General features: G+C 43.1%; 1 protein-coding gene across 2 annotated transcripts; it reads right to left on the reverse strand.

Annotated features, from left to right (window-relative positions):
• Positions 1–269: 269 nt before the first annotated feature.
• onecut3b (one cut homeobox 3b) lies at positions 270–32729 on the reverse strand. 2 transcript variants are annotated; one of them, XM_072668909.1, is made up of 4 exons: positions 32263–32729; positions 31938–32184; positions 31528–31865; positions 270–865 (listed from the first exon to the last, which is right to left on the reverse strand). In XM_072668909.1, the coding sequence occupies exons 1-4, from the start codon at positions 32726–32728 to the stop codon at positions 573–575; spliced, it is 1344 nt and encodes a 447-aa protein (XP_072525010.1). In that variant the 5' UTR covers position 32729; the 3' UTR covers positions 270–572. The 2 variants fall into 2 exon arrangements, with proteins under 2 accessions (XP_072525010.1, XP_072525009.1); XM_072668908.1 differs by having other exon boundaries at positions 31528–32729.
• Positions 32730–72089: the final 39360 nt, after the last annotated feature.

Consider the following 72089-nt stretch of genomic DNA (forward strand, 5'->3'; position numbering starts at 1 on the left):
GTTTTTTTTGGTTAAAGCTCTTTCACCTCACTGATTACAGAACAAAGTAAGGGGAATGTGCTGGGACACTTATTGCCATCTCTTCCTTATTCGTTCCTAACTTGTTTAAAGACAAAGGTCCTGGAACACGAGTTCAACGTAAAAGACCAACTGTAGGAACGAAGGACGGTTAGAACCGAAGGCTTAAGGCTTAAATATCAAGCCTAGCAACCTTCAGACCAGGCCTTAGGCCTTCTTTGGGCAAATGACAACTAAACGACGTATGCCATATTGAAAACAAAACCTCGGTTGGTTGCATCATAAAGTGAACCAACCAGATAAATGAAGACATAAACCACAGGCTAAAAGACCAGAGCATGCCTGCAGACCCTCTTATCACTGGTCGTAGGGCAGCTTGTGTCTAAGTAGAGGCATCCAGTATTGGCCATGCCCCGGCCGAGCAGGTTGAGGTTTCTCGAGCTTGGATGGACGAACGCCAGATGTGAACTTGTTACCACTGCAGCCACCACTGGTCTAGATGCGCTGGAGTGGGTCAAGGCTCCGACCAGCGGCAGGCGCAGTGGGCCAGGCGCTCAGGCCTTAGAGAAGGTGGTGGCGGAGGTGCCCGGCTGGCCTGGGCTGCCATTGGCCTCGTCGTGCCAGCGGTCCACGCAGCGGCGGCGGGCGTTCATGAAGAAGTTGCTGACGGTGGAGAGCTCCAGGCCCAGCTGCTGCGAGATGGTGATCTGCATCTCCTTGCTCGGCCGCTTGTTCTCCTTGAAGATGGCGATGAGTGTGCGCCGCTGCAGGTCGGTGAAGACCAGTCGCTGCTTTTTGGGTGCCAGGCTGCGGTCCTTGTGCTGCTCCTGCTCCTTCCTCTTGCAGGCTGCACGGCCAGTAGAGAGAAAGAGAGAGAGAGAGAGAGTCAAAACTAATGTTCACACATATGCCACTGAAGTGTGTATATGGCAGTGTAGAATCCTCAAATACTCAAAGCAGGAGTGGGAGTTTTCTGTTTACCAAATAAGACAGTAATCAAACATACAATGGAATTTCCACTTGCTTTGGAGGTCAGTTCTTTTCTTTAATAACACAAAGTTGGTGATGGAAATGTATGATTTAATAGGCCTGAAGCAAACCTAGTAAACAGGTGCAGTTGCTGTCCATGGTATCTGGGCTGGCCTACTTTTTCTCAGCACTGTCCTTTTCACCCATCATTGCTCCCTAGCAGCTCAATGTAGAGTCATGTCACAAACTGAGCACTGACAGTGCCCTACCTAGGTAAATAACTTGGTTATGAGGATTTTTTTTATTTGATTATGATGATTTTTTAAATAGTCCATTATAATGCACTAGGAGGGCACTACAGAAAGCTACAACAGTCAACATGCATTGGACATAACACTGCATTTTACTTCCATACCATTTTCACTTGATGTTGGGGGGGTTTGTGGGAGGGGAAGACAGAAATAATATAACTGGTTAAGATTACTTTCCTGCCGACTGGTGTAAGCCAATGCAATCAGAAATCGGCCTCAAACTGCATTGATTACGTTACCCCTGATTGACTTGCTTACATGATTCCTGAGTATTCCATATAATAAGTGTCATCATGGGATTGAACAGCATTTTGGGTGGGGGGGGGGTGTTTACATATGATTTTTACCAAAATACGTATCACGTCTTTGCCTTTGTTTATTGAACATTAAAGATAAACATATGTTCACTTATGTGTGAGGATTTCAAATGTGTGTGTGTGTGTGTCTTTAATACGAAGAGGCTATCCTCAGGGACTCAGGGTCGGAGAACCCTCGAGCAAAATCCACTCTCCTTCTCCAAGCTGTTTGCAGTCATTCAGCGGATTTACATTCATGTACAAGTGCTGGCTTTCAACCACACAGACCACACTACATACAAGATGCTACCATATGGCTGTAGACCGAGCCAGATTGCCTATAAACCACAGCAGTGGAAGACACAGACAATAAAGCTATACGCTGTGGTCGTTCGCTTTTACAGACCTGTTGTTAGTTCAATTTTCAGTCAAACGGGCTGACTCTGTTATTTTACACTGAAGATTGATTAAAAATGCAGGTTTCTGAAAGGCCCTTTTTGCTTTTGCACTAGTAAACAGGCCAGACTGTACATTTGTGCACAAATTTGCACCATTTAATGTATTTTATGGTATGTTTTTTATTTACTTGTTTATTAAACTGTAAAATCTACATGCTGTTTATGATTAAGGCTTTATGGTTTAAGGTTTATGATTAGAGCTAAAATATTAATATTCCCTGCTCAAAACATAAACGTCTGCAGTGTATCTGCATCATATCCTTATAAACAGATAAAAAAGGGGCCCAAACACATCTGTCTGTCTCTCATTCTCTCTCACTTACACTTACATACACACACACACACACTTAGCTGCCTCTGTGTGTGTGTGTGTGTTGCAGTGAGGGTTCCCCCTGTGAGATTGTGCTGAGAGTGTGAAAGCCAGGCCCTGGCGCTGTATGTCTAATTACAGAGAGCCATGAGCCGATCGATTTCTCCTACACAGTCAAATCTGTTTACTGCTGCCATCTAAAGCAACTGCACGCTCATCCATCATTTTCATATACCACTGCACATCACACACACACACACACAATGACACAAAGACATACACACATTTAAACTGTCTGCACAACATGGCTTCAACAAGATCACCCTTTCAACACACACAAACATATATATATATATATAAACTTATATATATATATATATGTGTGTGTGTGTGTGTGTGTGTACTACATATAGAATATATTTATGGAGTTACACTGCTGTTAGTATATTGTGAGATATTTATATATATTTATAGATACACACACACACACACACACACACACACACACACACATATATATATATATATATATATATATATATATATATATATATATATATATATATATAAAAGCAGTATTATATATAAAGTACCACAGGAGTGTAACTGTAGGCCATAATGAGTCGTGGCTATTCTCTGACCTATATTTAGAGCTCTTTTGTCCGTTTGTGTCTCGGTTTTTTGGTATCGAGCGCGAGACTGTAGCGCGTTTCTCTCGTTCCCACATTCCGCCTCCTGATGTCCCCCCGTTCCGGCGCGGCTCTCGCGCCTCCCCGAGCGCCGCGCGCACTGGGCTCGAGGGATCAATACGGATCGATCGCGCGGGAAGGGGGCCCTGATTACTGGACCACGTGCGCAGGAGAAAACAGAGGAAAATCGATCATTGCAGCTTTTAGGGCAACAGCCGAGCGCAGACAGAAAGAAGAAAGACGCACATTCTGCCTCGTGCATTAGAGACAGCGCCTTGCTGGAGAAGATTTCTATTTTAAAAAACATCTAAAATGTTGAAAACCTCGAGCATCAACCATCGCCATCAACAACGGCTCGAGCCTGCATCCAAACGCTACAGGAGCTTTTAATATCCCTGTTTACTTTCTTCTCCCCCGGTTGTTTTTCAGAAATGCAAACGGGAACGATGGCAAGTGCGTTAATTATCGCTGACTGCGAGCTGAAGCGAGGACACTGGACGTCTGAGAGGAGAACGGCATCAGGCCTAGCTTTCAATACCTCACTCCCCGCGGTCCAATTTCACGCATAACCTATTCTAATCTCCCGGGTCAAACAGCTGTGAGTGAACGCAATACAGTTGTGAAGCGCGTAATGTGTGCAAAGCCTAATTACAGCAAACAGAAGAGCAGCGAACTGCTCGATTTTCTTTGTTTACATGCACACCTGAAACACACACACACACACACACACACACACACACACACACACACAGGCTATATGTAAAATATACGGACATGAGCAAAGCGGTCAGTCACCTTCATAGATCTGAATGTGACCGAATGTATGAAAGGTCACGTTTGAAGCCATAGCTCAGAAATAGCTGCACAGCATCTGCACCCTGAAATACTTCTGATTTAATGTATTAACGTATAGAAATAAATAAATATATATATATACACAAATGCATGTATTATTATAATTATATATTTTTTATTTCCGTATGTGTTTATTTGTGTACTTATGGAAATTAAAATTGTCTCTTTTCTAATGCTTTTATAGGTTTAGGTGGGATTCATTTATACACGACCTCTGTTTTTTGCTCTGCCTTTCTGTAAGACTGGCAAAATTAAATGAGCTCTGTTCTGATTGGTTGCTCTGTCTGCTTCCGCCAGGCTTTTTTTTTTTTTAGCTTCAGTGTGAGTGGGTGGAGCTAAAGCTCCTGAGGGCTGAATTGTGGCGCTTTTATTGGTAAATCGGGCAATCAGGATGTATTTATACACGACCTCTGTTTCTCCTAGAATTAAACAGCAAATTTTGTTTGTTTGTTTGTTTGTTTTTTGCTCTGACTATAAGATAAACGTCCCGATTGGTTGTTCTGTATGCTTTATAGCTTCAGTGAGAGTGGGTGGAGCTAAAGCTCTTGAGGGCTGAATAGGCAGGTGTTTTGTTGTTGTTGTTTTTTTGTTTTGTTTTTTTGTTTTGTTTTTTGAGGGTGGAAAGAAAAATGATATATACATTCATATAGAAAATAAATAAGCAGTTTTACTCTAAGTGCAATATATACACACGTCTACAAAGTGTAATGACAGCACATCGGTGGATCAAACCAATAGTGTAAAAGTCAATCGCAGCTGGTTTCTTCTTTAGTGCTTCTCTAAGCACTCATAGCTAGCCAACCCAACCAGACCCAGCAGAAGAGCAGTGTAGGCTTGGTTCTGTCAGTGGCTGTGGCTGTGCTGCTGTATGAGTCAATATGTTGCTGTCTTCTTCTGACCAGAGCAGAGGAAAGCATGGTCCAAAAATTAGCCATACACCTGGGTTGCACTATGCAGTACTCTGAAGCCTCTGTTGTGCTGCTACGGGGCGTGGCCGGGCCTGTCTTAAAGGATCCACTGATTTTTTTGCAGGTATGACGTTTTTATGGGTTGGCAAACAGTCTGATGCAGTTTTCTAAACACATTTGTTAGACAAGCAGGTAACTGCAGAGTTAGGAGTCTTGGCCAAGGACTTCTATTGGTGTAGTGTAGTGTGCTTGCCCTTGGGTCTGCAACCCTAGTCAGAAGGAAATGGGTGATGTTTCCACTTTACTTTTTGAGTGAGAACAATGTTTTTTGGATATACAAATGTGCTTCAAATGATTCTTTGAGCGATGCCACAGAGGAACCACAGATGGTTCCATAAACAACAATGTTTTGTGATATGTGATATGTACATCAAAAGAAGGTTCTTTGGACCTTTAATTTAGACCATTTGACCTTAAATCCATATAACAAAAGTGGTTCTTCTATGGCATCATTTAAAGAACCATCTGAAGCACCTTTATTTTTAAGAGAGCAACATCAAGCTATTTTATTCTATCAATAAATAAAAGAAAATTGCAGCATGTTGCTCTGTTCATTACTAGGCTTGCAGTGTATTGGCCACAAAGGTACTTTCAGTACATTCTCATACTTGAACATTGGTAGGATTTGCTGAAGAAGCAAGTTGGCTACTATGAAGTAAATGAGAGCAGCTCTTGGGGGTTCGGTTATTTAAGCTGGCCTACATAAGCCCCTTAAACGCATTCACTCACTGGCTGAAGGTCTCCATCTAACGGAATTTTAGTCTCTCCTGACACCATCTCTTCTTATAGGTTCAATGCTCCACGCGTAAGATCAGATTAATCTGTATGGTACTGTGTAGTATTAAAGCCATTATGGAGGATTTCAGGACAACGCTAAAGGGGTGGATAAAGGCATCAACCAGATTTACAAAGCCTCAGAGGGTGGGTGTGAATGGAGGAACCACCAATGGTGTAGTGATACAGCCTGTTTGGAGAATAGTTTTCATTGCTTTAAGAAGAGCCGTGGTGACGCAAACCTTCTAAGACCATCAGAGGAATGAACCAAAATGAGTTACAAATCCGTGCTCGAGCTTTTAATATCAAAACGGCATCCCAGACTCTCCGGGTTCATGAATGACTGCCAGAAGCCTGGAGTCAAAAAGCCAAAGCAGGTCTCCGTAAACGAGGCCTTCCCTGACACCTGTCCACACACTATATCGGGTTCTCGTCGTTTCTTAATCGTCCTTGTTGTTCCAATTGTTCCGCGTTTTTCCTACAGAACAATATTAGACTCAACATCGATTGACCTGCGCTTTTAAGACCATTTCATGGAGCATTTATTTAATTCAGTCCCCCATGCCAAGCTTTCTCTGGCTCCCAGCTCGAGACTCAATAGTGTGTAATGGAATGAGTGAGTGTTGGCGCTAATATACTGATAATTTAATACATAATGTCTGTTTTCCGTAGCGAGCCATTACTTCCAGCCGTTTTACAATGCCAGCAACATGTTAGCTTATTTGTCTTCCTCTCGACGCAAATTCATTTTAGGGGAATTAAATGCTCACCTGTAATTTCGAGATACTCTCACTCCCCTTTTTCCTCTGTGCGCGCGCGCGCGTGTGCAATGCATCTGAGAAAATAACATTTCAAAAGCTATTTTACTAAACATCAAGGAGAAATCTGGATAAAAATCTGAACTCACACTGCGGGAAATAAATCGATTACGTTTAAAACGTTTTATTTTTACTGCATTAACGTGTGTTGTTGCCATTTATGCTATTATAGCCATACAGCCATTTAATGCTGTACAGTGTTTCCACAAGCTGAAACAAAAAAAAACACACTCACTATAGATCACATTGGCTTATTCTCTCTTTCTCTATATATGTGTGTGTGTGTGTGTGTGTGTGTGTGTGTGTATTTGCATGTGAGCGTGAATATACACAGCACAGTGTGGGCTTCAGAGCTTCAAATGCATTTTAAATACAAAGCAAATCTGGATACAAACGTGTTCACACAGCTCAAAAAAACCCGATTATTATTCAAACGGATTATTTTATCGCATTAACGTTTGTTGCCGTTTATGCTATAATAGCCATGCAGGCATTTAATGCTATATAGTTCCAACGAGCTAAGACACGCAAACACACTCAATACAGAACGTCAGAACGTCATATTTTCTGGGCGTGTGTGGGTGTGTACTTGCATGTGGTGGTTTATATACACATCACAGTTTAGGCACTGGAGACATTTATATTTAAAAGCTATGTTTTTTTGTCCATGACGAAGAAATCGGGATACAACCCTGTGTTCACACAGCTCAAAATAAATCGATTAGTTTAAAAAAAAACTTTTTTACTGATATCATAATCATGCCAACTTAAAATCAAACAACTCTTGAATGTCTGGCAAATAAAAATATCTGTCTCGCAAAATCTCGCATCTTTAAAACGTCAACTTTACAGAAGAAGATAAAAATCTTGATGTTCAATGGAGGTCAATGTAAAAAAATATTGAATTCCAATGCATTTCTATTGGTCCGTTTAGTATGAAAGTCTGACACGGTGTAAAGAACAACTGGCAGATTTGAATTAAGCCAAAAGGTGAAAAACGACAAAAAATGGAGATGCAAGGTTTTTACAAGACAGTGCTGATATTTATTCTCTTAATGAGAAGGTTTAGGTTCAGAGATGTCTCCAATGCAAGCCAACTTGTCCTCTGACTGTTTGCAAACTGCCTTTTAATTGGCAGAGTCTGTTTAATTTCGTAATCCAGTGGTAATCACAGTTATTGATATGTTATCACTAAGATGGATGGAGTTCTCCATGCCTGTGTCCGCGAGCAATATTTTAGGTGCCCGTTCCGTTTTCTGGAAGCTGCGTTTTACCTTTCAGGCTGTTCTCTCGCTGCAATGCCATTTTTCATGAGCTGCTGGGTATTGAAACGTGAACCTTTGGGCTGAACAAATATTCGCCGTTTGTGTTTTCTGGGGCGTGAATGAAAAGCGGTTTAAATTATCTGAACGGAGACCTTAGACCAGCTCGTGCGTAACTGCTCCTGTAAATTATGACTTTCCAGCTTTCCAGAGGGCACTCTTAAAAATAAAGGTGCTACAAAAGGATCTTTGAACGATGCAACAGAATGACCACTTTTGGTTCCATAAAGAACGTATGTTCATAATAAAGAGAGTAGAGATGTGGACACTGAGGAACTGACCTGATGTGTAAGGAGGTGTAGAACCTTTAAATTGGTAAAGAACCTTGACATCAAGTGATGCAGACTTGTAGACCTTTAAAGGGTTCTTCACTCTCATTTATCTCGTACACTGATCTTTGTGGAACCGGGTTCTTCTATGGCATTGCTCAAAGAACCATTCGAAGAACCGTTATTTTTGAGAGTCTCGTTCTATACAACATCGTTCTATATAGAGGTTCTGTGACAAAAAATGAAATAAAGGTGCTTCATATATTTCAAAGGAGTGATGCCATAGGAGAACCACTTTTGCTTCTATGTAAAGAACCATGTTTGTGATAGGTCGGGGTTTATTATTATTCATAATACACACATACACACTCATCTATTACAAACCTGTTTTTTATGGTTCCATAACCATAAGATGTGAGTTGTTCTATAGCCTGCTATACATGCGTGTTACCTAGAACCACATTTTTAAAACATGAAAGGTGCCAAGGGGTTCTTGTTTTCTGAAGAGCCTTTCAGTCTAGCGTTGTTTAAAGGTCCTAAGGAGATATGAACATTAAAGTTTAAAGAACCACCACAAAACGTACCGATTCTGTACCGACTCACAGAACTATCCGTACAAGTTAAGATCTCTAATTTTAAAAGTGTGGGGCAGTTCATGTAAGTCCAGTTGACCACAGATGGGCTGAATCGGTATTGATTCAATACTATAACCGCTGATTCAACCCGGCGAGATACGTTTAATTTTAGACTGTAAGAATCGACTCAGTTCTGTTGAAGTAGTTCAGCAGAGTCAACAAGTAGCCCGGGCCAGGTCCTAAATAATTGACGAGAAATCCCAGCCTTTGAAGGTGTGTGAGCAAAACCAAACGCGTGCGTGCGGTCTGAGTGAGTGTGTGTTGGGGTGATGGAGGCTACGGGGACGGGATCGATCATCTAACCGCACTGTGCGGCACACCGCTCGGCTGGGGATCGATGGTTCCGAGCGGGACTCGTCTTATTTCTGACTAGGGGGGTTAAAAGCGCCCCTCTCACGGTCCACTGCTGACGAGAAATTGCTGTGGCTATTCCACTTGGTCCAAGCAGGCCTCTGCACACTCCATAAACACGTGTCTGTTAAACAGGGTAATAGAGCTGTTCATCGATAGGCCTGATCGGCCGCGGCACAGAGCCTCATATATCCTTATGTGCTCGACTAATTTTCGTTTGGCCACGTGGAAACGTATCGTGCGTAATATCAGAACTGTCATTTTAGGTCGAGGTAGAGGAGGTTCCCTCCTAAAACCAATCAGAACCAATTTCGGGACTAAATAGAAGCATGCCTGTAAGAGAGATGTGTAAGTATGAGGAACCTTTAAAATGTCTAAAGAACCATCACTTGATGTAAAGGTTCTTTAACCATTTAAACCTTCTTTAAACTTCCTAGATAGGACCACCTTGAAGCACCTTTTGAAGAATCGCTTGCTCACATATCTCTACTACAAATATGGTTCTTTATGGAAGCACCTAGAAGCACCCTTTGAAGCCCCTGTTTGAGGAATAACTCAAAGTAAAGGTTAATAACCAATTTACAGGTTCTCCCACATTACAAACAGGGTTCTTTATGAAACCAAAATGGTTCTTCTATGACATCGTTCAAAGAACCTTTTAAGGCACCTTTTATTTTTAAGAGTGTGAAGGTGGTGAGGTGCGCATGGACACGAGAAGGTCCGTCGCAGCTGCAGGCTATCTATGGGTGATCTGAGCACGATGTCAATTTTCTCCATCGATACATCCTCGGACACAACATGGGAGGACAGAGCTCGAGACATTTCGAGTCGATTTTTCATTTTCGTCAAAAACTGAATTTCGCTTGTCGTCATCCCAGAGTCCCCGGATGTGACTGTGAATGGAACTAATGTCTTCATATTAAAGCCTCATTAAAGTGACCAGCAGCACGAGGAAGGTTTGTATGATCTGTAGGTGGAAGATCAAACATAATTAACATTTTTCCTTAAGCAGAATGAATAAAAACCCGTGGCCTTTATTCATGTATAGCATGTGTATATGTGTTAATATATAATACTGATTTATATAAATATATGATATGCCCTGTTATTCACCCGTGCAGCTGTAGGCTGCGTTTGCCGCGTGTCCCGCTGCAGTCAGAGGGTGTAAATATTGGAAGTGTGTATCTGCTTAAAGATCACTGCGTCTCTGAATTCGTCTCTGCACGCTTTCAGATGCACGAGCTTTTGTATTCCCTCCCCGATAAATGAACAGAATATTCCCAAACCTTTATAATAAACAATAAACAATACGGTTTTGTTACAAACTCGTTAAAAAGGTCCCAAAAAGACAAATATCCCAAAACAATCAAAAATGAAAAATGTAGCTTGAATTCGTATCATTTAAAATCAAGTGGATGTAAATTAATCAAATGTATTACGTCACATGTTTGTCAAAAAAAGAAAGCAATCGTGCTGACGTAACATGTCTACATGTCTTAACCTCGTGCGGCCATGTGACACAGTTTCATCAGGAATCGTTTTTCAGTGTAAACTGAAAGCAAAACCTAAAGTACTACCACTAAAAACAACAACAACAACAATAATAATAATAATAATAATAATATTTTTTCTTATAATATTTTGTATTGTAATAAGTTTATGGGAAGCATTATATCGCATGCACGTTAACTGGAGCAACAAACACACTCTGCCTTCGGGCGCGCGCGCACGCAGGAACACATTCACTCATATATATATATATATATATATATATATATAGAGAGAGAGAGAGAGAGAGAGAGAGAGAGAGAGAACCTGTTATACCCATTAACCATTAGAACCATTTAGAACCTTTAGAACAGATGCAGGCAATCATAATCATTTAATGCTTAGTTTTGGGAAAGCTGGTGATGAGTGCACAGTGCTGCACCTGTTAATATTAGTAGTTGCTATGGCATGCGGCCTCCCCTGTAATTGGATATGAGCGAGTGTGGGAACATGCAGAGTGAGCTTGGCCTTTGGAGGATGGTTGTAATAGAAGCTGAACATTCCTATAGTTCAGGTCAGGGCCAGTTCCTCTGTGTCCACTACGTTTCCTAACTGGTCTCCAAAATCAATTGCTCAGTGGACAAACATCTGACAAGCCAGATCTATCCCTACCAGCTCAATTAAATGCCATTCATAGACAGATTGATTGATCTAGAAGCCAAGGAGCAAAGGATCTATAACAGATCTTATATTAATCCCACATTACACTATTAGAGGCCTTTACTAGATCCTTTAGTGGATGCAAGGCACTGCATGCATGGGGATGCTCTTTTTTTACATCCCAAAATTCGTACAGTACTTGCAATTGTTGACTGGTGAAGTTTTTTGGTGAAGCTATTATTTGTTTGATTAACCCCATAAACACTAAGGGTCTATAGTTTCATATTAGTTAGTTTAGGGGTCCTAAAGATTAGGCCTTTACTAATCATGCATAGATAGTACAAAACTTTGGGGGTCCTGTGTTCTGGACTGAAGACCACAATTTTAGAACTGAACTGAAAGCAGGCATGAATTGCTCTTTTTTTGTTTCTTATACAGTCTATAGCATTTGCTTTGTATGTCATATTCAGCCCCAGTCGCATTCTCTCTAATTCTGTATCCCGTCATCCATCAATACTCCTTTTCTAGGGCTAGATCATTACATATAACCAATACGTTACATGGCATTCAAGGCTGTTTTCATTCATGTTGTGTTTATGATATATTTTCCATTCATTCCTGAAAATGGCATCTTGTTTTCTACCTTGTTTTCCAAAGCCAAGTATTCTAACCTTTTGTGAGTCAAGAGAATACAGGGTTTGAACCCATTGTCTACAAACGAGTCAAATATATATAGTTATCGAAATGATTTTAAGCCATTCCTTGTGCCGTTGACTTTGGATCTTGGATTACGAATTGGTTTTGCAAGACAACAGACTTTCAGCCACCCTCAGTGTTCATGCAGGGATTTGTTGTTGCTGAAATGATTTAGCTTGACTCTCAGAACTCACAAAAAAACCTTTATCCTATGTTGTGGTTCTTTTAAATCTTTACAGTTTAAAGTTCTATACACATTGAAAAGTTACATTCTTTAAGTCAGGAACTATTTAGGAACCTTTTGTCTTAGAACTGTGGTGTTAGGTGTGTTAGGTTTTAGGATTAAAGAACCTCAAGATAAGGGCAATGTTCTATACACAGAGTTTCCCCAATTTCACATTGGTTAAGTCAAGAACCTTCATTTTTGGAACTGAAATCTTAGGTCTGATAGGGTTTAAAGCAACAGTATGTAGTATTTTACATTAAAATAGCAGCTTCAAAATCACTATGATGCTCCAGAGAATTGTAATAGTGAGAAGAACGTCTCTATCTTTGCTACTCCGGGCTCGGCACTCTGCTAACTGCACTATGTAACTCTGGTTAAGCAAACAGGACAACATTTACTATAGAACTGTAAACCGCTGTGTGACCTGAGTCATATTAGTGTTCAATGATGGTTCAGTATCTTTCAGCTTGCAGAGAAATGCAAGTGTAAACCACAAAAACGTTCTATAGGAGTGGCTCAAAGCCTTTAAAATGAAAAGACCTTTGAATTAGGTCATGTTTTTTATGTTTCTAGAAGAAGATAGGTCTATAATGGTTTTGTAACCCTGATTTTTCCTAGAACTGAATATCCAGCTGAATTTTTAGGGAACAATTCAAAACCCTTCAATATTAGAACTGAGATGTTAGGGCCGAAACTTGGCTCCGGGTGGGCTGGGTCCATCCAAATGGGTTGAATGATTTTCTAACTGAATGTGAACAAATGCAGACGAATGGTTTAAAACGTAAGCAGCCTATGAAAGGACAGTTCCTCACCTTGCTGGCAGACAGTCATTCAGACAGGTAGTTTAATTTAGCGTAGTCGTCTGGAAATGCTGTTGTCAGCTAAAATATTTTTAGATCCTCCATTCTTAATGTGAAACTCACAATAAAAAAATATTACCATCCTTTCTACAATCCTTTCTATATTAGACAGTAAGTTGCTATTGACCCCTTTTCCCCACAGCGGAGAATGAAGGCCAATGCAGATAAGAAAAAAGCACCGCTGTCTAGCTCCATGATATATTGATTACTGCAGCATTGCTATACATATAGTAGCACAAATATATTCATGTTTTGATATATATATATATATATATATATATATATATATATATATATATGTATGTATATTAATAAAAAAAAGTCTTAGAAACAACATAGAAACAACCTTGATTCATTTCCTTTAATCATGATCACACATTGTTCGGAGCTGCTGCTTTCTAATAATATGAACCAAGCTATACCTGACTATTCATTCATCTATAATGTAGGCCTTTATTACATTTATCAGTGTGAATTTAACGACAAGCCTTATAGGCCTGTTTTATAGTAATTCTATTTACCAGTATATATTTGGCTGTGGAACTTACAAGCTTTAGCTATGTTCAATATATTTACCCGTATGTATGTGGCTGGCTTTTATTATTGGTTTATATTTACGGTATGTATTTCACCATGGAAATGCTAGGATTTGAATATTGTTATTATATTTACCAGTATGTATTTGACTATAGAACTTCTATTCCTTTGTTTTCTTTATTATATTTAGCTGTCTGTATTTGGCCGTGGACCTTACAAGCTTCTAGTATCTTCATAATATTTACCAGTATGTATTTAACTGTGGAACTTATAGCCCTTTATTTTCTTTATTATCTCAACCAGTACGCATTTAGCTGGGATCCTTATCGGCCTGTATTATCTTTATGATATACACCAGGTATGTATTTGACTGTGGAACCTTTAGTCCTTTATTGTCTTTTTTATATTTGCCAGTATGTATCTGGCGTTGGACCTTTCAAATGGAATCTGTTCTTTTGTCTGTGTCTGCTGTTTTTTTGTGTAGTGTGTGTGATGTGGTGTGGGGTGTGTGTGTGTGTATGGAATGTGTGTGTGTTGCAGAAACAGCTCTGTTGGTGGGATAGTATTGTGAGCAGTGGGCCCTGCTTGGCTGACTGCTGCTGCTGGCTGTTCTGTGTGTGCGTCTGTATATGTGTGTGTGTGTGTGTGTGTGTGTGTCTCTGCTTGGCTAGCTGCTGCTGGTGGGAGCCCCAGAGATGGAGGGAGAGAGCAGGGGAAAGGAAATCAATACAGATTCAGCGCAAGTCAGATAAGCCTTAACAATGTATAGCGCAGGCACACTCTATAACCCGATCACATACAAACTCACACACTCACGCACATACAACACACATCCTCACAACACGGCCCCACACATGTACTTTCACACTCATGCCGTAACACACATTTAGACGAACGCTCTCCGTCTCACTTGCTTTCGCACATACATGAAGGGACATGAAATGAAGTGGGCCCGCACTGACATACCATCACACGCATCACACAGGCTCATGTACATTTGGCATGCACAGGCACACGCACATGCACAAACGCACATAACCCTATGACCCTGCCCGTTCTGCCTGAACACAATGCACACACACACACACACACACACACACACACAGACACACGGCTCTCTTCAACCTTCAAATATCAAATGATCACAACCTTGGATTGCATTGGAGTGTATTTTGCTGACAAGAACAAAATGATAATCAGTGGGGCATGCAAATGAGAAGGCGCCATGGCTGTGGCTGAGAATTTTACTCTGCTATTGAGTATGTCTAAAGGCTCGTATATAGGCTACACTGCACATACATAAGCTTTCATTCGGTTTCAGGGGTCTTTCTGTGACCCCTTGTACAATTGTCCCCAGCAATCAACAAAGCTAACTCTGAAACTGTATGACCTCCAAGTACACTAGCATTACGGCATTACCATTATACTATGGAATACTATATACAGAGTTCGCCCTGCTGTTGTTGGAGTAACTGTCTCTACTGTCCAGGGAAGAAGGTTTCTACCACATTTTGAGAACTTTGCTTTGAAGAAATGATTGCATTCAGCCACAAAAGCATTGGTAAAATCAGGATGTTGGATGATTACCACCCCATCTCATCCCCAACGCCCCATCTCATCCCAGAAGTATTGGATGGAGCACAACCGTCATTCCAGAGAATAATTCCACTTCCACTGCTCCACAGCTCAGTGCCGGGTGGCTTTATACCCCTCTATCCCACACCGGCCATTAGGCTGCATTGTGCCAATAGGTTCATGTTTATTATCTGCATAAAAGAGTCCTATTCTATTGGCAGTACTTCTCTACAGGGACTAGACAATCTGTGTGTGTGAATTTGCATATCAGCAATGTGTACAACTTGAAGTAGCTGAACACATTCATGAGAAGGGGTGTCCACAAACATCTGGGCATACAGTGTATGTTCAAATATAAATGTCCAAAAGTTTGTAGACACATACCCTGGATCAACTGATTAATATTTTCTCGAGGGTATTAAAGGGGCCTTGTTATGAAAGACTGTATTTCTCTCCTCACTGGAATCTGTTCATATATGGGAAGTAAGTTTCATTACTTTTGTGATGTCACAAAAAAATCCAGTTTACTAATAGCCACATATTTAGCCTACGGATGTTTAGCCCCACCCATTCACACAGACACTGACTGCCTTCTGAATGAGGCACAATTCAGAGCAGCCAATACATGGGTCTTAAAAGCACAGTAAAAAATTAACAGCCTGTGTATTTGTAAGCGATAACCTGCAATTACTTCCTGTTTAATGAATTATTTAATAATTGTTACATAATGTCACACTTATCATGTGTATTTTTTTAAACTCTGCAAAATATATGTATATATTTTTTTTTGTGATGTGATTTACATATTTCTGCCTACAGAAGTTTAGGCCCACCATTTCATCCAGATGGTGTAATGGGTGTATAATCGGTCTGCCATGCTTTCTAAATTAGGCACAATTTAGCACTGCCAATCAGAGCAGAGTTTTTTTCAATATATTAAAAGTACATTTTAAAAAGCAGCCTGTGAGGGATGAGGAGTGATCTTGATCATCATGATCATGATCATCAAATGAATTACCCCCACAAATATCATAACTGGACCCAACTGGAAAACAATAAAACCCCCTCTGTCTTCACTCTTTACACAAGGTGTTGGAACATGAGCTTTGGGAATCTGACGGCATTCAGCTACAAGAGCGTTATTGAGGTCAGGTACTGAGGTTAGATGATTAGTTTTGGTTCACAAACACCTCACTGACTCATCTCAAAGGTATGGATGATGATCCTTCACTCCAGAGAAAGCAGTTCCTCTGCTGAACAACTAAATGCCAGGAGGCTTTATCCCCTAGTATTTGAGCATGGTGAGCTCATGGTAGGCTCATGCATGGCTCTTCCAGTGCATCCTGTTATGTCAGCAAAGGGTACCTCTTAACTAGCTGGATGGTGCGTCTGGACACTTTGTGAAGGAAATCAAGCAACCACAAGTTCAGTCGTGCCACACAAAGACATGATGCTATTTGGTAGCCACTTGTTCCCATTTAGCATTAGCCATGTTAGCATGTTTGCATGAGCCATTCCCTTTAAAGCAGTCTCTAAAACATTCACCACACGTTTTTACTTTGCTTACCGAGAAGCTGACTCGGTTACAACAGCCACAAACCCTCGCGCCCACAACCCCCCACCCCCTCCTCCCCTCCCTGCCTTCCCCCTCGCGCTTATCAATTATTAACGGCAGAATCGATCATTTCAGCAGCTCGCCTCAATCCGCTGCTTTTCACAAAGTCAAATCTCTCCCACCCTCAATCAATCGCAGCTCGCCGCCGTCTGCTTTTATCTCACATAACACACATTTTCTGCGTGTTTTCATTTTTTTCCCCCAGACTTTGTCTTTGCTTTAAAGCATATTTACATTCGCTTCCACAGTTTGGAGGAGATGAGAGCAGAAACCAAATCGTATTTGCTATTCTTTTGAATTTTTGAACAGCCCCCCTGTACGCGGTGCTGGTTTGAACGTACAGTAGGCCTGCCTCTTACTCTGGCTTCTCACTTGAAGCTATTTGAAAAGTGGGTCATCAGAGACTCCTTTGTTTTCTGTTTGATGATATTTCAACTTACAAATGCAGTATTTCGCCTACTAGTTAGACTGTTTAAAGCCGTCTGTTTCCATTTGCACCTGCGAGGTGATGAGGTTTCAAACCAGCACCAGTGAGGAATCTACAGCCCAGACAGAAATCTACCCTAAAGCCCAAAGCGGGAATCTAGGCCTCGGGTGGCCCAGCAGTCTGAGTCTGAGATTACTGATAGAGAACTCCTTAAAATAGTTTTGTAGCACTTCATGTTATTCGAATGCCTCTGTTGGAGGTCTAGCTGCTTCAGAGATTTCTACATTTCAGGGCATTGTAATTCAGAGCAAATCTCCTCAATAATCTAACATCAGTCTTCACGCTTATCCCCTTAACTCCCCAAGGCTCATTACACACTAAGGTGTATTACTCAGTAACTACAGGGACTTCTGTACAAACTGGTGGGGTTATTCTTTAGTACTAGGAGTTTGTAATAACACTTACCGCGCCTGCTGGTGGGCCATAGGCTTTTTAGCAGTTTAAAGAGCAGTCCCACCAATTTTACACAATTTCTGTATAATTAAACTAAAGGTTCAATACATTCTAGAGTTTTAAACATTATATTCTAGTCAGAATTGTTCACAGTGGTGGTGATAGGAACCAGGTATCTCAAATCTTTAATTGGTTTAAAAGCCACATCTCAGAAAGCTATTAAACAAGTTCGCTATTAATGCCTTGCCTGTTTCCTGGGATAGGGTACATGCAGGACCTTGTCAGGCAAAATACCCTCCAGAAATAAACCCCCTTTTTTTAGCTTCATCAACATTACATTACATACATAGCTTGTATCTCCTAAAGGGCAACTTTACATGAGAAGGAAAAAAAACTTTTCAATTTTCAATGCAAGTCAAAACAAAAAGTTTGGATTCTGGGTCATTTTGGAGCATTTCTATTGGGTCATTCATCGTGAAATGTTGCCAACAGTATAAAAACAACTGCCAGATTTACATTATGTCAAAAAGTGAACAACAATAAAAATGGAGATGCAAGGTTTTTGCATGACAGCGAGGATATACATATCTCTGGGTATAAGACTGGGTATCTAGGTTCACTGGTCATTTTGGATAGGAAATCAAATTGGCATATTTGTATCATAGTCATAAGGAACCCTGGTTCCTCTCATCACCACTGTAAGGAAATCCAAGTAGGCCAAGTATCTACGCTAACCCATTTTACAGCAAACCTCTCTGAATGTTTATGGTTATATTTCAGTTATGTCAAATGTTGGAAAATGAAAGTGCGCAATGCCCACCCTTGGTTCCTCCAAGAGCCTTTCAATAAATGTATGAGCCTGAAGAACCTTCTTTAACCTTCTTAAAGTTGAAAGAACCTCCAGATAGTGTATCTACAGTTTCTACACCAATTACTTTTCTCCTAGAACAACGCCCCCAAGCCATCAAGGAACCATCAAGGAACTTCACTCTCAGTTCTGTAGCCTCTACTGTCTCTACATACTGTACACTTTCTCTACGTTATGCAGGATTGGTAAGTATTTCCACATGACTTGCATCAAAACACTGGTCTCAAATGGACAATTATGCTGTAAACTGAAGACACTGGTCAGACATTGGGCCTAATTGCTAGACGACTGCTAGACTTGGTCTCTCTACTGCTGTGGTCTTGGGCTATATTGAGTCTCGCACATCTGCACTACTCTACATCCTCGCGTCTGGCACAGCTCACACCCTTCCACTGGAACACAAACACATTTGCACGCTCGCATTAATGGCTCTCACGCACACCGCAGCCCAGACGTCTGGGCTGAACTCGCAACTCGATCAGCAAACTTGGTCTCAGAATTGCACACTGCTGTTGTTCACTGGAGCTTTCACTCGGCCGTTAGCTAGATTTCTCTCTCGTAGGCATCCTTTTACGACATCAGCCATTTTGCGCCATCTCCAGTGACCACTGAAATACCAGGGGGACTGTGCTTTCGTTTTTTTGTTGTTGTTTTTTTTGAGGGGGGGGGGGTGAATTTACTGCACCAACAAATCTTATTCAGTAGTACTGTGGCAGTCGTAATGGATGGTGGGTCATCTTTTTGTGATGTGCTGCAGACAGAGAAAGAGGGAGAGAAGAGCAGAAGAGAAGAGAAGAGCAGAAAAGAAGAGAAGAGAAGAGAAGAGAAGAGAAGAGAGGAAAGGGGGGATGGGAGGCTATGTTATTGATCTCTCATACGTGCAAAGCCAGGCAAACATATGAGAATGACAAAGCCGCAGAAGCAGCAGAAGCAGTAGTAATGGCGCTGTGTGGCAAAGCAGAAGCAGCCAGCGATTTTCGCCCACTGCTGACTCTTGCTTTCTCGTCCAACTTACATTTAATTATGAGATTTCCTGAGATGAGCAATTCCATGTGCTTGCTTCACTGAAGCCATTATCTTAGCACTTGTTATTTGTGGAGAAATGGCAAGTCCACAGATCTCACATTTTACATTTTACAATTTACTGCCAATTCCACTGTTTTATACACAGGCCACATAACTACACCAATGAAGCCTTATGTCTACATGTAGTAGAGCAGTCTCCACCACAGCACCAGTTGAGATAAAGGTCATTGTGGTTCTCTTACAATCTCTTACAATGTGCTGACTGTCTGTGCAATCTGGTTAATTCATAAGACTTTCAATTCTTAAGCAACTGTACCTGTTAAGCGTTCGGTACAAATTATCCGATAGCTACTATGAAAAATATGGAAAAATATAGTTAACCATGGTTAATTGGCCCAAATCCTTTCCATTTATTTAATTGAACTTTTTTGCTTACTGTGCCTTTAAAAACTAATATATGTTAATGAGCCCTGTTTTGATTGGCTGCTCTGTTCTTTTAGCCCTCATTCAGAAAACAACCTAGGCTGAAACACTCCTTGTAGCTTCAGTGTGTGTGGGCAGGGCCAAACCTCTGTAGTCAAAAGAAGTGAACAAGAAAAAGCAACCCACACCTGATATATTTGCTATGAGCTTCAGTGCGAGTGAGCTGGACTAATCTGCTATTGGCTGAATAGGCAAATATTTTGTGACATCACAATACCAGAGCTGTTTTTTTTACAGCTTAGTTACCATACGTAGACTGTATATACTGGGGAGTGACCAATTTTAAACCCTTAACTGTACATATATCAAACTCTTACTTTTAAAAAAGTCTCTATTTGCCTTCAATGTATTATATGGTCAATTAAAATGAGCAATATTTGACAAATGTTCAGGTACAAATACAAACTACCTTACAATACTAAATCTGTTGACGTGTGTATATGTCAATTGACCATATGGTGAGGTTGAAAAAACCCTGGAGTACTCCTCTAAGACCTTAAATTGTGTTGTCATGACATCTACAGGCAACGTGTATCACACCACACCCAGCCATACTGCTTATCATTATGAATGTCCACTAGAAGAACACCTATGGTTTGACCTTACTTGGTATAAGTGTGGGTCTGATTGCTTCAAATCATAGGCCTCCTACCCTGCTCATTATAAGGATTACCACCGGCTCTGATCAACGGTGAAGCAGCTGTGAGGCATAAAGAGAGTTCTTGCTGGGATTTTCTTAATTAAATGCTACAAGCCACTTGACTTTGGCCTACATTCACTTCACGGTTATAACCCTACTTGTTGTGTCCGTGTTCCTGTTATCTGGAGTGCACTTGGAATATCTCAGCTAAGCCTCTCTGAGCTATATGGCCTCTTGTGCAGAAGCGCTGTGCTTCACAAAAGGGCCACAGTTCCTATAATTTCCTGATGCTCTTCTCACACTAGTTTTCTTGAGAGGTAGATGAACAGTTTGAGCATCCATAGCCAAATTTGCAGGCCTAATGTTATGCTGTAGGTTGGCTGTAACTTTATTTCTTTTGCTATATACCAGAGCACAGTGCGCTAAGTGGTAGATACACTCTTTGAAAAATAAAAGGCTACAAAGAGTTACCATGTAAGAATCATATTTGCTTCCACGAGGAACCATTTTGGTAAAATAGATTTTAAAGGTGTAACCACTTAGACTTGATGTGTAAGCCCACACTGCAGTTCTTTACTCTTATACCTACACAGCTGTCAAATTTAACATCAGTTTCATAGGTCCTAAAATAGAACCCTGGGGGAATCCATGCTAAACAAAGCAGTTACCAAACAACTCACAATAGTTTCTGCGTCAGGATTAAAAACTAAATACTAAACCTAGGGTTCAATGGGTTAACAATAAGCCAGTTTTTGCCAATTTAAAGCTTCTTTACACACAAAAATGCTTCTTCCATGACATTGCTTAAACAACTTGTCAACTTTGTATAACCGTTATTTTCTAGGGTGTACTCTGTAATACTTGGCCTAGCATAGGTAGAGAAATAGTTGCAGTTCCCTCTATCAAAAGGAGCACTTAGATGACTTAAGATTTGACCTTGCTGTCATATTTCCGACCAATCTAAAGGAACATACTAAAGACAGTTTTCTTGGCGTCCGAATCGCCAGTTGACCAGGGAGTTATTCAATAGTTCTAGTCTAAATGGTCGATCGCTGTCATCCACTTCATCTTGAGGGAATATAGAGAAAACAACACCATAAGAAACCCACTGAGATTCAGCATGGGGTCTTAGCAAACAGGCTCTCACTCTTTCACACCGTCACACTTCTCACCATTTGGACATGTAGCCTGGGGAGCACGGAGTCAAGCCGTTCAAAGCATTGGCAGAGAACAAGATGTTTGGGTTGCATGTAGTTCCGGCTTGTCAATCGGGAGCACACATCTAGATATATCTAGATTCTGGAGAGTTTTAGCTTATATATATATTTCAATTGCGGATTACTTTACATGTGGTGAGGTGAGATTTGCTGGTGTAAGTTAAGCCTGATACTGGCAAGCAGACTTCATTCAATCCCTTGGTGGAACTGTATTGGATTCAGGCCTCGCTGAACGTCTAGGAATCCAGACAGTTCAGGCTGAGACTACACTCTTAAAAATAAAGTTGCGATACCATCATGAAGTGAAATGGCAGAAGAACCACTTTAGAACCACTTTGCCTGAACAACCTTTCCCCAGATGGTCCGTCAAAGAGCTGTTTGGGGTTTTTTTTTAGTAAATGAGGCTTTCAGAAGTTTGAAGAACCTTCTACATAATATAGTACATAATAGGTGTCATTAAGGGTTCTATAAGCAATGTCATAAAAGAACCAGTTTCGGCTAAACAATCCTGTTTCATAAAGAGATGTGTTAGTGTGAAGAACCTTTGAAAGGTTTAGAGAACCTTCTCATAATCTGATGGTTCTCTACACCAGTAGAGATCCTTCTTGGCATCTTTACATTTGAGTTTTTCAAAAATGATAGTTTTAGGGAACCAAAAGTAATTGTTCTGTCTGCAAAGAACTTATTTGGCACCTACATTGCTAAGGGCGTTCTGTAGCAATTTACTAAGAATTGTACATCCAAGCCAAGAACTAATTAGGAACCTTTATCTTCAAGAGTACAGGCAGACCTTGATAACTGACTTCTCCACTGCAATCTTATAATTTCTCCATAATTTTTCTTGCATCTTTTCAGACTTCTGTTATTCAAAACCAAGGCAATCATTACAGAAGAACGAAAGGAGGGGGAAGTGAGAGAGAGAGAAAGAGACAGAGAGAGAGTGTCTTGACTGTGCTGAGAAGCAATTAATCACGGCTGCCGAGCTATCCATTAGGCATTCAAATGTGCACAGATTGGACGTGTGTCCACTTGCAGGTCACTAATGCTGCCCTCCCTAACCACGAGGCCGCTGCCTCCCTGTCTCAGGGGGTCTGGGCGATGGGGAATCCATACTGCCTCCAAAAAGCAAAGAGAAGGAAACTTTAGTGGTGCATCGATTGGGATCATAATAAATTTGATATGATAACCTGGACTGTATAAAGGGAAGTATTTAATCTGAGCTCACCTCAACTGAGACTAAGACAAAGTTTTATTCATGCTGAAGCCTCGAAGGAATGTAATTACTACCAACAGGACAAAGCCTGTGTGGACGGTTGGGGAGGAAGCATAGGTTTAAATTTCAATCTCCTATTAAGCTCATTGATTATAGGGAACACTCTAAAAACTAAAGGTGCTTCAAATGTTTGTTTGTTTTCTGAGCAGTGCCAAAGAAGAACCACTTTTGGATCCATTGAGATCTGACGTCTGAAGAACCTTTAACCCCCTAACACAGCAAGGTTTATTACACACTATGGTGTATTACTCAGGGTACTACAGGGACTACTGAACAAACTGGTGGGGCTATTTTCTGCTAATAGAAGTTTGTAAAAACACTTAGGCCTTTTAAGGGGTTAAATTGGTACTGTCATATCTAGTGAAGATATATCTAGTAAAGGTTCCACTTCTTCTTCAACTCCAATTACGAAGTTTTCACAAAGATCCTGGCATTCACCAGTGTTTTCTTATATGGAATTTATTCAGTTTACGAGGACAATGGGATTCAGCATTAGAAGAGCAGAACTGCCAACCATTCTGCGCTTTAAAAACACATCAAACATCTGACATCGAATTTCCTCAAGGACAAATTTCAGAAAAATCTTTGAAAAATATTGGTGAATGAGGCCCTTGGTTCTTTATGAAACTAAAAGTGGTTCCATAAATAAAGCACCTTCATTTTTAAGGGCGAACATATGGATTCTCAACAGGATAACGAACTGGACTTTGAAAGGACATTTACCAGTGCATCCTTCTAGGTAAGTGTCTTCTGTTGGTGGTCAAATACATGAGACATAAGAACCAGAAACCCATTACTTTTTAATATGATGAACGTTTTGATGAACATCAGTAGCTATTTAGTGCAGCTTCTGGTTAAACAATGCAAATGATTTAACCAGTGCTTATTTTTGTCTTTCACACTGTTTCTGTTTTTAATTGCTCAGAACGTACCGACTGACCCATTGTGAGATGCTCATTTAAAAAAAATACAGAGCTTTAGAGCTTTTATACCTCAATTGCCAATTACTTTACAAGCAGTGAGGTGGGATTTGCTCATGTACGTTAAGCCTTCTCCTGGCAAGCAGACTTTCTTCAATTCCTTGGTGGAACTGTATTGGATTCAGGGCTCGATGCAGGAATCCAGACAGTTCAAGCTGAGACTACACTCTTAAAAGTAAAGCTGCAAACCCATCATGAAGTGATACCACAGATGGAACACGTTAGAGCCTCTTTGCTTAAAGAACTTTTCCACAGAAGAACCTTTTTTGAAGACGGAAAACCCTTCCACATAATACAGCAGTTCATTTTTTTAGAACCCCATTTAAGGGTTCTATGATCAATCACATAAAAGAACCACTTTTAGCTAAACAACACTGTTTTGAGTAGAACTCTGTTAGTGTGAAGAACCTTCGAGAGATTTTAAGAACATAATCTAAAGGTTCTGTACCAATCTCCACAGTTCGTCCTGATCTCTTTACTTTTTGTGGAGGTTCTTCAACCTTCGCAAAATGGTTCTCTAAAGAACCACCTATGCAAACCTGAAGTAATTCTTCTGTGGCACTGTGCAAAGAAGTCCTTTGGTACCTTCGATTTTGAGGGTGTTCTGTATTTAACTTAACATAATCTGAAGGTTCTATACCAAACTCAACGGTTCATCTTGACATCTTTACATTTTGTGGATGTTCTTCAAACTTTAAAAAGGTTACAAAAACAAAAAGTGCGTACTCTTAAAATTAAGGTGCAAATAAAGGGTTCTTTGGTGTGATGCCATAGATTAAAAAAAAGCTTGATTCCCAAAAAGAACCTTTTGAGAACCTGTTTTTTGTTTAAACATAAATAATGAGAGATGTATGAGCTAATCAGGTTACCTTATAAAATAACCACACATGGAGATTTGGTGTTAGTGAGAAGAACCTTAAAATGTGCAATCTTACAAATAAAGGGGCGAATAATGGGGTCTTTGTAGTGATGCAATAGATTTAAAAACGTTGGTTCCCTAAAAATTTTTTTTTACATTTTTTATGTTGGCAGCCTGTTTTTTGTAAGGAATGAGATGTATGAGTGTGGAGAACCTAGTTTAAGGGTTCTAAACAAATTGACCAAGGTGAAGGTGACCAAGAAACATTTAGGTTAGCATCTATTTAGGAATGTAGTATGGAATAACATCCCAAAATAGGAATCACAGCTTTCGTGCAAATGAACTTTGACTTAGCAATGGCTGTGCGAGTCTTGACCAATGGTCAGTTAAAACTATAAGCCAGTGGCACCAAAGACCCCATGCTAATGTCCTATTCGTCACACACGGACGCAACTGAGGAAAGGTGGTCTAATCAGAGCGCGCTAGAAAAAAAACAACTAAACAAAGCGAGCTCAATTAAAAGCAGGCGCAGCCGCGCGCTTATCTGCCTCTGCGCTTCCCAATCGAGTATCGATTCACGCGCTCCATTTAAAAGGGACGCGGGGAACTGCGCTATCGATCAGCTGCCGGTCGCTGGAGAGAGAGGCTCGAGGGGGGACGCGGGGGCTCGCATGGGCCCAAAACACACGAATCTGACCTTTTTTTTTTTTGCAGGGAAAAGCCCGTCGGAGATCCCCCCATCTGCTGTGGGAGAGCGCGAGCCGGACACTCATCAAACTGCTGACAGGAAATCGTTCCTTAAGTGTTTGATGGCCGTCCGGTCCAGCTCTCATTCAGAGCCTCCCCTTCTGGGGAGAAATCTGGAGGCCCCAGACCTTAACCGCGCGGAACTCCTTCAGTAACATAGAGAGGGCTCGCGCGGAATTTACAGCACTCAAATAGAGCAGGTGCTTTCATAAGCGTGTTAGATACTGTGGAGTAGTGTGATGGGTGCTGAGGGACAACAGTGTGTTAGATATTATCAGAAGAATTTATAAAGTTTAATGAGAGAGATAGCGTTTGATCTAGGATGGAATGTGTTATATATATATTGTGTAAAGATATAGAATAAAGTTTTATAGAGTTGTGTTAAATATTGTGGAATAATGTGATGGGCATTATGGAAGAATGTAGCAGAAACTATGGAATAATGCATGAGATATTTTGGATGGATATTACAGAATAAGGACTCATAATGAGTTTGAGAATGCAGAACAATGTGTTTGGTATTTCGGGTGGTATTATTGAATAGTGTGTTAGCTACTATGCAATAATACCATAGATATTATGGAATAGTGTGCTAGAGAATAATGTGTTAAGATTAATGGAGATATTATAAAATAATGTGTTAGGAATTATAGAATAGTAATTTTGAGCTATTTTACATATTACAGAAGAATGTGTTAGATATTACAGATTGTTATATATTATGGATTGTGTTAGGTATTGCGGGATAGTGTGTACAGAAGAATGTGTTAGGTATTGCAGGATAGCGTGTTAGATATAATAGATTAAGGTGTTAGGTATTATGGAATGTGTTAGGTATTGCAGGATAGTGTGTTAGATATTACAGAATAAGGTGTTAGGTATTATGGAATGTGTTAGGTATTATGGATTGTGTTAAATATCACAGATTATGTTAGATATCACGGATTATGTTAGATATCACTGAATATGTTAGATATTATGGATTGTGTTAGATATTATGGAATGTGTTAGATATTATGAAATGTGTTAGATATCACGGATTATGTTAGATATTATGGATTATGTTAGATATCACAGATTATGTTAGGTATTATGAAATGTGTTAGATATTATGGAATGTGTTAGATATCACTGATTGTGTTAGATATCACAAATTATGTTAGATATCATGGATTATGTTAGATATTATGGATTGTGTTAGATATCACGGATTATGTTAGATATCACGGATTATGTTAGGTATTATGGATTGTGTTAGATATTATGGAATGTGTTAGATATTATGGATTGTGTTAGATATCACTGATTGTGTTAGATATCACGAATTATGTTAGGTATCACGGATTATGTTAGATATTATGGATTGTGTTAGATATTATGAAATGTGTTAGATATTATGGATTGTGTTAGATATGGCGGGATAGCGTGTTAGATGTTACAGAAGAATGTGTTAAGAATTCTGAAATAGGACGAATCAGTGTTACAAAAGCAGTGTTACAATGGACCTATTTAGTGCGGTATTGATACATGCAATAATGGATTTTGGACCAACCTTGCGATTAAGGTACAGATGTTGATATTGGTAAACCTGGTGCTTCACTTTCCCTCCTATATATAAACCCATATTTCCTAGAGTTCATTTGGCATTACCGTCTCAAATACAACAAGATTGTACACATTTCTCCAGTGTTATGTGGTATTCATGCCTTATAGACACAAGTCTCTGACTGGCTCAGGAAGGCTTTATAAAGATAATATTTAACTTTCTAAATATAACAAGTGTAATATAACTAATGTATTTACATAATTTCCTGCCTATTCTTTCAGAAAGCTCCTGATCATTCTGGAATACAAACACATTTATTGACATGCCTCTTGTTACATGATGGCTCACAATATTAAAGATGGAAAAAAGGAAAGAAGAAACAAATATGGATTATGTCGCCATATTCAGGCCTTATTTCTGTACTTTAAGGGCTGCTTACTAGGACAGGCAATAAGCCTATTTTCATTAAAGCCTATATTTTCATTTCCATTGAAAATATCAGGGACTAGGCTTAATCCCTGTCTCAGAAACCGTCTTCAAGAGAATTGGTCACATGAAACTTTCCCTGTACAGGTCTCAGCATCACTGGACTATACTCTCTCTCTCTCTCTCTCTCTCTCTCTCTCTCTCTCTCTCTCTCTCTCTCTCTCTCTCTCGAGAAGGCCAGTGTGAATGTACAGCCCTGCTTTCTCTGAACGGAGGCTGACAATAACATTAGCTTGATGTGGCGAACAGATATGCAGTAATGGCAGAGTGATAGAAGCCTGTGATTTCAGTTAACACCCACTTGATAACGATCAGTGGTCATTAAATAACTGCAGGGTGGATCCAGGTATTATGGGATATAAGATCATAAGGGACACTGTGTTGGTATGGGGGGACATGCATCTTCCTTTTGTTGTTGAACGACGTGGTCCATGCTGATATGTAGTAATTTCATATGAATAGTCATAATTTAATCTGATAACACAACTGCATGATCTTAATATGTTGCATAGAACTGAAAGTGTGTGAGGTATTATAGGACAGTGTGTTTGTTATTATGAGACCATTTGTTTGGTATTGTGGGACAGTGTGTTAGGTATTATAGGACAGTGTGTTCGCCATTAAATGACAATGTGTAAGGTTTAATAAGATACTGGGTTAGGTATTATTAGTTAATATGTTAGGCATTATGGGACAGTGCGTTAGGTATGATAGGGCAGTGCGTTATGTATAACAGGACAGTGTGTTAAGCATCATAGGACTGTGTATGGTATTAGAGTGCAGTGTGCTTGGTATTATGAGACTGTGTGTTATGGCAGTGTGTTAGGTATAACTGATCAGTGTTAGGTATAACACATTGTGTTAGGTACTAAAGGCACATGTATTAAAGACATCTTAAGAGTGGACAGTGTCTGGCTGTTACGGGACAATGTGTAAGGTATTGTGGGACGGTGTGTTGGGTATTACAAAACAGTGTGCTAGGTAATGAAGGACAGTGTTAGGTATTATGGGACTGTGTGTTAGTATTATCGGACAAGCAGTACAGGATAATGGGATTGGGATTGTAGATCAATGCAATAGACATTAAAGGACAGTGTGTTTGATATTGTGGGACAGAGTGTTCTTATTATATGTTACTGTGATTGATATTATGGGACAGTACGCTAGGTAGTACATGTGTGTTTGGTACTATGTGACAGTGTGTTAGGTATTACAGGTTAATGTTATTGTTATTATAAGACAGTGTGTTAGGTATTATAGGGTCATGTGATTGATATTATTGGACAGTGTGTTAGGTATTATAGGGTCATGTGATTGTTATTATAAGACAGTGTGTTAGGTATTATAGGGTCATGTGATTGATATTATTGGACAGTGTGTTAGGTATTATAGGGTCATGTGTTTGGTATAGAATGGTGTGCTAGGTATTATAGATTAATGTGTTTGGTATTATAGGACAGTGTGTTAGGTATTACAAGTTAATGTGATTGATATTATAGCACAGTTCATTAGGTATTATAGATGAATGTGTTTGGTATTATAGAACAGTGTGTTAGGTTGTATAGGGTCATGTGTTTGATATAGGATGGTGTGATAGGTATCATGAATCAATGGATTTGGTATTATAGGATAGTTTGTAAGGTATTACAGGTTAATGTGATTGATATTATAGGGTGGTGTGATAGGTATTATAGGTTAATGTGTTTAGTATTATAGGGCAGTGTGTTAGGTATTACAGGTTAATGTGTTTGGTATTATAGGGCAGTGTGTTAGGTATTACAGGTTAATGTGTTTGGTATTATAGTGCAGTGTGTTAGGTATTACAGGTTAATGCGTTTGGTATTATAGGGCAGTGTGTTAGGTATTACAGGTTAATGTGTTTGGTATTATAGGGCAGTGTGTTAGGTATTACAGGTTAATGTGTTTAGTATTATAGTGCAGTGTGTTAGGTATTACAGGTTAATGTGTTTGGTATTATAGGGCAGTGTGTTAGGTATTACAGGTTAATGTGTTTAGTATTATAGTGCAGTGTGTTAAGTATTACAGGTTAATGTGTTTAGTATTGTAGTTCAGTGTGTTAGGTATTACAGGTTAATGTGTTTGGTATTATAGTTCAGTGTGTTAGGTATTACAGGTTAATGTGTTTAGTATTATGGGGCAGTGTGTTAGGTATTACAGGTTAATGTGTTTAGTATTATAGTTCAGTGTGTTAGGTATTACAGGTTAATGTGTTTGGTATTTTAGTGCAGTGTGTTAGGTATTACAGGTTAATGTGATTGATATTATAGTGCAGTGTGTTAGGTATTACAGGTTAATGTGATTGATATTATAGTGCAGTGTGTTAGGTATTACAGGTTAATGTGTTTGGTATTATAGTTCAGTGTGTTAGGTATTACAGGTTAATGTGATTGATATTATAGTGCAGTGTGTTAGGTATTACAGGTTAATGTGATTGATATTATAGTGCAGTGTGTTAGGTATTACAGGTTAATGTGTTTGGTATTATAGTGCAGTGTGTTAGGTATTACAGGTTAATGTGATTGATATTATAGTGCAGTGTGTTAGGTATTACAGGTTAATGTGTTTAGTATTATAGGGCAGTGTGTTAGGTATTACAGGTTAATGTGTTTGGTATTATAGGGCAGTGTGTTAGGTATTACAGGTTAATGTGTTTGGTATTATAGGGCAGTGTGTTAGGTATTACAGGTTAATGTGTTTGGTATTATAGGGCAGTGTGTTAGGTATTACAGGTTAATGTGATTGATATTATAGGGCAGTGTGTTAGGTATTACAGGTTAATGTGTTTAGTATTATAGGGCAGTGTGTTAGGTATTACAGGTTAATGTGTTTGGTATTATAGGGCAGTGTGTTAGGTATTACAGGTTAATGTGTTTGGTATTATAGGGCAGTGTGTTAGGTATTACAGGTTAATGTGTTTGGTATTATAGGGCAGTGTGTTAGGTATTACAGGTTAATGTGTTTGGTATTATAGTGCAGTGTGTTAGGTATTACAGGTTAATGTGTTTGGTATTATAGTGCAGTGTGTTAGGTATTACAGGTTAATGTGTTTGGTATTATAGTGCAGTGTGTTAGGTATTACAGGTTAATGTGTTTGGTATTATAGGGCAGTGTGTTAAGTATTACAGGTTAATGTGTTTGGTATTATAGGGCAGTGTGTTAGACATGATGGAACAATGTGTTAGATAAGGGACAGTGTGTTAGGTACTACGGGACCGTGTGTTTAGTTTAATGGAAGGCTGTGTTAGGTATAAATGGGGACGGTGTGCTTGGTATTATGTGTTAAGTAAAATGGGTTGCTGTATTAGGTATTATGGGACATTGTTTTAGGCCATAGATAATGAGGCCATTCTTTTATGAAATTTCTCTACTAAAATTTATTACAAAGACCTATCTTTAATATTACTTTATTTTAATATGCAGATTTCCAGTATTTGCTTTGGCTATTTCAGAAAAAATACACTAGTGAGCATCAACTGATAATGTCTTAACTGCCTGGAAGCCTGGGTGTCTGTTTAGTCTACAATCTTTGAGTTCTTTAATAAAGGCTATGGTTATGTACAGAACTGTGAGAACTCAGAGAACCAGCTGAGTGCTAGAATGGCTCTTTGGTTGATTAAATGGTTCTCATTAGCTTTAATAACAGTGAGACAAATTTCCCAAAAGGGACACCAGAGTGAATTCAGTTCAACTGAGTGCTGAGTGTCCTTTTTATACGATGGCCCAAAATACCTGAATCCACACTTTACTTACAGCCTCTACAGATGCTATACAGAGGCTCTTTTAGCTTTGGGAAAAACTCACCGGCCAGCCTGAGCGCGGACATCCTCTGGAACTCGGGCTCCTGCAGCCATTTCCACATCCTCCTGAAGGTCTCTCTGCCGGACTTGAGCTTACTCCAGGGCTTGGGGTTGCGCAGCAGGTCGGACAGGGTTCCCTGCGAGCGGCAGAGGATCCGCTGCGCGAAGATGGCCTGCGGGATGCTGTAGCGCTTCAGCTCGGCCGTGATCCGCTGCGCCACCTCTTTGGTGTTGATCTCCTCCACTTGGCTCCCTCCTCCTCCTCCTCCTCCGCCGCCGCCTCCGCTGTGCCCCACGCCGCCAACGACCGCGTGCCTCTCGCGCTCGGCCAGCATGGCGGCGCTGGCGGCTTGCGCGTGCAGGTGCCCGTGCGGGTGCATGCCGTTGAGGTTGGAGAGGACGGCGTGCGCGTGCGCCACGCTGGCGCCGGCGCCGCCGCCGCCTCCGCCGCCCAAGCTGCGGGCCAGGTGCTCCTCGCTGCGCGACAGCATGGCTGCGTGCGGCTCGAAACCGGCGGCGCTCGCGGGGCCGTAGGCGGCGGAGAGCGCGTTCTGCGAGCCGTGCAGCGCGCCCAGCCCGTTGGAAAGTGGCGAGAGCGGCGCTCCCATGCCCGTCACGTCCTTGGCGTAGTGGTGTCCGTACAGATTGCTGACCAAGCCGCCTGCCGCCCCACCGCCGCCGCCGGGACCTCCGGGACCACCGCCTCCGCCGGGGCCGCCGCCGGGCCCTCCTGGGACACCGCGGTCGTCGCGCATGAGCGTGAAGCTGCCGCTGACGTTGCCTGCGGCGAGGCGCTGGTGCGCGTGGTGAGGGTGCGCGTGGTGCGCGTGCGGGTGATGCGGGTGCGCGTGCGGGTGCGCGTGCGGGTGGAACTTGTCCGACACGGTGGAGATAGGCGGCAGGTGCTGCAAGGGCGCGAGCGTCGTGTACGTGCTGGACAGGCCCATGCCAGGCTCGCACATGCTCATAGCGGCCGCGTGCAAGTGGCCGGTGAGAGCGGCCGCGTCGCTCCGGTACTCGCCGGCGCCTTCCAGGATGGACGCCATACTCGAGACCATGGCCGAGCGCCCGTGCGACACGAGGCTGCGGTGGGGCGGCGGTGGGCCGGGCGAGGGACGCGAGTGCGCCACGTTCATCAGCTCGCCCGCTGCCTGCGCGTGCGAGACGCCGTGCATGTTGCTGAGGTTCTCCATGGTGAGCTCCATCGCGAGAAGGAGAGAGATGCTGCCTTCTCGCCTCCCTCCCTCTCTCTCTTTCACCCTCTCGCTCTCTGTCTCTTTCTTTCTGTCTCTCTCACTCCCTCCCCCCCCCTCTCTCACTACAGCGCGAGCTTCTTCTTCTCAACAGCAATCCATCGATCAGTCCAGCATCGCGTTGTAGAAAACCAGGATTAAAAAAGAAAGAAAAACAAAAGGAAAGAAAAACAAAACAAAGCTCTCGCGCTCGCCACTCACTCGTCGGTGCCGGACGGAGAGCGCGTGCGGCTCATTCGCAGCTCAGCATCAACAACAGCAACAGCCGCAGCAGTAGTAGCAGCTGTAGTAGTAGCGCTTCTGCCGAGAGGCTCGAGCGGCGCCGCGTCCATGTCCGAGCGAGCGGGAGCGCGCGTGCGCGTCCGCCGCCTTGTAGGAAAAGAGGAGGGAGGGAGAAGACAAAAAAGGCGCGCGCTGTCCGCGGTGCTGAAGTGTAATGCTTCCTTTTTTGCGCGCGTACGTGAAATATCAGGGTGCGAGACCGCACCCCACCCCTCTTAATGATGACGGTGATCATCTACAATTGCAATGTCATAATATTCAAACATGCATATCATATTATACATGCATATATAAAAACAAACATTTCAGAGCTTAAGATCCACTCATTTACCCCTCTATGAATACAACAACAAACAATCATTCATCCATATATTAATAGATAATCATTTTACCAGTAATGTATTTTTTAATTGTAATAAATGTATAATAAGCTCCTTGCACTTTCACTCCAACTAGAACAGCCCTTTTGAACACACGAGGCCAATATAATGACGGTCCAAAAGTTCTTCTATTTTGTAATGTATGTAGCCCTAATGACATGTAGGCCTACATTTTGCCTGCACGTGCTCATATATCCTTTACAGAAGTCTACACTTCATTAAGGCTATTTAGCTCTAAGAGTAAAATGGTAATGTGCTAAAGTATCCGTTATTGTATTCTACTGCATGCAGACCAGTTTCTTTATCCATATAAATGCTTATATCAATATATATCAACACATGCATATAGCATTATGAATAAATATAGTATAGGCTTATATATTTTCTACATCTATGTCTGCATGTAGGGTATATCTATATATCTATATCTATATATAGGGTTGTTTATCTGTTTATTAGGAAACATGAACCAAGTGCTTCATCATGAAGAAGTGCTTCACTAAACAAGAACTATTCAAATATTAAAGATATTAAAAGACCAGCATGGAGCACACCTATGTGTAGCATATGCAGTGAATATCATACCATGTATGCATTAATTTAACTGACCTCTCCAACGTTCCTCTCTTATTTTAGAAATTTCCGATTACGTTGAAATCGCTCCTGTCACGTGATTTTTATACAATTTAGAAACAATTTAGAGTATACATATATAACATACATAACATTTATAAAGTACATATGTAACAGTTTATATATATATATATATATATATATATATATATATATATATGTATATATATACACATATATATATGTGTGTGTGTGTGTGTGTGTGTGTGTGTGTGTGTGTGTTATGTGGTATGTTCAGTTCAGTTCTGACATGGTAGGCATCCACAGACCTGCTCTTTATCCCATGCCAGTACAGACTTAATCAATGATGATATTGATAAGTATATTAATAGCTGTATGTTAAATAACATATAACGACATTCTCACATATATTTCTCAGTGCCGTATCTGAGCACGTGCCCAGCACGAGTGGGCTCATCTCGGAGAGAGTAAACTGCTGAAGGGGTGTAAGTGGTGTGAAAGCGCTCTGGCCTGTTGGCGCTGCTTTCGCTGCTCATTGATAACTCGGATCGATATATTGACTGACACTGATTAATTATGTTTTCTGACCCCGGGGTGAGCCGGGATCGCGCAGGTCAGAAAGTTTGGAGCTGAAAGCGAGAGAGAGCGCAGAGCAAACACACCGGCAGGATGTGGGCAGCACGAGCCCGGCTCCGCAGCGCGCGTGCCGCAGAGGTAAAACACCAATTAGTCTTTTCATTACAATTCTCTAAAATCCAATAGATTCATATCTCATCTGGTGTTTTATAGGTGTGTGTTGGAAATGCTATTTTGTGTAAAATGAGGAGCAGCAGCGCGGCTGCAGGTGTGAAGGCCTTGCAGGTGTTCAGTCTATCATCTGAGGCCCTGTTTGGCTTTATATTTTACACATGACAAAATATTTCATCTAGACTGCAAGTATTATTATTATTATTATTATTATTGTTGTTGTTGTTGTTGTTATTATTATTATTATTATGAGTGTTGTTGTTGTTGTGTTTTCTTGGTTGGTGACGTCACTGTCGTGTGCATAAGTATTTTTTTGTATTTGTATTAAATTTTTTTTTATACTAGTACTACTACTAATAATAATCATAACAATAATTGTGATAATAACAATAACAATGATGTCTATATGTCATGTATTTCGTTTTATTATTAATATTATTATTATTATTACTATTATTTTTATTATTGCTGCTGTTGGCGATAATAATTTCCATACTACTGCTGATAATTGTTTTTATTTTTTTATCATCCTCATCATATTATTGTTACTGCTGTTCATACTATTATTATTATTATTATTATTATTAATAATAATAATAATAATAATAATAATAATGATAGTAATAGTAATAATAATAGTGTCATCCGTTCTGTCATTACTATTGTTATTATCATTATTATTCTTTACACTGATGATGGTGGTCAGATGGTGATTATTGTCATTTAATTTATTTTTTGTGACGTCACGGTAGTTAATGGTATAATGGTGTAGGTGCTCTAAGTGTGCTCTAAGCTGAGGCCTGTAGGAGTGATGACTGTTCTCCTGCTCTGCTCTAATGTCCCTCTATCGATGAGCTTATTTGAGGAATAAATCACGGTGGATCGGCTCAACCCGCGCGCAGGGGCTCCGGTACCGGCCACCGACCGCCTGGGCTGATGGATGTTAGTGCGCGCCTTTAAGCTTTCAATTCACACACACACACACACACACACACACACACTCACACACTGAGCGTGTGTGTGCTGTTATTCTTTTTGATGCCGTTTTTTTATTTAATTAACTTCGAATTAAGCTTTAATCCACAGTTTAAAGTCTTAATAAATTAATAACCTAAAACTTTATTTAAAACCTTCCCCCGTTTTTTTCTGAACCTCCCTCATCTCAGATGCCAGTTTAGGATTAAACACAACGAACAAGGATTAAATATCCAAGCAAAAACAAGATTAATGTGGTTTTAGCACTGTATGTATTTTTATTTGAAATAATGTCATCCTACAGTATCATATTTATCCGATAAATTAAAAAATGTAAATAACGCGAAAACTCTTCTGACTTATTGTTTTATTGTAATTTGATTGATTTTATTTTTCCTCTTTAATATAATACCAGTATCTCCTCTAAACAATCCCTCACTAGTTCACAAAAGTTGATCCGACCTTTTTAAGCTGACCTCTCTGACTAGCCTGACTTTTATGCTAACTAAACACTACACTGTTGATTTGAGGAGCTATAATCCAAACCGGTTTCATATTTTTTAGGCTTTCATAAGTTGTTTTAAAGCTGGTTTTGAACTGTGCTTGATTGTTTGATCATTGTTCACATATTATTTTAGATTGGTTTTAATTTAATAGTGATAATAAGTAAATTGCAAAACTTCATGAAATACTATGGAATTATAACTATTTTAACAGTAATATAACAGTTCTATATTATATCATTATTTAGAGTAATTGAAAAAAACGAAACGCTTAATTATTTACAAAAACACAGGTATTTAATTCATGCGCGTTAATATTTATTTTTAAATCAATTTTTTAAAAGTTTTGAGCTCATTTATTCATCCTGAATTTGAGAGCCTTTAGCCTTTAACATAAAGTAAATCTATTTGACCAGTTCATAACGCTGCTCTGTAGTTTCGCCTCTTGTATCCGGTTTGATCTGCAGAGTAAAACCATGTTTAAACCGTAAAAGTTTAGATGAACTGATTCTAATGAAGGAAATCTGAGTGAGTCTAAGATCCTTCGCACTGGTCGGACTTCACGGCGCTTTCAGAAGCGGATCCGGCTGCAGTCTGAACACAGTACATTTTATTGCAGGGAAACTTTGTCTTTGGCATTTTTCTGAATGATGGAATTGGAATCAGGCTGCTGCATTGATGAGCTATTGATTTATTGATCAGGTTTAGAAGCAAAGCAGGAGCTTGTAGAAGAAACATGCTGGGACTGGGCTTCACAGTTTACCATCACTTCCAAACACTACATTACATTACATTCCCTTTAAAGCTCTAAATATTTTTCATTCTAAAAATATTTTAGAATGAGTGACTATACATTAGTAGTATATGACAATGTAAGGGAACACAATATAAAATTATATTTGTTTTATATGATATTAAATTGTATTATTAGCATTTTATTTTTGTGGTATAAATGTTATTATATATTATATTACATTATGTTAAATTATATTATATTACACTACATTACATTACATTAAACTATATTAAATTTTATTGTTTCAATAATTACATTAAGTTGTTGAAGTTTAAATGGCCTTTCCGTAATTTTATTCCTTTCATTGCTTTAATTATTGTTGCTTATTATTGTTGTTGTTGTTGTTGTTGGTGTTGTTGTTTGGTGGTATTTATCTATTTGTTATTTTGACTTATGTTTGTTTAACTCATGCTTGCTTTATTTTTGCTAACAAGTTAGTGTTCTGTAAAAATATTAATCTGAAATCTAATCTAGTTTAAAAATGATAGTTTTATACAATACATTATCTATTCCCGCAGAAATCAAAGACGAAGGTCAAATAAAATTAATCGATTATTTATTACTGATGATCTTCTCACAAATCTGTGAAAACAATATCTATTTCTAACTGCTGGATTAAACATCTTTTCCGTTTCTTTCAGACGAGCTGTCACTTGAAAGTTGGGAAGTTTAACCGTTTATGTGATTTATTTTATACACATGTAACCAAGTCGTGAGTGAAATGAATTCTTTCACAATAAATACTAAAGTGTAAGCAATTGCAAGTGTGCATGTGGGGCCATTTGCAGCAGCGCGTGAGTGTGAGACGAAGGAGAGCTGGGTGATGAAGAGGAGCTCGTGCTGCTTCCATTCGATCGGAAATCAATCACCGATGGAAACGGGCAGATCCGTTAGAACAAGAAACAAAGGAAGGATCCATGAGCTCGAGCTCGAGCGCATTAAACACGCCCCGGTCTCCTTAACTCATATTTTACTGCCACGCGGGATGGAGGCCTTATTTAGGCTCAAGCTCTCTTTAGGGGCTGCGAGACTGTTTGGCTTATTTCGCTTCAGCACGGACTGAACCCTCAATGTGTTCAGATCCAGCAGCAGTTCATAGAAACCTTTGTAGCACCTTTGTTTTCAAGAATATTATATAATAAATAACTGATAAGAACTAAATAAATAATAACATCAAAATAAAGAGGGTTAATTGGAGTGATAAGAAGGATTCTTCCTTATAAGAATCCTTTTAACAGACGATTTATAAATGTATATTATATGTATATTATAGGTACATATATATAATGTATATGTATATGTAAATGTGTGTGTGTGTGTGTATATATATATATATATATATATATATATATATATATATATATATATATATATATATATATAAATTCTGGATTTCAGTTCGGAACACTATCCCTGTTGAACTGTGAATAGGACAAGGTTGTCTTACATGTCTCACATAATCCTAAATTAAGCAGGAATTACAATTGAAATTTTTATTCAATTTCCAAATATATGGATTTTAACACTGCATTGGGCCCATAGACTGCATGTGCTGAGATGAGCCTGTACTTTATTGATTTCTAAACTGTTCACCTTTAATTTCAAAATAAAATGAAATAAAAGCAAGAAGAAAAAGATAAAATTGTCCTCTGGTCGATTTAAGTTCTTCCCAAAAAATGAGAAGAACCATTTTTGTTGAGAGGCTTTTAAAAAGGTTCTTTACACTCACACTTTACAGATCTCTTCTAGGAAGCAAAAATGGTTCTTCCACCGCATCCCTCAAACAACCCTGTAGCATCTTTTTTTTTTTAAAGCTGTATAGCTCCAGCATTCATAGGGTGATCATAAGAGGCCAAGCACCTTAACGGGAATATGAATCACTTCTACTGTCACTGTGTTTATGTGACGAATAAGGGACAGACTGTCACAACTTCCATTAGGATTCAAATACAAATATATTTTAGTTGCAACATGAAATAAAATCTAAATCAGACCAAAGCATTCAAAATATGACTGCATTGATTAAATGACCATAGCCTTCTCAGTTTTGTTCCTTGTGTCCAGGTTCTTCTCCTTTTAATGGAGGTTTCTCTTTGGCAGTCAAATGAAATAATATACATTTGAGTTAAAGATGAATTTGAACATGAATTATATAAAACAACCCCTTTGCTTTCAGCAACTCTTGGGGCCCGAGAACTTAATCTGTAGCACGAATCACTTCTAAAATCAAGTTATTATTTACTTTCAAAATGAAATCTGAAAAATTTGAAGCATTTAAATCTGCCTCAGGTCTGAACACTACATATTTAAAATATTGATATGAAATACTGCATATTGAGTCATATTGATCGTAACATAACATCAGTTTGATCCAGCTGCCTCCGTTTTTATGAAAGCGTTCATGTAACTCATTTTTTAGATGTGTAGTTGCACAAACTAATGCTCCCTAAATCATCATCATCACCATCATCATCATCAGGCTTTCCATTGCATCATGGTTTAACATAGTTCCTATGGTTTAAATCTTTTCATCACTGCTATTGCGTCAAAACCCACCACTGACGTCCGTAACACTGTATAGTCAGTAAACCCTCTCTTGGGCTTAAACCCAGTGGCATTTGGAATCCTGCACGACGTCTCACTTGGAATTTACATTAATGTGCAAACACCAGCGGAAACACCAGCAGGAAACATGCTGGCTGGAGCATCTTATTGTTAAGGAAGGGAGAAAAAAATAATAAAATAATAAAAACAAGCAACCCTTTAAATCCACTGGAGCGCTGGTTGCTAAGAAACAGAGGGAGAGTTGGATTGAGAAGGAATAGTCGATCAATTCTACAGGGACGTGTGCATATGTGCGTGTGTGTGTGTTGTTGGAGAGAGACTATATTTGCTTGAAAAATGGCCCAGTCTGCATATTTGTAATCAGACAAAAATAAATATACTAAAACCTGATGTCTGGACTCACATATTGAATGAAGGTCCACCTTCTTAATGTTTATACATAATCATATGCAGCCTATTGCATAATTCATAAACACACACACACACACACCGTTATGGTAAACATACACATGCATGGGTTATACTTTTTTATTATAGCACAAACACACACAAGCACTGATACAAACACACATCCTCACCCCCCTCTCTCTCTTTCACACACACACACACTCACACACACACACGCTGCTTTATGCTCGTGCATATTGAGAATGAGTATTGATCCCTCCTGGCAGTCTGCTCCATTCTTTCATAGCCTGCTGTATCTGATCTCTATTCTTCACACACAACAGTGTGTGTCCTGGCCTACAGTTGCATTGAATGCCAAGCTCGGGTGCCCTCACACTCTCGCCTTCTCTCTCTGTCTGTCTCTGCTTTTGTCTGTATGTCTCGAGCTCATATCGCTTTCTTTCTCTGGTGCTTGTGTATGGCTTTCTTTCACTCTCGCTCTCCTCCTCTGTCTTTGTATCTGTTACTGTCTCTCGGCCTATAGCTCTCACGCCCTCACACATTCGCTCACACTCTCGCTACCGAAGATACAGCGCTGGCTGCTTATCTTTAACAGTGGAGTAACTTTTGTCCCACTTCGCTCTCGCACATATTTGGAAGGTGGCATCTTTATCTGAAAAGTCTTCAAGGTGCTTTAAATGGTTCTTTGAGCAATGCCATAGAGCCATACTTCATTAAGAAACATGGGCCTTATTCACCAGTCCTTCTTAGGAAGATATTTCTTCCTAAACTCGACTTTATAAAGATTCTGACGTTCCTCAGTGTCTTCTTATTTGGGATTTCAGCCATTTATGAGGACAATGGGATGGACCATTATCAGAACAGAGCTTCATGAATCTTTTGTTTTTGTTTGGACTTTTCTGAAGAACACATTTAACAAGATTCTTGGGGAGATACTGGTGAATAAGGCAAAATAATAATATAATAATATTGCAATATAATAAGTTTGTAATAGAGAGGGATTAGTGTGAAGAACCTTTACATACTGCAGGGTTGGGGAACTTTTCACTAGCCAACAGCATGTTTCATTTGGAGGTAAAATAACAGGGTGGTAAATATGCTTGTTTCACCCCAACCAAAGCCACATACTTACTAATTTAAATATTAATTAAAAAAAACATTTAAAAAACTCAATAAATGCATTCTATGGCACCCAGGCAGGCAGGTACATCATAGGCAATTATACACAAACATAAACCAACAGAACAAAGGAAGGGTCAAAGGGTCTAAGGGTCAAACCCAGCAAATTAAACTAGACAGGATCATGGCTCAGAACATGGGTTAACAACACTGAGAGACTTTGTGAACGAAATATAGGATCAAGTATAAGTTATATTTATTCATAATTTACATATTTAATAATAATAATGTACACTAATATTATATTTAAAGTAACAAGCTTTTAAAGTAAAGGCATGAGCGTCTGCAGGTGTGCAGAAGTGGTGAGAGTGGGTGGCGCCTAAGAGGGACCAGAGACAACCAAGAGTCCCACTTGAGTCTCCCCAGAAGGACGGATGTATCACTTTCCTTTACTACCCTTCTTTTTTTGTTTTTTTGGTTTAAACTGAAACGCTAAGTCCAGGAGTGGAACAAAAGGAACAGAAAGAAATTATACCCAAAAGAGGGATGAATAATTAGGTAACAGAAAACCCCCTTCCTGGGTTTAAGTAAAGATTTTATCAATTTAAAATACCCAAACCTTTATAAAAGAGCTTCTTCAAGGGTTCTTTGGATGGTAGACTCTTTTAATGTGATGGCATTCAGCTGAAGGGTTCTTTGGATGGTAGACTCTTTTAATGTGATGGCATTCAGCTGAAGGGTTCTTTGGATGGTAGACTCTTTTAATGTGATGGCATTCAGCTGAAGGGTTCTTTGGATGGTAGACTCTTTTAATGTGATGGCATTCAGCTGAAGGGTTCTTTGGATGGTAGACTCTTTTAATGTGATGGCATTTAGTTGAAGGGTTCTTTAGATAGTAGACCCTTTTAATGTGATGGCATTCAGCTGAAGGGTTCTTTGGATGGTAGACTCTTTTAATGTGATGGCATTCAGCTGAAGGGTTCTTTGGATGGTAGACTCTTTTAATGTGATGGCATTCAGCTGAAGGGTTCTTTGGATGGTAGACTATTTTAATGTGATGCATTCAGCTGAAGGGTTCTTTGGATGGTAGACTCTTTTAATGTGATGGCATTCAGCTGAAGGGTTCTTTGGCTGGTAGACTCTTTTACATTTACATTTACGGCATTTAGCTGACGCTCTTATCCAGCGCGACTTACATGGTTCTTCGTATCACAGAGGAGGGCCAATGTAGTGTTAGGAGTCTTGCCCAAGGACTCTTATTGGTGTAGCGCAGCATGGCCACCCAGACCGGGAATCGAACCCCAGTATCCCACGTGGTGTGCTAGCACACTGTCAGGTAGTGGTGTTATCTGTTGCGCCACACCAACCACATGTCCTCTTTTAATGTGATGGCATTTAGCTGAAGGGTTCTTCGGATGGTAGACTCTTTTAATGTGATGGCATTCAGCTGAAGGGTTCTTTGGGGAAGCAAAAGTGGTTCTTGTATGCCATCACTCCACAAAACCCTTTGTGTCATTTTTCTTTTTGAGAGTGTTCTTCCCTTTCACTTGCATTATCTAACAGCTAACCTTTGTACAGCAGATGTGTTTCATTCAAATCCATCCTGTCCACCCCATCAGTGTCCTCCACCTGTCCACAAACACTGCTCAAATTAGTGTGTTCAAATGACCTCTGAGAACCCTGACAACTCTCTCTGTCCCCTCGCTCTGGGCGCCTGCCGGGGTCACCCAATGTCCAGACAGGGCTCGGGGTTGATTTGATTTCGCACGGTCGGTCAGTGCGTTTGCTCTTATCGCGACCCTACAGAAACAAGCCGTACGCAATCAGGCACACAGTGCGATCACTGCCGGCATTCACAATGGGGATTAATTGATCCACTAATACCGGCAGATAAAACATTACTGACCTGCCTGTTGAACGGCCTGGACCAATGGAGGGTCGCCTTCGAACGGAGACGGCCAATTGGAACAAAGATAGGGTAAGACGGACAGCTCCGCAGAGGCGGCCACTGTTTGTTGTTGGGGAGTCAATTAGAAATACATTGGTGAGAGAGCAGTGGAAGGGAATGAGGATTGTATTGAGCTCAATGGCCGAGTAAACAAAATGCTCCATGCATTCTTAAGACATTCAACAGACATGGGCCTATACTTCATCATGCAGTATTCCCATTAAACCTAAATGCAGTACATTCAACACCCGATCCCTCTGTGTGGGGTAATGAAAACCCCATGTTATATTCATCTGTCCATACAACACTGAGATGAGCATTTCTGTTCAATTAGCAATGGATTCTGTTGTGCTGCCATGGATCTCATTCTTGCTCACTGCAAGTCAAGAACACTGACCTTGCACTTGGGAAGATTCTGGGAGGGCGTCTACTCCTGGGTCATCTGACTGGTGGGTGTCCAGTCAGGCACATCATGCCACAGAGAAAGAGATTCTTGAAGACCTCAGAAGAAAGATGTTCACAACCTTTTTTCTCAGGTCTTCAGGTATCTCTCTTCTCCATGGCTTTATGTGTCAGACTTGTCAACCTGTGTGCTGCCATGTTCACTCTGGTTCAATGATGCAGGGTTAGATATCAAAATATTATGGCCACTTACCTTAAACTGGGCTTATAGCATCTCTAGAACATCCCACAAAGTTAGCAGTTCCTGAGATACCACCACCCTTTGTCCAGTACCCTATTATCATGCCCTTTTGGATATTCGCCCATGACGAGCGTTTTGCACTCTGCTACAACTGATTGGTGTACTCGCTAATTCATACATGCAGCAAATGCAATTGCTGTGTCTAGTGGTAACTGTGGCCAGTAGGTAACATCCTGTCCAGCTAATGCTATGCTAGTGTTTAATGTGACTACCTCTGAAATGTTAATCATGCACATTATTACAATAAAGACATTTAATAATTCAATAATTATATTATTATAAGGAGTTATTAATTAAGTTGATGCTGTTCTGTGTTAAGGAAACCCAAACCCATAACCCATTCATTTTGGACTTGCTCTGGAGTGCCCTCTAGTGTCTGACAAACCTGGTTAACATTCTCAAGTGGTCATTCTTCTGCTTTTATCCAGTTATCATCACAGCGGTTGGATGAGTCTCTCTCTTTATTGCCCCCCTGAGTACTGAGTGTTTAACTGCCACAGAACCAAAAGAACAAACGTTGAGTTTGTACAGCAAGACCATGCGATTGCAGAACGCAGGCCTGGCATTGGCATTTGCACACTTGCGTTGAGCATGTTTCTGGCCTAAGCCATGTTGGTATAATCGACCAGCATGCAGGATAATGATAAATAAACACACTTATGATAAGTCTGTATTTAAAAAGTCATGCATTGAACCTCACTGATTCAAACAAGTACAATCCCAGTTGTTGCCAAAGGTACAAAGACAAAATTTAGTGCATAGCTCTTTGTTCAGCACAGCACACAATGCAATCTACCAGCGCACTGCATTCTACCAGCATGCAGGGTAATGCAGTGTACTGCTAAACAATGACTCTAGCACACTATATGCATAGGAAAAGAGGCCATTCACGTCAAGACGAAGTGAAGCATTCTCTCCTTCTGGACTTAACGATGGCCCAGTTCTGTCCCTCCCGCACCGGTATCTCCTCAAATCTCCACTCATAACCGGAAAAGAAATATGGCTGCCTCTTTTTTTTCTTTTTTTTTTTCACAGGCATATTGATTTTGTAAGGGGGAACAAAGGAAGATGGAGAGGGCCAGTGATGCAGGGTGAGGAAAGCATGCCATTTAGTCCACCATGGCTGCTTCATAAGGCAGAAGTAATGGCAGATCTCCCTTTGGTTCCTCCACACCTTCACACCATTCCTCAACACTTCACTCCATCAAGACCTGAAGCCACATTTCTGCTGTGCTTGTTTTAAAAATGCAAAGCGGGTACAGGGCCACAGCTGGGTCCATCACTAGCAGCATGTAGAGAGGCAAATCTCTCACGTGTGTGACGGTGTGAGTGTGTGTGCGCATGAGCGTGTGTGTTATTTTCTTACAGTATGAGAGTGAGAGTGTTGAGCTTGTGTGTAGGTGATTAGTCTGGTTGGCCAGCGATAGAGAGAGTTGATCAATATCGTATTGATCGTAGCTGGGTAGAGTCAGGGGGATTGGGGGTGGGTGGGGGGTGGTGGTGGTGGAGGCAGGGAGGAATAGAAGGGAGGGATGTGGGGAGAGGGATGGAGGGAGGGAAGGAGGAAGGGAGTGGGCTGCAGGTTGACTTTTAAAAATCCTTTACTCCGTAGATGACAAATAATCTTTTGAATTAGAGGGAGCAGGAAAAAAACACCCATATTTCCAGCCAGTTCTGGCAGCGGCGGAATGGTTCGGTGCAGCCGCCGCTTCGTGACGAGGCTGTATGGGCTGTGCACTGTGTGAAGTAAACACATACAATGGCCTCTTTTGCTCGGAGGCAGGCGTTTTATTTTTCGATATCCACAAAAGGAAATAAGCGCTTGGCTCCTTTGTAGCCGGCGCGGCCAGACAGGCCGCATCGACGTGGCAAAACCAACCATCAATCAGACATAATCCTACCTTTTTGTGAAGGCATAGACTGGACAAACATGCTAATGTGGCTACAGGAAGGAAAGTTAGCAGCCAATTAGCAAAATCCTACACAACATGGACAAAAGTATTGGGACAGCTGCTCATTTGTTGTTTCTTCCAAAATCAAGGGTATAAAAAAAGTGATCCTGCTTTTGTTGGAGTAACTGTCTCTACTGTCCAAGGAAGAAGACCACTGCTGTGAGGATTTGATTGCATCCAGAGACAAGAGGGGGTTAGTGGGGTCACGATATCCCCAACTCCCCAACTCCCAAAAGCACTGGATGGAGCCCCTACACAGTTCCACTTCTCCACAGTACAGCACATTTGGCATGGTCCCAATAAGTGCATGTGTATCTGCTCCTATTCTATTGCCAATACTTATCTATAGGGACTAGACAAGCTGTGTGTGTGTATTCATTATTAGAAGAGGTGTCCACAAACATTTGGGCATATGTTGTATCTGCATACCACTAATTACAGCTCTTTGTTCTAATTGCTAGCAACATTAGCTTTCTCGAACTGTTCCTTCTACCAGTTAAAATAAAAATCCATCACTCTTTGTACTCATCACAAGCATGTATGACCAGTGGGGCCGGTTTCAGGCAGTCTCTGACTGCCAGGGGCCCTGGAGGAAAGCCTGAGGCATCTTAAAGGCTGGGGACTTGAAAATGTAATGACTAAATAATGAAAATAAAGGCCCTTCAGTATCTATCCAGTCACCCCAATGTACTAAAGCTTACTAGCATGCAGAGTTTCTTCTCTAATACTTGTCAGAGCATCAATCTAGTCAGGACCCGTACATTGTTGACAGGAGCACGGAGGCAAGCAAGCATCTGACCCATCACATTGGTCCACCACAGAGGTAGAATCTCTTTTCAGATAGTAGACGTTTGCAACAGACAGCCAAACTTAAGCAAACAACATTTTTATTTCAGTTGGAGCAGTTGAAGTGCACAAATTTACTAACGGTCACTAGCAGTATTTCTGTCTGCTACATTGCTTAGCTAGAATTTAATGTTTTACTAAGAAGTGAGCCACCCAACATAGCCAGTCAAAGAAATTTTTGACCCATCTCATTGAACAGTCAGAGTAGCTACAGTCAGAGACACCCCCTCATTGGTTATAAGTACAAAGTCTGTTCTTTCAAGTATGTAAATGTATGAGGAGTAGATTTGGAATAATAATCCACTAACATTAGAAATGTAAAGGTCAAAATAAGTGAGAAAAGAGATTAAACAATGATGCAAGACCGGGTAGACCACCAAAACTGCCATAATCTAAAGCTTTCATATCTTTGAAGGAAAGGATAAAGTCAAGCTCAGCTGTTGCTTCAGATCTGACAACATCCACAGGTGTTTTTCACGTCTCAGTGCTGTGCATCTGAAAGGATGTGGAGCTGATCAAAACGCTCTTACTGAGAAAAGCAAACACACTGGATGAAAAACTGCTAAAGCTGCTGCTATTCTCATCAGAACATTGGACAGACCAACCCAGAGGGCAGACCTCAATGTCTTTGAATGTGTTTTGGATGATTTGGAAGGTGAGAAGCAGAAAACACTTCTAAGATTGAACTCAGGAGGAGTGGAAACATCTCCCTGCAGGTTTCTTTAGAGGCACTAAAAGTAAACGTCTCCTGAAAACAGCACTATAGTATCTTGTTGTTGAGGCTTCTCCTGATACCAAATGAATACTTACTGGCTGTTTTGACTGGGAATTAAAGAAAAAGACCACTGCTTCAATGCAGTATTGAGGAAAGTGTTTACTAAACACATGACCACTCACCAAAACACCAGCAGAAGTAGATATGGACCATAGCCCTAAAATTGAGCTACAGAGAGCTCTTCAAGCTGTCTAAACAGGGCCGTGACCAACGCCAACAAACTCTCCAAGCTCCACACACTCATTGTCGGCGCTCTTGAGTAAGCCACTGCGAGTAATCAGGGAGGGCAGACGGTGCGGGCGGTGGTCAAGGCATTTCTAAGCTGATTGAAGAGCCTCTCGTTGGCCAGAGTAGGCCAGAATGCCAAGCGGAAAGCTCGCTTAACAATGGCGGGAAGCCTCATGAGGACTGCAGAGGCATTGTTAATATTATTGATCGATATCCTTGACTCGGGTGTGAAAACGTCTTCACTTATGAGGCCAGCGTGTCTCGGTTCTATGGGTGGAATCGCTTGTCCTTGATTAGGCACACGTGGAGGCTCTCCAGTCTCGCCGGCATAAGCCTCCAGCGAGGAATGCCCTGGCCTGTGGAATGCCTCCAGACCTACGTGGTTCCTTTTTTTTAGGCTTGGTTTGAATGATTAAATGTGTGAGCAGATTGGGCTGGCTGTGATTGGTGCAGAGTGAATGGTTCAATAAGCAGGGCGCTGTGTTCAGCAAGGCAATCTTTAATCTCAATATTCGAGTTACGCGCTATTAAGGTTGCTGGGTCTGTTTGCCATTTCTTTGGAATTGTACAGATCTATAGCTTCTCATTTCATTATGAGGAATGTCGGTTTGGACAGCGGTCAGTTTAAATAAGGCTGCATAGCCAACTGAACAACCAATGTACAAATTGTTGACCCTGAACCCCTTGTAGTTCTTGGACAAATTGGGTGCAGGACTCCTAGTAGCCTGATGTATCGTGTTTTGATGTTCTTTAGAAAAAAAATGAAACGTATTGGCTCATTAAAGATTAAAGAAAGGTTTTCTGACTTTGTCCAGAGTACAAAGTTCTCACAGTAGACTTTAGGTTGCATAAGTTGCAGCTGATGTCGATGAAAGCACCTTAAACATCTCCTACCTGTACTCGTAAGAGCTGGACATCTGATAAACCATTAATGAGTAGGTGGATTTCTCACCGTATTGATTACTGCTGCATGACGAAAGGCCATATGCCAGGTTACAGAGAGCAGCCAACAAAGCCTGTGGAAAAACAGAGGCTCAACATGTTCTTAAACCATATAAACACACAACTTTAGGATTTTTAAGAAGTTCTGTATGAATAAATCTGCTAGTAAGGCTAGATGTGGTCTTAGTCACCAGGGAGGCCAGTTACATTGATGTAGTGGGGGCGTGTATCGTGTGGTACGGTTGTAACTGTTGTAGGGTGCAGAGTCCAGATGGAACTGGTAGCACTGAGCATGCATGTATGCATGTATGTAGGTACGGCTGAGCCTTCCGGAGGTGTCGTGGGCTGAATTCAGCAGAACACTAACAAAGTGATGTGCCGACCCCTGTGAAGAGCTTGCAACAAAGCAGGTGATTAGAATATGAGTGTGGAAAGTTCCTGTAGAATTTCACTTCTGCTGTTTTAATACAATTTCTGATATGAAAATAAATCAGAAAAAGCTTTAAAAAAAAAACAACTAAAAAATGACATGAGCTACATGGGCTATGTAGTGTAATATGTGTGAGGGCTTTAAGTGCAGGGTGTCCAAGGGTGTCACATCACATTTTACAGTCTGCATTTCCTACTGACCATCCTGGCCATATGTCAGAGGTCACAGGTCATAAGGAAAGGACCTCGGAGGACCCATCTCTGTGATCGCCTGGGCCTGATCCATACAGGCATTTAAGCACTTAGAGACAGTCGTTCGGCTACTAAATGCATTAAAGCTGGAAAAGCCTGCTTCTATCTCACCTCCATGGCTGATATTTAATTTTATGTGAAAGTAAAGTGAAAGCTAAACGTCCCCTCCGTGACCTCAATGAACTCAGGACTTCTTCAACATTCTTAAAACTTCAAGTGGCAAAAGGAAACACATTCGCTTCCCTGCAGAACATTTTTGTTTCATTCTCAAGTCAATATCTCAAGGGATACTGTTGCTGTCTTCTGTGTCCTCTCAGTGTCCAGTCAGCACAGTGTGCGGTTAGCTAGCTAAAGAGACTGTAGTAGGGTCTAGTAGGATTTTAGCCTAGCCTAGCACCTAGCTAGCACCCACTTGCTTCCATGGCTTCTCTGCACCATATGCCGCTCTCTGTGTGGATACCAAAGTGGGACATGCTCCAGTCAGCCTCTCATCAAACAGTGCATCACCTGGTTCGGCCTAGCTTTAGCTTTAAGCCTTTTTAGCCTCGCTTCCATATCCTCCTGAAGTAGTCGTTGTGTTTAGCCTTGCCAGGCTTTCTCTGGTGGGCTGGGTAAATGTACATTTTGTGAGGTTGTATATAACAAGTCGAGACTATTTTGAAACGGTTTGGGGATTTAGGAATTAGGATTAAGGCCATTTTTTAAAACTCTGTTTCACTTTTTGCTTTTGAGGTTCACAGTTTGTCATTTTCCTGTACTGAAATCTTATTACTCAACAGTGCAAAGAAAATACAGTTTATGCACCTATAAATGTAAAAGTCTCAATTTATTTATTGAGATATTTTCAAATAAGTTGTCCTATGGACATAGCATACAGGTGTGTATTTGGCAAAACAGCGCCACCAGTGGATGGGAGCTGTAGTCTGTATTGTAAAATATTTACAAAATATTTTCCTGCAAATGTTGTGAACTTCTGATTGCCTGATTGTTTTTTAGATATTGTTCATGAACCCTTTTATTTTTTTTAAATCTTTCAAATATGCTTGTGCTCATATTCACATGGCAGTGGCCCAAACCTGATTTTCTTACCAAATCTAAAAATGTAAAATGTAAAAATTCAGTGTGTGTTTCTGCCGTTCACACTACCGCACAGACAACACACTAACGTCACATTTGCCCAAAAAGATCAGATTTGGGCCACTTTCACCAGCTGTGTGAAATCAGCTTACAGCTTCCAAGTTAAGAACTCTTCAGAAACCTGTATTTTTTATGAGTGAATGTTGAACAGCAGGGTGCTGAGATATGCTGCTGATTTGGAGATTTGCTTGGAGATTTGCTTGGAGATTTGCTTGGAGATTTGCAGACTACGTACCTTATAAAAGTATTTATTTTCCCACTAGTCTTCGCCTCAATCCATCCATTCAGATTCTCCTTTTCTCTCTTCCCTCCCCATAACTCCTTTTATCCTCCATTTTCACACGCTCTCCTCGAAGCGCTGGACACCGGGGGACTCTGTAAAACAGTAAAGAGGCGCTTTGTGAAATCAATTGCTTCGTGAGCCTGGAGGTGTGCTGGTGCGCTGGTGAGAAGATGCTAACCCTCTCGCTTTCACCATCACTCCACCAAATGGGCCTAGGGACCCCGGGGGCCAGAGGTCAGGGATGGAAGGGGAGCGCGGTCAAAGGTGCAGCGCTTGTGTAAAATTCTCCAAGAGGAACGTTACGTAAGCGCTCGCTATCGAGCCGTGTTGTCATGTTTATGATGTGTCACACGCAGGAAATGGTTTATCAGCGCTGGAAAGGAAATGTTTTAGCCAGAGGTCAAGAGGGCTCACGGAGTATTAACTCGTATTTTAAATAACGGGGTACTTACCCGTAAATCACACACGCTCGATGCTGGGCCCTAAAAATTCACTGCCGAATCGGTAGTTTTTAATTCTGCCATGTGTTGAAGAAGTGCATCATAAAAGCAGGGAGAGTGTTCCGCGTTGCAGGGGGGCCTATTCATAATACATGAATCGCCCTTACATTGCCTAATGCTGATGTTAATGCACAAGGCTATGTCTGAAACTGTACCCTATAAACTTACACGAGATGGACATTAGCATTGGGATGCTTGCTCATTCAGTGTTTCTCCGGAAATGGGTATTAAAGGGTATTAAAAGGAGTTCATCCTGCTTTTGCTGAAGTTCTACTGTCTCTACTGTCCAGGGTAATACTTTCTACCAAATTGTGGAGCATTGTGGTGAGAATTTAATTGCATTCAGCAACAACACTATTAGTGAGGTCAGGATGTAGGATGATCACCACCCCACCTCATCCCTACCCCAACTCATCCCAAAATACTGAATAGAGCAGCAGCCATCATTTCACAGCTCAATGCTGGAGGGCTTTACAACCCTCTAGCCCATGCCAGGCTTTAGGCATGGGGCCAATGGGTTCATGTTTATCTGCTCCAGTACTTCTCCACAGGGACTAGACAAGCTGTGTGTATGTGAGTGTGCATTTGCACATCTGTGTCAGCAATGGGTGCAACTTAAAGTAGCTGAATGCGTTCATTAGAAGGGGTGTCCACAAATATTTGGACATGTACAGAACACACTTCCGCATACTTAAATGAACAATTAAAAGTTCACAGTCAACACAGCAAAAGCAACCTAACTACCACAGTGGATTAAAGATGCTGGTTTGGGCCTCTGTCAGTCATAGGCCCTTAGAATTGTCCACCCCCACCATGCAGCACTCCTGGTTTGCGCTACTTTGTTAAGGTTGCCCGTCAAACAGTGTCAGTTCAATGTGTAGCAGTCTTCATATTCATATTTTGACTTATCAATAACCTCAAAATTCAGAGAATCCAGGAACATTCAGAAGAGAAATGTATGTACAACAATGCAGCAAAAGTATCGGATTTATTGGATAATTTTTGTTTAGCATTTGTCATTTTCCTCATAGAGAAACCCAGCTGAGGCCTGGAATTCCTTATATGGGCGTGACGATGAGTACAGAATGACTTAGACCGCGTCTATAGTGGAGGAGATCCCATATACGCTTACAATCCCACAATTCACTGCAATAGGTAGTGTGCAAACAACCGCAAAGACCACAAATACTGTGGGGAGCTCATGGGTGGGACTTTGCAATGACAAAGCTGAGGGGAAAACTTGGGGGGGGGGGGGTTAAAAAATTAATTCTCTGTTATTACAGCACTCAAATCCAGCCTTTACCCATTCCTTATTAGGCACCAACGGTGGGAAGGTGGGGAGGATGTGATCAATAACACTGTCCACTTTTAAAGGCCCAAAAGTGGACCGTATTATTGACCACATCCTCCCCACCTTTGGTCAGCATTTTTTATTATTCTGTTTAATCACACCACAAGGCCTCCCCTAATACCTTTCATTCATTCGCATTCCATCTGTTGCCGTTCTTTCTTCTAATTTCCCTCCCTCCTCCGCCGATTCCTCCAAACACTTCTCCTTTCTTTGCCCTTGTCCTCCCCCTCCTCTCGCCCCATCTCAGTGCTCTAACGCACGGCTGTCTCCATCATGCCGCCGCCTTTAAATTAATATATTGATATTGACAAGCCATCTGCCACGGGGCATAAATTATTGGATGGAAGAAGGCTTCGGTCACGTGACATTTAGCATCCATGATGATATACACACACACCCCCTCGGGGATGGACACTGTAGGTGCCATTTTGAAGTGCACAGTGACCACTGGACACATGTTCGTCTGCAGATGGAGAGCCCACAACCTTCAACGTAGGGATTGCGAACCCTGCTTTAAAGAAATGCTGCAGTTGAAGGTGCTAATGTGGCTTCCAGTTGGTGACTGCTAACCACTAGCTTTTATTTATAGTCTTGAGAATAAAGGTGCTAGAAAGGGTTCTCTGAGCGACGCCATAGAAGAACCATTTTTGGTTCCATAAAGAACCATTTTTTTAATGAGATGCGATGGCGGAGAACCTTTACATCCACTTCTTGAGACCTTTAAAAGGTTCTTCTCACACATGTTTTTATGGAATCAAAAGAAGAATCAAATTCTTCCATGACATCACTCAAAGAACCCTTTGTAGCACTGGCAGTTACAACACTATATGGACAAAAGTATTGGGACACCTGCTCACCTGCTTCATTGTTTCTTCCAAAATCAAGGGTATTAAAAAAGAGTTGATCCTGCTTTTGTTGATGTAACTGTCTCTACTGTCCAGAGAAGAAGGCTTTCTACTAGATTTTGGAGGAACATTGCTGTGAAGATCTGATTGCATTCAGCGACAAGAGCACTAGAGAGGTCAGGATGTTGAATGATCACCCCCTACCTCATCTCCAACTCCCTAAATCATCCTAAATGTATTGGACGGAGCACTATACATCTTCATTCCAGAGAACACAGCAGTTCCTCCGCTCCACAGCTCAAATGCTGGGGAGCTTTATACCCCTCTAGCCCATGCCTGGCATTAGGCATGGTGCCAATATGTTCATGTTACTACAGAGAGTCCTATTCTATTGGCAGTACTTCTTTACAGGGACTAGACAAGCCGTGTGTGTGTCTACTTACGAATCTGTGTTAGCAGCAATGGGAGCAACATAAGGTAGCTGAGTGCATTCATTAGAAGGTGTGTCCACAAACATTTGGACACATAGTGTATTTCCATTGTGTGGTCAAGCCATCATTTTGACCTCTATGCACGGCATGAGCAATAGTATTTTCGGCCCCAGGTTCTTCCACCCTCGCTCTCCGCGGCATGAACACTTGGCAAATTTGTCAATGTTCTAATCATCTAGATGAGGCTCCAGCGAGTTAAGAAGATCAGCCAATCAGCGGAGTGCCTTCCTTGCCCTCTGGTCAGTGCTGACCCTCTGACCCCCCCTTCTGCTGACCTCAGGATCAAGGATCACCTTCTAAGGTCAACAATCTCTGGCCACTGCACTGGACAGAGTCATCTCCATGGATACACCACTGCCCCTGGAGACAGCAGGAGTCATGGAAACGACCCTCAGAGGCACTGTTCTGCAAAGGGGAGCATGCAGAGGTTTCAGAAGGACTTTAGCGCCTCCTGCTGGTCAACAGCCCAAATGTCCACCTATGGACCAGAAGGTACAGCTGAGGGCATCTGCTGTTGAGTAGCAAACAATCTGTATCCTGTGAGGGGGGGAGAACACCTGCACCACATCTGGCCTGCAATATCACAGACATTCTTATAGCACAAAGTAAAGCGAAACCTGAAAGATTGAAAAGAAGATGATGTTATAGCAGCCAGCACACCACCCGGCACACCACCCGGCACACCACCCGGTACACCCTAAAGCAGTCAGCTCACCAACTAGCACGACTTACAGCAGCCGACACACCATCTGGCACATCTTACAGCAGCAGACACACGAACTGGCACATCGTAAAGTAGCCAACACAACAACCGGCACACCCTGAAGAAGCTGGCACAACCTAATGTAGCCGGCACACCAACCAGCACATCTTACAGCAGCTGGCACAACAACCGGCACATCGTAAAGCAGCTGGCACACCATCCTTAAGCACCCGACACAACAACCAGCACATGCCAAAGCACCCGACACCAACCTGCACATCGTAAAGCAGCCGGCTGTGCAGTTTTTTGGGGGTTGCTTTTAGCGCGAGGGAGCTTGGTTACAGCTGCTTGTTTACGTGCAACTCAGCTCCGTATCTCAACTCTGTATGTCTATTTTCCACTTTTTGACATAGTGTGAATCAAAATGTCATGAAGAATGCACCAATAGAAATGCTCCAAATTTACTTGGAATTCATTTCTTACACTGTTTTCACCCTTGTCCTGCAGGTCTTCTCCTGTTTTGTAGTTGTAGTTTGTTAAAGTTGCTTTTCCGTGACAGGCATGTACATTAGGCTAATTAGCCATAATATGAATCACCAGAGAGTGAGATATCTGGACTGGGCTTAAGTTTACAGCTCAGTTTGGGCTCATCATGTAGTTTATATATTAGTGTATAATTCGTTGAATAGTTTCCAATGAAATGTTTATATTATCGATTATAATGTTCCAAAAATCGACGCAGTTAAATTCGCCACCGTTAAACTGATGCAGTCGTGCGGTTGACGCAAGTTAGGTAACGTAGGACTCTAACGTACAGTCAGTCGCGCTCCCTGTTGGTGGTGACGCAACACGTCACCACGATCAACACGTTACAGCACACAGAAATGAAAATTACATTTATCGTTCACTGTACTTCAGTTTTTTCCTTGTTTTGGGGCACCGTGCGTAAAAGCGCACAAAATGCGTAAAAGCGCACAAAATGCGTAAAAGCGCACTAGACGCGTAAGCGCCCAGGATACAATTAAAAAGCTGTAGAGAAATTCAAGTTTTATCTAAACGGTTCTTGATCTATATTTTAAAGTGCAACCATGACGACTCAGTGTCCTAAATCTAAAAAGACCCACTCCTGAAGATCACACAGTTTCTCTCCTGACACACAGACAACTTTACTGTTCACAGACGGTGTCATCAGCGCACCTGCCAGAGGATAACGCAAAGACCAAGTGCCCAAAAAAGGGGGGAACATTTTTTTAGCACAAGGGAGTTAAAGCTGATTAATTGTGTTTGTGTCCAACTCAGCTTTGTGTGTAAATTTCTCAAATCCAAACCTTCCATCCTGTAGAAACGATTTGGCACCTTGATTTATTTACCAGGACATTGCTCAAAGCACAAATGTTCTAGTGGTTTCTAGTTCTGTTTGGTGCTACAGGCTTTTTAAAGAACCTTACATCAGAGAATTATCTAGCTGCGTTAGTATGTGCCGATTGAAGTTCCAGATGTGCCAGGTGGTGTGTCGACTGTTTTAGAATGTGCTGGGTGGTGCCCCGGCTGTTTTAGGATGTGCTGGTTGGTGTGCCACTGGTTTAGGATGTGATGGTTGGTGTGCCACTGGTTTAGGATGTGATGGTTGGTGTGCCACTGTTTTAGGATGTGATGGTTGGTGTGCCACTGTTTTAGGACGTGATAGTTGGTGTGCCGCTGTTTTAGGATGTGATGGTTGGTGTGCCACTGTTTTAGGATGTGATGGTTGGTGTGCCACTGGTTTAGGATGTGCTGGTTGGTGTGCCACTGTTTTAGGATGTGATGGTTGGTGTGCCACTGGTTTAGGATGTGCTGGTTGGTGTGCCACTGTTTTAGGATGTGCTGGTTGGTGTGCCACTGGTTTAGGATGTGATGGTTGGTGTGCCGCTGTTTTAGGATGTGATGGTTGGTATGCCAGCAGCTTTAGGTTGTGATGGTTGGTGTGCCGCTGTTTTAGGATGTGCTGGTTGGTGTGCCGCTGTTTTAGGATGTGATGGTTGGTGTGCCACTGTTTTAGGATGTGCTGGTTGGTGTGCCGCTGTTTTAGGATGTGATGGTTGGTGTGCCGCTGTTTTAGGATGTGATGGTTGGTGTGCCGCTGGTTTAGGATGTGCTGGTTGGTGTGCCACTGATTTAGGATGTGTTGGTTGGTGTGCCACTGTTTTAGGATGTGATGGTTGGTGTGCCACTGTTTTAGGACGTGATAGTTGGTGTGCCGCTGTTTTAGGATGTGATGGTTGGTGTGCCACTGTTTTAGGATGTGATGGTTGGTGTGCCACTGGTTTAGGATGTGCTGGTTGGTGTGCCACTGTTTTAGGATGTGATGGTTGGTGTGCCACTGGTTTAGGATGTGCTGGTTGGTGTGCCACTGTTTTAGGATGTGCTGGTTGGTGTGCCACTGGTTTAGGATGTGATGGTTGGTGTGCCGCTGTTTTAGGATGTGATGGTTGGTATGCCAGCAGCTGTAGGTTGTGATGGTTGGTGTGCCGCTGTTTTAGGATGTGCTGGTTGGTGTGCCGCTGTTTTAGGATGTGATGGTTGGTGTGCCACTGTTTTAGGATGTGCAGGTTGGTGTGCCGCTGGTTTAGGATGTGCTGGTTGGTGTGCCACTGTTTTAGGATGTGCTGGTTGGTGTGCCACTGGTTTAGGATGTGATGGTTGGTGTGCCGCTGTTTTAGGATGTGATGGTTGGTATGCCAGCAGCTTTAGGTTGTGATGGTTGGTGTGCCGCTGTTTTAGGATGTGCTGGTTGGTGTGCCGCTGTTTTAGGATGTGATGGTTGGTGTGCCACTGTTTTAGGATGTGCTGGTTGGTGTGCCGCTGTTTTAGGATGTGATTGTTGGTGTGCCGCTGTTTTAGGATGTGATGGTTGGTGTGCCGCTGTTTTAGGATGTGATGGTTGGTGTGCCGCTGTTTTAGGATGTGCTGGTTGGTGTGCCACTGTTTTAGGATGTGATGGTTGGTGTGCCACTGTTTTAGGATGTGCTGGTTGGTGTGCCGCTGTTTTAGGATGTGATTGTTGGTGTGCCGCTGTTTTAGGATGTGATGGTTGGTGTGCCGCTGTTTTAGGATGTGATGGTTGGTGTGCCACTGTTTTAGGATGTGCTGGTTGGTGTGCCACTGGTTTAGGATGTGATGGTTGGTGTGCCGCTGTTTTAGGATGTGCTGGTTGGTGTGCCACTGGTTTAGGATGTGATGGTTGGTGTGCCGCTGTTTTAGGATGTGATGGTTGGTATGCCAGCAGCTTTAGGTTGTGATGGTTGGTGTGCCGCTGTTTTAGGATGTGATGGTTGGTGTGCCACTGGTTTAGGATGTGCTGGTTGGTGTGCCACTGTTTTAGGATGTGATGGTTGGTGTGCCACTGGTTTAGGATGTGCTGGTTGGTGTGCCACTGTTTTAGGATGTGATGGTTGGTGTGCCGCTGTTTTAGGATGTGATGGTTGGTATGCCAGCAGCTGTAGGTTGTGATGGTTGGTGTGCCGCTGTTTTAGGATGTGCTGGTTGGTGTGCCGCTGTTTTAGGATGTGATGGTTGGTGTGCCACTGTTTTAGGATGTGCAGGTTGGTGTGCCGCTGTTTTAGGATGTGATGGTTGGTGTGCCGCTGTTTTAGGATGTGATGGTTGGTGTGCCACTGTTTTAGGATGTGATGGTTGGTGTGCCACTGGTTTAGGATGTGCTGGTTGGTGTGCCACTGTTTTAGGATGTGATGGTTGGTGTGCCACTGGTTTAGGATGTGCTGGTTGGTGTGCCACTGTTTTAGGATGTGCTGGTTGGTGTGCCACTGGTTTAGGATGTGATGGTTGGTGTGCCGCTGTTTTAGGATGTGATGGTTGGTATGCCAGCAGCTTTAGGTTGTGATGGTTGGTGTGCCGCTGTTTTAGGATGTGCTGGTTGGTGTGCCGCTGTTTTAGGATGTGATGGTTGGTGTGCCACTGTTTTAGGATGTGCTGGTTGGTGTGCCGCTGTTTTAGGATGTGATGGTTGGTGTGCCGCTGTTTTAGGATGTGATGGTTGGTGTGCCACTGTTTTAGGATGTGATGGTTGGTGTGCCACTGTTTTAGGATGTGCTGGTTGGTGTGCCGCTGTTTTAGGATGTGATTGTTGGTGTGCCGCTGTTTTAGGATGTGATGGTTGGTGTGCCGCTGTTTTAGGATGTGATGGTTGGTGTGCCGCTGTTTAGGATGTGCTGGTTGGTGTGCCGCTGTTTTAGGATGTGATGGTTGGTGTGCCACTGATTTAGGATGTGATGGTTGGTGTGCCACTGATTTAGGATGTGATAGTTGGTGTGCCGCTGTTTTAGGATGTGATGGTTGGTGTGCCACTGTTTTAGGATGTGCTGGTTGGTGTGTCACTGTTTTAGGATGTGATGGTTGGTGTGCTGCTGGTTTAGGATGTGATGGTTGGTGTGCCACTGTTTTAGGATGTGCTGGTTGGTGTGCCGCTGTTTTAGGATGTGATGGTTGGTGTGCCGCTGTTTTAGGATGTGATGGTTGGTGTGCCACTGTTTTAGGATGTGATGGTTGGTGTGCCGCTGGTTTAGGATGTGATGGTTGGTGTGCCACTGTTTTAGGATGTGATGGTTGGTGTGCCGCTGGTTTAGGATGTGCTGGTTGGTGTGCCGCTGTTTTAGGATGTAAAGGTTGGTGTGCCCCTGTTTTAGGATGTGATGGTTGGTGTGCCACTGGTTTAGGATGTGCTGGTTGGTGTGCCGCTGTTTTAGGATGTGATGGTTGGTGTGCCGATGTTTTAGGATGTGATGGTTGGTGTGCCACTGTTTTAGGATGTGATGGTTGGTGTGCCACTGGTTTAGGATGTGCTGGTTGGTGTGCCACTGGTTTAGGATGTGCTGGTTGGTGTGCCACTGGTTTAGGATGTGATGGTTGGTGTGCCGCTGTTTTAGGATGTGATGGTTGGTATGCCAGCAGCTTTAGGATGTGATGGTTGGTGTGCCGCTGTTTTAGGATGTAAAGGTTGGTGTGCCACTGTTTTAGGATGTGATGGTTGGTGTGCCACTGTTTTAGGATGTGATGGTTGGTGTGCCGCTGTTTTAGGATGTGATGGTTGGTATGCCAGCAGCTTTAGGATGTGATGGTTGGTGTGCCGCTGGTTTAGGATGTGATGGTTGGTGTGCCACTGGTTTAGGATGTGCTGGTTGGTGTGCCGCTGTTTTAGGATGTGATGGTTGGTGTGCCACTGTTTTAGGATGAGATGGTTGGTGTGCCACTGGTTTAGGATGTGCTGGTTGGTGTGCCACTGGTTTAGGATGTGATGGTTGGTGTGCCACTGTTTTAGGATGTGATGGTTGGTGTGCCACTGGTTTAGGATGTGCTGGTTGGTGTGCCACTGTTTTAGGATGTGATGGTTGGTGTGCCGCTGTTTTAGGATGTGATGGTTGGTATGCCAGCAGCTTTAGGTTGTGATGGTTGGTGTGCCGCTGTTTTAGGATGTGATGGTTGGTGTGCCGCTGTTTTAGGATGTGATGGTTGGTGTGCCACTGTTTTAGGATGTGCTGGTTGGTGTGCCACTGTTTTAGGATGTGATGGTTGGTGTGCCGCTGTTTTAGGATGTGATGGTTGGTGTGCCGCTGTTTTAGGATGTGCTGGTTGGTGTGCCACTGTTTTAGGATGTGATGGTTGGTGTGCCGCTGTTTAGGATGTGCTGGTTGGTGTGCCGCTGTTTTAGGATGTGATGGTTGGTGTGCCACTGATTTAGGATGTGATGGTTGGTGTGCCACTGATTTAGGCTGTGATAGTTGGTGTGCCGCTGTTTTAGGATGTGATGGTTGGTGTGCCACTGTTTTAGGATGTGCTGGTTGGTGTGTCACTGTTTTAGGATGTGATGGTTGGTGTGCTGCTGGTTTAGGATGTGCTGGTTGGTGTGCCGCTGTTTTAGGATGTGCTGGTTGGTGTGCCACTGTTTTAGGATGTGATGGTTGGTGTGCCACTGTTTTAGGATGTGATGGTTGGTGTGCCACTGGTTTAGGATGTGATAGTTGGTGTGCCGCTGGTTTAGGATGTGATGGTTGGTGTGCCACTGTTTTAGGATGTGATGGTTGGTGTGCCGCTGGTTTAGGATGTGCTGGTTGGTGTGCCGCTGTTTTAGGATGTAAAGGTTGGTGTGCCGCTGGTTTAGGATGTGATGGTTGGTGTGCCGCTGTTTTAGGATGTAAAGGTTGGTGTGCCGCTGGTTTAGGATGTGATGGTTGGTGTGCCGCTGGTTTAGGATGTGCTGGTTGGTGTGCCACTGATTTAGGATGTGCTGGTTGGTGTGCCACTGATTTAGGATGTGATGGTTGGTGTGCCACTGGTTTAGGATAAAAAGGATAAAGGTGCACGTATTCGTCACTGTACAGTGTGGACTGTGCAGCGAAATGTGTCCTCCGCATTTAACCCATCTGGTAGTGAACACACACTCACACACACACACGTGTTAGGGGCAGTGAGCACACACACACACACCCAGAGCGGTGGGCAGCCAACTCCAGCGCCCGGGGAGCAGAGAGGGTAAAGGGCCTTGCTCAAGGGCCCAACAGTGGCAGCTTGCCGAGCCCGGGAATCGAACCCACAACCCTGTTATCGATATCCCGGCGCTCTAACCGCTGAGCCACCACTGCCCCTTTAGGATGTGCTGGTTGGTGTGCCGCTGTTTTAGGATGTGATGGTTGGTGTGCCGATGTTTTAGGATGTGATGGTTGGTGTGCCACTGTTTTAGGATGTGATGGTTGGTGTGCCACTGGTTTAGGATGTGCTGGTTGGTGTGCCACTGGTTTAGGATGTGCTGGTTGGTGTGCCACTGGTTTAGGATGTGATGGTTGGTGTGCCGCTGTTTTAGGATGTGATGGTTGGTATGCCAGCAGCTTTAGGATGTGATGGTTGGTGTGCCGCTGTTTTAGGATGTAAAGGTTGGTGTGCCACTGTTTTAGGATGTGATGGTTGGTGTGCCACTGTTTTAGGATGTGATGGTTGGTGTGCCGCTGTTTTAGGATGTGATGGTTGGTATGCCAGCAGCTTTAGGATGTGATGGTTGGTGTGCCGCTGGTTTAGGATGTGATGGTTGGTGTGCCACTGGTTTAGGATGTGCTGGTTGGTGTGCCGCTGTTTTAGGATGTGATGGTTGGTGTGCCACTGTTTTAGGATGTGATGGTTGGTGTGCCACTGGTTTAGGATGTGCTGGTTGGTGTGCCACTGGTTTAGGATGTGATGGTTGGTGTGCCGCTGGTTTAGGATGTGCTGGTTGGTGTGCCGCTGTTTTAGGATGTGCTGGTTGGTGTGCCACTGTTTTAGGATGTGATGGTTGGTGTGCCACTGGTTTAGGATGTGATGGTTGGTGTGCCGCTGGTTTAGGATGTGATGGTTGGTGTGCCACTGTTTTAGGATGTGATGGTTGGTGTGCCGCTGGTTTAGGATGTGCTGGATGGTGTGCCGCTGTTTTAGGATGTAAAGGTTGGTGTGCCGCTGGTTTAGGATGTGATGGTTGGTGTGCCGCTGGTTTAGGATGTGCTGGTTGGTGTGCCGCTGTTTTAGGATGTGCTGGTTGGTGTGCCGCTGTTTTAGGATGTAAAGGTTGGTGTGCCGCTGGTTTAGGATGTGATGGTTGGTGTGCCGCTGGTTTAGGATGTGCTGGTTGGTGTGCCACTGATTTAGGATGTGATGGTTGGTGTGCCACTGTTTTAGGATGTGATGGTTGGTATGCCAGCAGCTTTAGGATGTGATGGTTGGTGTGCCGCTGTTTTAGGATGTGATGGTTGGTGTGCCACTGGTTTAGGATGTGATAGTTGGTGTGCCGCTGGTTTAGGATGTGATGGTTGGTGTGCCACTGTTTTAGGATGTGATGGTTGGTGTGCCGCTGGTTTAGGATGTGCTGGATGGTGTGCCGCTGTTTTAGGATGTAAAGGTTGGTGTGCCGCTGGTTTAGGATGTGCTGGTTGGTGTGCCACTGGTTTAGGATGTGATGGTTGGTGTGCCGCTGTTTTAGGATGTGATGGTTGGTATGCCAGCAGCTTTAGGTTGTGATGGTTGGTGTGCCGCTGTTTTAGGATGTGCTGGTTGGTGTGCCGCTGTTTTAGGATGTGATGGTTGGTGTGCCACTGTTTTAGGATGTGCTGGTTGGTGTGCCGCTGTTTTAGGATGTGATGGTTGGTGTGCCGCTGTTTTAGGATGTGATGGTTGGTGTGCCGCTGGTTTAGGATGTGCTGGTTGGTGTGCCACTGATTTAGGATGTGTTGGTTGGTGTGCCACTGTTTTAGGATGTGATGGTTGGTGTGCCACTGTTTTAGGACGTGATAGTTGGTGTGCCGCTGTTTTAGGATGTGATGGTTGGTGTGCCACTGTTTTAGGATGTGATGGTTGGTGTGCCACTGGTTTAGGATGTGCTGGTTGGTGTGCCACTGTTTTAGGATGTGATGGTTGGTGTGCCACTGGTTTAGGATGTGCTGGTTGGTGTGCCACTGTTTTAGGATGTGCTGGTTGGTGTGCCACTGGTTTAGGATGTGATGGTTGGTGTGCCGCTGTTTTAGGATGTGATGGTTGGTATGCCAGCAGCTGTAGGTTGTGATGGTTGGTGTGCCGCTGTTTTAGGATGTGCTGGTTGGTGTGCCGCTGTTTTAGGATGTGATGGTTGGTGTGCCACTGTTTTAGGATGTGCAGGTTGGTGTGCCGCTGGTTTAGGATGTGCTGGTTGGTGTGCCACTGTTTTAGGATGTGCTGGTTGGTGTGCCGCTGTTTTAGGATGTGATGGTTGGTGTGCCGCTGTTTTAGGATGTGATGGTTGGTGTGCCACTGTTTTAGGATGTGCTGGTTGGTGTGCCACTGTTTTAGGATGTGATGGTTGGTGTGCCGCTGTTTTAGGATGTGATGGTTGGTGTGCCGCTGTTTTAGGATGTGCTGGTTGGTGTGCCACTGTTTTAGGATGTGATGGTTGGTGTGCCGCTGTTTAGGATGTGCTGGTTGGTGTGCCGCTGTTTTAGGATGTGATGGTTGGTGTGCCACTGATTTAGGATGTGATGGTTGGTGTGCCACTGATTTAGGCTGTGATAGTTGGTGTGCCGCTGTTTTAGGATGTGATGGTTGGTGTGCCACTGTTTTAGGATGTGCTGGTTGGTGTGTCACTGTTTTAGGATGTGATGGTTGGTGTGCCACTGGTTTAGGATGTGATAGTTGGTGTGCCGCTGGTTTAGGATGTGATGGTTGGTGTGCCACTGTTTTAGGATGTGATGGTTGGTGTGCCGCTGGTTTAGGATGTGCTGGTTGGTGTGCCGCTGTTTTAGGATGTAAAGGTTGGTGTGCCGCTGGTTTAGGATGTGATGGTTGGTGTGCCGCTGTTTTAGGATGTAAAGGTTGGTGTGCCGCTGGTTTAGGATGTGATGGTTGGTGTGCCGCTGGTTTAGGATGTGCTGGTTGGTGTGCCACTGATTTAGGATGTGCTGGTTGGTGTGCCACTGATTTAGGATGTGATGGTTGGTGTGCCACTGGTTTAGGATAAAAAGGATAAAGGTGCACGTATTCGTCACTGTACAGTGTGGACTGTGCAGCGAAATGTGTCCTCCGCATTTAACCCATCTGGTAGTGAACACACACTCACACACACACACGTGTTAGGGGCAGTGAGCACACACACACACACCCAGAGCGGTGGGCAGCCAACTCCAGCGCCCGGGGAGCAGAGAGGGTAAAGGGCCTTGCTCAAGGGCCCAACAGTGGCAGCTTGCCGAGCCCGGGAATCGAACCCACAACCCTGTTATCGATATCCCGGCGCTCTAACCGCTGAGCCACCACTGCCCCTTTAGGATGTGCTGGTTGGTGTGCCGCTGTTTTAGGATGTGATGGTTGGTGTGCCGATGTTTTAGGATGTGATGGTTGGTGTGCCACTGTTTTAGGATGTGATGGTTGGTGTGCCACTGGTTTAGGATGTGCTGGTTGGTGTGCCACTGGTTTAGGATGTGCTGGTTGGTGTGCCACTGGTTTAGGATGTGATGGTTGGTGTGCCGCTGTTTTAGGATGTGATGGTTGGTATGCCAGCAGCTTTAGGATGTGATGGTTGGTGTGCCGCTGTTTTAGGATGTAAAGGTTGGTGTGCCACTGTTTTAGGATGTGATGGTTGGTGTGCCACTGTTTTAGGATGTGATGGTTGGTGTGCCGCTGTTTTAGGATGTGATGGTTGGTATGCCAGCAGCTTTAGGATGTGATGGTTGGTGTGCCGCTGGTTTAGGATGTGATGGTTGGTGTGCCACTGGTTTAGGATGTGCTGGTTGGTGTGCCACTGGTTTAGGATGTGATAGTTGGTGTGCCGCTGGTTTAGGATGTGATGGTTGGTGTGCCACTGTTTTAGGATGTGATGGTTGGTGTGCCGCTGGTTTAGGATGTGCTGGATGGTGTGCCGCTGTTTTAGGATGTAAAGGTTGGTGTGCCGCTGGTTTAGGATGTGCTGGTTGGTGTGCCACTGGTTTAGGATGTGATGGTTGGTGTGCCGCTGTTTTAGGATGTGATGGTTGGTATGCCAGCAGCTTTAGGTTGTGATGGTTGGTGTGCCGCTGTTTTAGGATGTGCTGGTTGGTGTGCCGCTGTTTTAGGATGTGATGGTTGGTGTGCCACTGTTTTAGGATGTGCTGGTTGGTGTGCCGCTGTTTTAGGATGTGATGGTTGGTGTGCCGCTGTTTTAGGATGTGATGGTTGGTGTGCCGCTGGTTTAGGATGTGCTGGTTGGTGTGCCACTGATTTAGGATGTGTTGGTTGGTGTGCCACTGTTTTAGGATGTGATGGTTGGTGTGCCACTGTTTTAGGACGTGATAGTTGGTGTGCCGCTGTTTTAGGATGTGATGGTTGGTGTGCCACTGTTTTAGGATGTGATGGTTGGTGTGCCACTGGTTTAGGATGTGCTGGTTGGTGTGCCACTGTTTTAGGATGTGATGGTTGGTGTGCCACTGGTTTAGGATGTGCTGGTTGGTGTGCCACTGTTTTAGGATGTGCTGGTTGGTGTGCCACTGGTTTAGGATGTGATGGTTGGTGTGCCGCTGTTTTAGGATGTGATGGTTGGTATGCCAGCAGCTGTAGGTTGTGATGGTTGGTGTGCCGCTGTTTTAGGATGTGCTGGTTGGTGTGCCGCTGTTTTAGGATGTGATGGTTGGTGTGCCACTGTTTTAGGATGTGCAGGTTGGTGTGCCGCTGGTTTAGGATGTGCTGGTTGGTGTGCCACTGTTTTAGGATGTGCTGGTTGGTGTGCCACTGGTTTAGGATGTGATGGTTGGTGTGCCGCTGTTTTAGGATGTGATGGTTGGTATGCCAGCAGCTTTAGGTTGTGATGGTTGGTGTGCCGCTGTTTTAGGATGTGCTGGTTGGTGTGCCGCTGTTTTAGGATGTGCTGGTTGGTGTGCCGCTGTTTTAGGATGTGATGGTTGGTGTGCCACTGTTTTAGGATGTGCTGGTTGGTGTGCCGCTGTTTTAGGATGTGATTGTTGGTGTGCCGCTGTTTTAGGATGTGATGGTTGGTGTGCCGCTGTTTTAGGATGTGATGGTTGGTGTGCCGCTGTTTTAGGATGTGCTGGTTGGTGTGCCACTGTTTTAGGATGTGATGGTTGGTGTGCCACTGTTTTAGGATGTGCTGGTTGGTGTGCCGCTGTTTTAGGATGTGATTGTTGGTGTGCCGCTGTTTTAGGATGTGATGGTTGGTGTGCCGCTGTTTTAGGATGTGATGGTTGGTGTGCCACTGTTTTAGGATGTGCTGGTTGGTGTGCCACTGGTTTAGGATGTGATGGTTGGTGTGCCGCTGTTTTAGGATGTGCTGGTTGGTGTGCCACTGGTTTAGGATGTGATGGTTGGTGTGCCGCTGTTTTAGGATGTGATGGTTGGTATGCCAGCAGCTTTAGGTTGTGATGGTTGGTGTGCCGCTGTTTTAGGATGTGATGGTTGGTGTGCCACTGGTTTAGGATGTGCTGGTTGGTGTGCCACTGTTTTAGGATGTGATGGTTGGTGTGCCACTGGTTTAGGATGTGCTGGTTGGTGTGCCACTGTTTTAGGATGTGATGGTTGGTGTGCCGCTGTTTTAGGATGTGATGGTTGGTATGCCAGCAGCTGTAGGTTGTGATGGTTGGTGTGCCGCTGTTTTAGGATGTGCTGGTTGGTGTGCCGCTGTTTTAGGATGTGATGGTTGGTGTGCCACTGTTTTAGGATGTGCAGGTTGGTGTGCCGCTGTTTTAGGATGTGATGGTTGGTGTGCCGCTGTTTTAGGATGTGATGGTTGGTGTGCCACTGTTTTAGGATGTGATGGTTGGTGTGCCACTGGTTTAGGATGTGCTGGTTGGTGTGCCACTGTTTTAGGATGTGATGGTTGGTGTGCCACTGGTTTAGGATGTGCTGGTTGGTGTGCCACTGTTTTAGGATGTGCTGGTTGGTGTGCCACTGGTTTAGGATGTGATGGTTGGTGTGCCGCTGTTTTAGGATGTGATGGTTGGTATGCCAGCAGCTTTAGGTTGTGATGGTTGGTGTGCCGCTGTTTTAGGATGTGCTGGTTGGTGTGCCGCTGTTTTAGGATGTGATGGTTGGTGTGCCACTGTTTTAGGATGTGCTGGTTGGTGTGCCGCTGTTTTAGGATGTGATGGTTGGTGTGCCGCTGTTTTAGGATGTGATGGTTGGTGTGCCACTGTTTTAGGATGTGATGGTTGGTGTGCCACTGTTTTAGGATGTGCTGGTTGGTGTGCCGCTGTTTTAGGATGTGATTGTTGGTGTGCCGCTGTTTTAGGATGTGATGGTTGGTGTGCCGCTGTTTTAGGATGTGATGGTTGGTGTGCCGCTGTTTAGGATGTGCTGGTTGGTGTGCCGCTGTTTTAGGATGTGATGGTTGGTGTGCCACTGATTTAGGATGTGATGGTTGGTGTGCCACTGATTTAGGATGTGATAGTTGGTGTGCCGCTGTTTTAGGATGTGATGGTTGGTGTGCCACTGTTTTAGGATGTGCTGGTTGGTGTGTCACTGTTTTAGGATGTGATGGTTGGTGTGCTGCTGGTTTAGGATGTGATGGTTGGTGTGCCACTGTTTTAGGATGTGCTGGTTGGTGTGCCGCTGTTTTAGGATGTGATGGTTGGTGTGCCGCTGTTTTAGGATGTGATGGTTGGTGTGCCACTGTTTTAGGATGTGATGGTTGGTGTGCCACTGTTTTAGGATGTGCTGGTTGGTGTGCCGCTGTTTTAGGATGTGATTGTTGGTGTGCCGCTGTTTTAGGATGTGATGGTTGGTGTGCCGCTGTTTTAGGATGTGATGGTTGGTGTGCCGCTGTTTAGGATGTGCTGGTTGGTGTGCCGCTGTTTTAGGATGTGATGGTTGGTGTGCCACTGATTTAGGATGTGATGGTTGGTGTGCCACTGATTTAGGATGTGATAGTTGGTGTGCCGCTGTTTTAGGATGTGATGGTTGGTGTGCCACTGTTTTAGGATGTGCTGGTTGGTGTGTCACTGTTTTAGGATGTGATGGTTGGTGTGCTGCTGGTTTAGGATGTGATGGTTGGTGTGCCGCTGTTTTAGGATGTGCTGGTTGGTGTGCCACTGTTTTAGGATGTGATGGTTGGTGTGCCACTGGTTTAGGATGTGATGGTTGGTGTGCCACTGGTTTAGGATGTGATAGTTGGTGTGCCGCTGGTTTAGGATGTGATGGTTGGTGTGCCACTGTTTTAGGATGTGATGGTTGGTGTGCCGCTGGTTTAGGATGTGCTGGTTGGTGTGCCGCTGTTTTAGGATGTAAAGGTTGGTGTGCCCCTGTTTTAGGATGTGATGGTTGGTGTGCCACTGGTTTAGGATGTGCTGGTTGGTGTGCCGCTGTTTTAGGATGTGATGGTTGGTGTGCCGATGTTTTAGGATGTGATGGTTGGTGTGCCACTGTTTTAGGATGTGATGGTTGGTGTGCCACTGGTTTAGGATGTGCTGGTTGGTGTGCCACTGGTTTAGGATGTGCTGGTTGGTGTGCCACTGGTTTAGGATGTGATGGTTGGTGTGCCGCTGTTTTAGGATGTGATGGTTGGTATGCCAGCAGCTTTAGGATGTGATGGTTGGTGTGCCGCTGTTTTAGGATGTAAAGGTTGGTGTGCCACTGTTTTAGGATGTGATGGTTGGTGTGCCACTGTTTTAGGATGTGATGGTTGGTGTGCCGCTGTTTTAGGATGTGATGGTTGGTATGCCAGCAGCTTTAGGATGTGATGGTTGGTGTGCCGCTGGTTTAGGATGTGATGGTTGGTGTGCCACTGGTTTAGGATGTGCTGGTTGGTGTGCCGCTGTTTTAGGATGTGATGGTTGGTGTGCCACTGTTTTAGGATGAGATGGTTGGTGTGCCACTGGTTTAGGATGTGCTGGTTGGTGTGCCACTGGTTTAGGATGTGATGGTTGGTGTGCCGCTGGTTTAGGATGTGCTGGTTGGTGTGCCGCTGTTTTAGGATGTGCTGGTTGGTGTGCCACTGTTTTAGGATGTGATAGTTGGTGTGCCGCTGTTTTAGGATGTGATGGTTGGTGTGCCACTGTTTTAGGATGTGATGGTTGGTGTGCCACTGGTTTAGGATGTGCTGGTTGGTGTGCCACTGTTTTAGGATGTGATGGTTGGTGTGCCACTGGTTTAGGATGTGCTGGTTGGTGTGCCACTGTTTTAGGATGTGCTGGTTGGTGTGCCACTGGTTTAGGATGTGATGGTTGGTGTGCCGCTGTTTTAGGATGTGATGGTTGGTATGCCAGCAGCTTTAGGTTGTGATGGTTGGTGTGCCGCTGTTTTAGGATGTGATGGTTGGTGTGCCGCTGTTTTAGGATGTGATGGTTGGTGTGCCACTGTTTTAGGATGTGCTGGTTGGTGTGCCACTGTTTTAGGATGTGATGGTTGGTGTGCCGCTGTTTTAGGATGTGATGGTTGGTGTGCCGCTGTTTTAGGATGTGCTGGTTGGTGTGCCACTGTTTTAGGATGTGATGGTTGGTGTGCCGCTGTTTAGGATGTGCTGGTTGGTGTGCCGCTGTTTTAGGATGTGATGGTTGGTGTGCCACTGATTTAGGATGTGATGGTTGGTGTGCCACTGATTTAGGCTGTGATAGTTGGTGTGCCGCTGTTTTAGGATGTGATGGTTGGTGTGCCACTGTTTTAGGATGTGCTGGTTGGTGTGTCACTGTTTTAGGATGTGATGGTTGGTGTGCTGCTGGTTTAGGATGTGCTGGTTGGTGTGCCGCTGTTTTAGGATGTGCTGGTTGGTGTGCCACTGTTTTAGGATGTGATGGTTGGTGTGCCACTGTTTTAGGATGTGATGGTTGGTGTGCCACTGGTTTAGGATGTGATAGTTGGTGTGCCGCTGGTTTAGGATGTGATGGTTGGTGTGCCACTGTTTTAGGATGTGATGGTTGGTGTGCCGCTGGTTTAGGATGTGCTGGTTGGTGTGCCGCTGTTTTAGGATGTAAAGGTTGGTGTGCCGCTGGTTTAGGATGTGATGGTTGGTGTGCCGCTGTTTTAGGATGTAAAGGTTGGTGTGCCGCTGGTTTAGGATGTGATGGTTGGTGTGCCGCTGGTTTAGGATGTGCTGGTTGGTGTGCCACTGATTTAGGATGTGCTGGTTGGTGTGCCACTGATTTAGGATGTGATGGTTGGTGTGCCACTGGTTTAGGATAAAAAGGATAAAGGTGCACGTATTCGTCACTGTACAGTGTGGACTGTGCAGCGAAATGTGTCCTCCGCATTTAACCCATCTGGTAGTGAACACACACTCACACACACACACGTGTTAGGGGCAGTGAGCACACACACACACACCCAGAGCGGTGGGCAGCCAACTCCAGCGCCCGGGGAGCAGAGAGGGTAAAGGGCCTTGCTCAAGGGCCCAACAGTGGCAGCTTGCCGAGCCCGGGAATCGAACCCACAACCCTGTTATCGATATCCCGGCGCTCTAACCGCTGAGCCACCACTGCCCCTTTAGGATGTGCTGGTTGGTGTGCCGCTGTTTTAGGATGTGATGGTTGGTGTGCCGATGTTTTAGGATGTGATGGTTGGTGTGCCACTGTTTTAGGATGTGATGGTTGGTGTGCCACTGGTTTAGGATGTGCTGGTTGGTGTGCCACTGGTTTAGGATGTGCTGGTTGGTGTGCCACTGGTTTAGGATGTGATGGTTGGTGTGCCGCTGTTTTAGGATGTGATGGTTGGTATGCCAGCAGCTTTAGGATGTGATGGTTGGTGTGCCGCTGTTTTAGGATGTAAAGGTTGGTGTGCCACTGTTTTAGGATGTGATGGTTGGTGTGCCACTGTTTTAGGATGTGATGGTTGGTGTGCCGCTGTTTTAGGATGTGATGGTTGGTATGCCAGCAGCTTTAGGATGTGATGGTTGGTGTGCCGCTGGTTTAGGATGTGATGGTTGGTGTGCCACTGGTTTAGGATGTGCTGGTTGGTGTGCCGCTGTTTTAGGATGTGATGGTTGGTGTGCCACTGTTTTAGGATGTGATGGTTGGTGTGCCACTGGTTTAGGATGTGCTGGTTGGTGTGCCACTGGTTTAGGATGTGATGGTTGGTGTGCCGCTGGTTTAGGATGTGCTGGTTGGTGTGCCGCTGTTTTAGGATGTGCTGGTTGGTGTGCCGCTGTTTTAGGATGTGATGGTTGGTGTGCCACTGATTTAGGATGTGATGGTTGGTGTGCCACTGATTTAGGATGTGATAGTTGGTGTGCCGCTGTTTTAGGATGTGATGGTTGGTGTGCCACTGTTTTAGGATGTGCTGGTTGGTGTGTCACTGTTTTAGGATGTGATGGTTGGTGTGCTGCTGGTTTAGGATGTGATGGTTGGTGTGCCACTGTTTTAGGATGTGCTGGTTGGTGTGCCGCTGTTTTAGGATGTGATGGTTGGTGTGCCGCTGTTTTAGGATGTGATGGTTGGTGTGCCACTGTTTTAGGATGTGATGGTTGGTGTGCCACTGTTTTAGGATGTGCTGGTTGGTGTGCCGCTGTTTTAGGATGTGATTGTTGGTGTGCCGCTGTTTTAGGATGTGATGGTTGGTGTGCCGCTGTTTTAGGATGTGATGGTTGGTGTGCCGCTGTTTAGGATGTGCTGGTTGGTGTGCCGCTGTTTTAGGATGTGATGGTTGGTGTGCCACTGATTTAGGATGTGATGGTTGGTGTGCCACTGATTTAGGATGTGATAGTTGGTGTGCCGCTGTTTTAGGATGTGATGGTTGGTGTGCCACTGTTTTAGGATGTGCTGGTTGGTGTGTCACTGTTTTAGGATGTGATGGTTGGTGTGCTGCTGGTTTAGGATGTGATGGTTGGTGTGCCGCTGTTTTAGGATGTGCTGGTTGGTGTGCCACTGTTTTAGGATGTGATGGTTGGTGTGCCACTGGTTTAGGATGTGATGGTTGGTGTGCCACTGGTTTAGGATGTGATAGTTGGTGTGCCGCTGGTTTAGGATGTGATGGTTGGTGTGCCACTGTTTTAGGATGTGATGGTTGGTGTGCCGCTGGTTTAGGATGTGCTGGTTGGTGTGCCGCTGTTTTAGGATGTAAAGGTTGGTGTGCCCCTGTTTTAGGATGTGATGGTTGGTGTGCCACTGG

This window comes from Salminus brasiliensis, chromosome 23, assembly GCF_030463535.1.
Source record: "Salminus brasiliensis chromosome 23, fSalBra1.hap2, whole genome shotgun sequence".
NCBI classification, from domain to species: Eukaryota; Metazoa; Chordata; class Actinopteri; order Characiformes; family Bryconidae; genus Salminus; species Salminus brasiliensis.

Bases quoted from the DNA above. Each gene is read 5' to 3' on its own strand.
- onecut3b (XM_072668908.1), bottom strand. From the start codon at position 32,728: ATGGAGCTCACCATGGAGAACCTCAGCAACATGCACGGCGTCTCGCAC. The intron at 866-31,527 runs GTGAGTTTTTCC...CTGGCCGTGCAG, and splicing joins GTCCGCGCTCAGGCTGGCCG to CCTGCAAGAGGAAGGAGCAG.